General features: G+C 41.2%; 1 long non-coding RNA gene across 1 annotated transcript; it reads right to left on the minus strand.

Moving 5' to 3' along the window:
- Positions 1-34,300: 34,300 nt before the first annotated feature.
- On the minus strand, positions 34,301-60,634 carry LOC111843953 (uncharacterized). Its single transcript, XR_002838277.1, has 3 exons — positions 60,513-60,634; positions 34,775-34,917; positions 34,301-34,412 (listed from the first exon to the last, which is right to left on the minus strand). It is a non-coding gene; the product is annotated as an uncharacterized lncRNA (long non-coding RNA).
- Positions 60,635-60,948: the final 314 nt, after the last annotated feature.

Below are 60,948 nucleotides of genomic sequence, written 5' to 3' on the forward strand. Positions count from 1 at the left end.
CTGAAATGTAACCTCCCCTAAGCAATCAGTAACGCATGTATTGATACGTCCCCTGGCTGTTTGGCCGCTCGCTATCCGCTCAGCACACAGTGATGAAACTGGATCAGCGCCAAGCAAAACTTTGACCTTGGGTCAGAGCAGGAGCTCAAGCAACATGGGGGGGCAGCCCAGCCTGCTCCTGGCTGTGGGTTGCCCTTTATGACCCCCCCCCTTTTTTTTTTTTTACCTGTTTGGCACTAATTCAGCTGCCATGTCCCTCTGACGAAATCCTGGGGGCGCCATGACTGTCAATGGACTTCAACTGGGAAAAAGGTTATTTCTCTCACAGCATGTTTTACTTTCACATATTTAACTCAGTATAACTTTTTCCATTTGGTGTTTATTTTGTGTTTGTTTTTATCTCCTCAGCAGGAATTTTACGGTCTGACAGGCTGACCTTATGATTACTGCCCTGAAATCATTCGATAGTAATAATAATTTCACGGCTTGCTAATTCCTTTCAGATGCATTTCTTTATAAATACCTTTCACATATAAAAAGCAGAAACTTGTTTTCGGGTATTTTGGCTTGAAGAAAAGTTGTGTAATCTTTTCAAGAATCACCCAGCACTCATACAGATAAATTATTCCGTAATTTTATGGTGCTGTATTTATTAATTATCCCATTGCTTAAAATAATCTATCCATCTATCTTCAGAACGGACCAGAAGGCTGTCCCATTCGGCACAGGGCACAAGACATTAATACGTGTTATGTGGGATATCAGTCCATCACCGGAAAGCATAATAATATTAATCACAATAAAGATATAATGTATAATCAGATGATAAAATTCTTTACTTTTGTAATGCTCAAATGACTTTATAAATCTAAGACCAGAAACTTTGTTAAAAATAACACATTTTCATGTTTGCACACAATAACAGCATATAGTCAGGGATGGACAAAACTCCTATGCAAGTACGCATTCACCTTTAAAAACGATACGTGCAACAATCATTTGTTTGTAACATTGTAAATACGTACTTATTTTACGTGCATTTGCGCCGATATGACAAGATAATACCTTGCATTTTAACCTGTATACCGCAAATGATGGTATATAAAGATTAAAATGTATTAGACTTTGTTTTCATATCAACGCAAATGCACATAAAATAAGTACGCATTTACACTGTTACCACAATCGATCGTTTTTAAAGGTGAATTCGTAGTTGCGTACCTGGTACAGCGCCCTTCAGTTCTGCCTAACAACTCCTAAAATTCCCTGCAAGGGCCCCACCTGCTCACATATCTTTGTTCATATATTCTTCCATGTTCAATAAATGTAAAAAGGGGATAAGCATTGCAAAACACTGAAAGTCGACTGTGATATATTTGAAAAATTATATGTACTTTTACATAAGTATTGATCAGTATACCATAATTGCTGTTGCCATAGCTACACCTACAGTACGCATGCACATTATGTTTTACATATAAGGGCAGTTAATCGTGTATGATATGTAAATGAACATAGTCAAACAAAAGCCAAAATGAATATGATATATATGAGGATAATAAAACGAAAGTTAAATCCTATATTCAGTCTCCCCTTCTCAGCTTGGAGAGCGAAAGAGCCATTCAAGGTCAGCTCATTTACTAACATAGGGGGCAGCTTCCCTTATGTCATAACGTGTGGCCCACCGCCCAGCAGAAACGAGACCTTGACTGCAATCCCAGCATGCTCTCCTTCCCATTAATGTTATAGGGGTATCAAGCTTCTTTAGATATCACTTTCAAAGAATAAATTATATACTACAAGAATTTATACTAGGTAAAGAAAAACAGTGTGGGTTGTTTTGGGGGGGGGGGAGGGGGGACTAGGGGTAGCACTTAGTATTTCTAAACCCCCGCTAATCAGTCATGTGCCATAATGCTCCTTACTGCAATATTACTTATGACATTTATGTTTCTACATCTTTGGATATGTACAGACAGAATTCCCATTTATGTGAGTTAAGGTGTTCAGAATGCCTCATCTGCTTTCGGACATTATGATCTGCTAATCCAAGACAGTTTGGCTGGCAGGACAGGGCACACAGAGGGGGCCCTCCTGAAGGGTACTGCCAAACCAAGGGCAGCTTAGCATCACTGACTCACTTGACCTACATGGTAGGCAGACAGGGATAACATGCAGGCTGTGCGCACACTGGGCCAGAGTGGCCATGTGCTAATGCTAATGCTAACCGATGTGCTAATGCTAATGCTAACCGATGGCCTCCGTGCTGCTCTGAATACAAAAGCAAACCCTCTTTTGTGTCCTCTCAGCTCTCAGTTGCTCAGAGACTTTGAAATGGTAAAAGTAACACTGGACAATAGGAATAATTTATCTCTGAATGTGTCCTTGTACGTAAAATTCAAGATGGATTTAATTAAGGCAGAAATCTCAGAACCGAGCCAAAGAAAAAACGTTCTTGACAACAAGAACCATTATCATCAATTACAATCTTTTATTCTTTAATTCCTTGGTGGGAAACTTAGCCCATGTGTCCTTTGTTGTTTTCATGTGGGAGCATAACGGAGATCAGACATTCTCTCTTTTAATTAACAGCCCAGTTTTCAAGCTCAAAATTGCAGTAATAATTAAATCCCCAAGGTTTTTCATTCTTAAATTATTTTGCAGTGCCGATTTCCCTGAAAGCTCACCTTACTAGTGGTTAAGTTTAACACTTTGTAAACCACTGCGAAATTTAAGAGGTACTAATTAGTTAGATTGTGGTAATTATTTTAATTTGATTGATTGGTGTTAAAATTACGGTCTTACTGTACATGTGTTATGGTATTATGGTAATTAAGTTAATAAAATATTCTGGAGAATTGTACAGACGTGGACAAATTTGTTGTACCCTTAAAGCTCATTGAAACAATGCTTCATTTCTCCTGAAAAGCGATTCAATTAAAAACAATTGTCTAATGTATATCTGCATGCCTTTAGTATGTGATAGAGTAAACCAATAAAATATTTTACAAAGATATGCTAAAATAGTATGGACAGATTTGTTGGTACCCCTAACAGGACTATTTATCCTTGCATAATAGTCATGTTTCAAACTAAGTGTTTAACCTTAATTAGTATCACAGGTGCCTTCAAGCTTTTCATCAGCCATTCTGCCTATTTAAAGGGAAAGGACATGTTATTATGTTGTTTGGTATCATTGTGTGCACCACACTGAACATGGACCAGAGAAAGCAAAGGAGAGAGCTGTCTGAGGAGCTCAGAAAGAGGATTATAGGTAAGCATGTTAAAGGTAAATGCTATAAGACCATCTCCAAGCAGCTTCATGTTCCTGTGACCACAGTTGGCAATAATATTAAAAAGTATAAGGTTCATGGGATGGTAACCAGCCTCCCGGGATGTGGACACAAGAGGAAACGCAACCCCAGGTTGATCAGAAGGACAGTGTGGATAGTAGGAAAAGAGCCAAGAAAACCATCCAAAACCATTCAAGCTGAGCTCCAAGGTCCGCGTCACTTTCTGCTCACACCATCCGTCGCATTATTAACAATAATGGGCTCCATGGAAGACGACCCAGGAGGCTCCACTATGGACAGAAAAAGAGTGGAATTTTCCAAAATGCATGTGGACGAGCCCCAAAGTTTCTGGGAGAGTGTCCTTTGGACTGATGAGACAAAACTGGGGCTTTTTGGTCAGTCACACCAATGCTATGTTTACAGAAGGAAAAATGAAGCTTTAAAAGAAAAGAACACCATACCTACTGTGAGACATGGAGGGGGCACCATACCTACTGTGAGGCATGGAGGGGGCTTGGGTTTGTTTTGGGGCTGCTTTGCTGCATCTGGCACAGGGAACCTTGAATCTGTGCAGGACACAATGAAGTCTCAAGGCTACCAAGGCATCCTGAAGTGAAACATGCTGCCCCATGTCAGGAAGCCCTCATTCAAAATGACCCTCCATGAGCCCAGATCTTAATCCTATTGAACATTTATGGAAAGATCTGAAAATAGCAGTGCGGAGACGCCACCCTTCAAACCTGAGACAGCTTGAGCAGTTTGATCTGGATGAGTGGGTCAAACTACCTGTTGGCAAATGCAGACGTCTCATTGTGAAGTACAGAGATCGCTTCCTGGCAGTGATTGCTGCAAAAGGTGGTGCCACAAAATATTACCATCTTTTTTGTCCGTGACATTTTCATTTGTTTAATTACATAAAATATTCAACTGAATCAAGAATCAAAAGCAAAGTCTGATTTGTGTTAAATATGGAATAAACAGTAAGGGATGTCATTAAACTGTCATTTTCAGGATATTTCAAAGATTTTTTTGTTTTTTGTGGAAGGGTACCAACAAATTTGTTCGCGTCTGTATTTTTTTGGTTGTATTTTGTAGTTGCACTGATTGTAAATTGATCAGAGATATTAAAAATGAACACAGTCTGATCTCTTTAGTCCAGATTCAAACATGTGCGTTAAGCAAATACAGTATATTTATTGATTAAAATGATTTATAATAATCAAATTTCACGTTTTTGAATTAAAAATGCTTTGAATTCAAGATGAGTTAATAAAAATGCTTCTTGACACTTTTATCTGAAATACTGCCAGCAATTTGCATACATTCCAGCACTTGGGGATTATTGTTATTGTGCTGCTCACGACAGCGGACCAATTACCATTAATTGGAGCATTCTTAGGACCCATTTACAGGGTGATAGTTGAGGCTACAGCCAATTTGGGGTAATTGTAGGTTATACTGGAAAAAGCTGTACCATAGTTATACTTTTTGATACAATGAAAGAGTCAGCTGTATACAGAGTTTATATACCAGATATACCATATCTGGCTAATATGCACTCTGTACACAGTATGCTTTCTCCAATAGCCTGTAATGTGGTGTAATTGTTGGTTGGGGGCGATGATGTCGGCATTGTGAAATGTGCCCTTGAATATATGAGTCTGCATAAATTTCAACATGCGTGATGTCATCACAACTGTCATGTTGTACAGTCTGCATGTGTAATACAGTAAGAACATTCAAAGGAATAATGAAGCTTTCACATTTGTGATTTTCCATAGTTTTTGCAAAGGTACATGCCAAATATGGCCAATACTACCCCGTTCAGTGTTCAGTGCTGTAAATCATGCTGAATGCAATATACTCAACAGACATGAGCTTAATGTACATTATAAATGGGGAAGATCGAAAAATAATTTGAACATTTCTACTAATGCATTCCAGTTCAGGTTGTGTCTACAAAATTATATTACGTGATTGAATTTATTTTCATAATTGACAGGATGAAATAAGTATCATTTAGGAATAAGGCAACCCAAGGACGAAAGCCCATGTGGTGCTGGCTGCTAATGTTATGATTCTGACATTTCATTTTGCTCAGATGAGGTGGCAGTGATGGATCATTTCCTGTTTTCTATCTGAGACCCAGAGAAACAAACCATTTATAGGATTACTGTGAAACACACTAGATCTATTGATTCAGTCAATGGTAAAGAAACAACAATGTCATTTCTTTGGAATGACTACTGAGCAGGAGCTAAAGATGAAGTAGTTGGTCTTACCTGACCATATAGCAGGCTTGAACCTACCCAATGCCAAAAGCAGTGGATCTCATTGTAATCATGTAATCAGTCTGTTGTTCTCCTTTTTCAACTTTGATGTTGGACTGAATTTACCATTTACATGTATATATGGTAATATGTACACTATATGCATATGTCTATATGTACACTGAACAGCCATAACATAAAAACCACCTGCCTAATATCATGTGACCAAATCAGCTTTGACTCGTCAAGGCATGGACTCCACAAGATCTCTGAAGGTGTCCTGTGCTATCGGGTACCAAGATGTGAGCAGCAGATCCTTTAAGTCCTTAAAGTTGCAAGGTGGGGCCTCCTTGGATTGGACCTCTTTGTCTGGCACATCCCACAGATGCACTAATGGACTGTGATCTGGCGGATTTGGAGGCCAAGTCAACACCTTGAACTCATTTTCATGTTCTCTAATCCATTCCTGAACAATTTGGCAGGGCACATTATCCTTCTGAAAGTGGCCATTAACATCAGGGAATACCATTGTCATGAAGGGATGTTCTTGGTCTGCAACAATGTTCAGATAGATGGTATGTGTCAAAGTAACATCCCCATGAATGCCAGGACCCAAGGTCTCCCAGCAGAACATTGTCCAGAGCATCACACTGCCTCTGCCAGCTTGCCTGCATCCAGGGGTCACCTCTTCCCCAGGTAAATGTCGCACATGCACCTGGTCCTCCACATGACAAAACAGAAAATATGACTCATCAGGCCAGGCCACCTTCTTCCATTGCTCCATAGTCCAGTGTGCCTATTGTTTCCGGTGTTGGACAGGGGTCAGCATGGGCACTCTGACTGCTCTGTGGCTATGCAGCTCCTACCACAAGCTGTGATGCACTGTCTTCTGACACTTTTCTATCTTAGCCAGCATTAACCTTTTCAGTAATTTACATTAGTAGCTCTCCTGTGGTCCTGTGGAATTGGACCAGATGGGCTGGCCTTCACTTCCCACAAGCATCAGTGAGCCTTGGGTGCCTACAAGTCTGTCACTAGTTCACCAGTTGGCCATCCTTGGACCACGAGGTACTGACCACTACATACAGGGAACACACCACAAGGCCTGCTGTTTTGGAAATGTTCTGACCCAGCTGTCTAGGCATCACAATTTGACCCTTGTCATACTCAGTCAGATCCTTAGACTTGCCCATTTTTCCTGCTTCCAACTTGAAGAACTGACTGTTCACTTGCTTAATAAATAATGGCACCCTTGACAGGTGCCATTGCAGTAAGTTAATCAAAGTGGTTCACTTCACTGGTGAGTGGTTTTAATGCTATGGCTGATTGGTGTACACTCACCTAAAGGATTATTAGGAACACCATACTAATACGGTGTTTGACCCCCTTTCGCCTTCAGAACTGCCTTAATTCTACGTGGCATTGATTCAACAAGGTGCTGAAAGCATTCTTTAGAAATGTTGGCCCATATTGATAGGATAGCATCTTGCAGTTGATGGAGATTTGTGGGATGCACATCCAGGGCACGAAGCTCCTGTTCCACCACATCCCAAAGATGCTCTATTGGGTTGAGATCTGGTGACTGTGGGGGCCATTGTAGTACAGTGAACTCATTGTCATGTTCAAGAAACCAATTTGAAATGATTCAAGCTTTGTGACATGGTGCATTATCCTGCTGGAAGTAGCCATCAGAGGATGGGTACATGGTGGTCATAAAGGGATGGACATGGTCAGAAACAATGCTCAAGTAGGCCGTGGCATTTAAACGATGCCCAATTGGCACTAAGGGGCCTAAAGTGTGCCAAGAAAACATCCCCCACACCATTACACCACCACCAGCAGCCTGCACAGTGGTAACAAGGCATGATGGATCCATGTTCTCATTCTGTTTACGCCAAATTCTGACTCTACCATTTGAATGTCTCAACAGAAATCGAGACTCATCAGACCAGGCAACATTTTTCCAGTCTTCAACTGTCCAATTTTGGTGAGCTCGTGCAAATTGTAGCCTCTTTTTCCTACAGTATTTGTAGTGGAGATGAGTGGTACCCGGTGGGGTCTTCTGCTGTTGTAGCCCATCCGCCTCAAGGTTGTGCGTGTTGTGGCTTCACAAATGCTTTGCTGCATACCTCGGTTGTAACGAGTGGTTATTTCAGTCAAAGTTGCTCTTCTATCAGCTTGAATCAGTCGGCCCATTCTCCTCTGACCTCTAGCATCAACAAGGCATTTTCACCCACAGGACTGCCGCATACTGGATGTTTTTCCCTTTGCACACCATTCTTTGTAAACCCTAGAAATGGTTGTACATCAAAATCCCAGTAACTGAGCAGATTGTGAAATACTCAGACCGGCCCATCTGGCACCAACATCCATGTCACGCTCAAAATTGCTTAAATCACCTTTCTTTCCCATTTTCACATTCAGTTTGGAGTTCAGGAGATTGTCTTGACCAGGACCACACCCCTAAATGCATTGAAGCAACTGCCATGTGATTGGTTGATTAGATAATTGCATTAAGGAGAAATTGAACAGGTGTTCCTAATAATCCTTTAGGTGAGTGTATATTTCCATTTCCAAGTTAATTTCTTAAAATAGTAGGTCTCATGGTAACTCTTCTGGGTTTACAGTTCTAGCGTGGTTTAGACTCAAGTTCTGGTCTCTTTCACCTAAGGCAACAACCTCGATCCTATCACCAATAGCTTAGAAACTCTTAATGAAGCTACCAGGATCATTGCATGGACACCATCCCTGCACAGAACCACCACACATCATCACGCTGGTTTCAGATCATCCATGGCTGCTGTAACAAAGGGGATGTACAAGAAAACACATTATTGGCCTTGTTTTTCTGCAGAGCAGCCAAATATGGGTTGTTACCTCACCTCCAACACTGGTGCAGCAAATCAGCTAGATCAGTTATCCTGTGCTTTGACTCTGGCACTTTTTGTGCACAACCATAAACACCTCAATGATAAGCCAAGGCCCCATAGAGTGTCTTCAAGGATCACTCTGGTATTTTAAAAGAATTGTGGCTCATCACAAAAGTGTTTCCTAAAGAACTCATTCACTGACTTGCGTAAGATGGTATATACAAGGTCCTGATAGCCTTATGAAGTTTACAGAAATTATGCTTCTGTAATCACTACATCCTAAATTTCGATATCTTAAACTATAATATATTTCCAGTACAGTAAAATCCCGTTATAGTGGACTCGCTTATAACGGAATATCGTCTATAACGGACAAAGTCTGCTGGTCCCGGCCGTGCGCCTTTAAGAACATGCAGAAAAAGCATCGGATATAGCGGATTCACATATAACGGAATTTCGCTTATAATGGACAAACAATTTGGTCCCCAGGGCCGCTTTTAGCTGTAGTTTTGTTCGGCTATAACGGACATGCAGGCTCTGCCTACAAGGCGCGTGGCGTGCCGGTGATATCCAGCGCAGATACGTAGTCGAGATTATTAATAGTCACGTATCTGTCAGGTAAAGTTGGATTACTACATGTACAATATAATAATCTATACCACAAGTGTGTCTGCTGGGGTGTGGCATGAGTAAATGGTGTCCTGTAGTTGTGTTCTGGCCATACAGCAACTCTGGATATAACAGACTTTGGCTATAACGGACTGTTTTGCCAGGTCCCTTGAAGTCCGTTATAACGACATTTTACTGTATTGGAAATATGATTTGTGGCCTGTTTTCTATGTTATTATTGTTTTCCTTTGCAACCTGGTATTTGTAATAAACATACATCCAACTGCCCTAACCCCTGCTTTTTTCATCAGTGAAACTGAGCCACACAGCCACAAAATATACAAAAAAAAAATTGCTATTTTTTCTCCTTCAATTGATATTTTAAGATAGTTTAGGGTGGTGGATCAATATTGTGAATCAAATGGCCTATTAGAAAGCTAAGCGCAGCACTGAGCCTCTTCTGTAATACTGTACAGCACTCATTTCAATCACTGAGTGATGAGTTTGCATTCGATGCCAGATCAGTCCTGGGAATATGTGTGAAGCAGCTGTGCAAACTCAGTCACATATGGGGTCTCGTTCTGCAGCTGTTCCATGACTGTGCACTGCAATGGTGTCTGTCTGCATCCTTATATGGACATTAGCGATTTTTCGGGTGCTTGGGACTTCCACAATGGTGACTGCTGTTCCCAGTGGTTTGATAAACACCGGCGAGGGTAAGGACTGAGATGCCCCAGCGGTAACTCAAGAGCCTACATAGAAATCACCACTAACAAGGAACAATTGTTTGAAGCCTCAGGCGTCTCTGCCTGCATTCCTTTACTACCCCAGTGGCTTTACAGTTGGGCAAGCCAGTCAGGCACGCAGGCTAGGCAAGCACCAGTGCTTTCTTATTAAAAATATTCCACAACCAAGATGCTATTTTCAAGCTGCGCTAATGTTTATGCCAAAGACCATAGGGGGGGAGGGGGGGGGGGGGGGTGCAGACCACAGGGCAGGAGCTGGAGGGTGCCATCAGCTGAAGATATTTTCATAAAGAACTGAGGATTTGACACAAAATTGCCCCCCATTATAGCAGAGCAAAAAACCTGTAACGTGGTTATGTTTTGCATTAAGAGCCTGTAGTTGACAATTTAAAAAAAAAATAAACCCGATTGTCAAAAGATATAGAAGAAAATGGGTCGATTGCTGGAACGCTGCAGTAAACGGCTGAATGTTTGGCACTGAACACGCAAGAAAAAGAAATGCATAATGTATCAAAATATTCATTCATCTAGCTGATCTGCACATAGAAGAGTTCTTCAAGATGAATTCATCATCCCCAATAACAGTTTAGGGAACAAAATAGAACGGTTAGTCATTCTGAATTCCAAAAAGGTCAGGCTGGATAGATTAACATACCAGTAAGGGAACCTGAGCTGGACACTTAGCCTGTTGGCGTCTTTAAATGTTAAACCACTAAATGGGATTTAAGCAAATAACTGGTCACTCATCTGTACCTTAAATTAAAGACAGTCTGAATATCTGGCAATAACAATAATAGTATTAAAAATATGTCATCTGAATATAGAAACTTTTCAAGGGTAGCTCGAATTTACGGTTACTGCAGTTGAAAGATCAATAATACAATATATTTTAATAAATAAAAAGATGGAATCATTTAATAGCAATGCTACAGCCTGATACAGTAGATCAATTATGAATGTTTTAATGCACACAAAATTCCACTAGGCTCTGTCCTGAGCTATGAAATCATGAGTAGGTCACAGCAACAATGTTACATTTGAAAGATCAGTTTCTCTATAACCCCTGAACTCATGAGCTGAGTTTGGTTTATCTTATCAGTCTTTCAGGCAGAAACAGCGACATGCTTACTGAGATCGGGGGGGGGGGGGGGGGGGGGGAGATGGGGGAAGAGGGGAGCATCAGGTTACATAGCTAATGGGCTGGGCTGGGGCCCAAAATGGCCACAATTAAAACACCAGTAATGAGGGCAGGTGGGGGGGGGGGGGGGTTAGCTGCAATTTATTACACCTGAACTGTAAAAAACAGTAAGACGCTGCCCTACGTCGTTTTTTGATTAACGCTGCCTCTGACAGATCACTACAGCCATGACTAAAAGGTACTCCGAACTTTCCCTGACTCCGCGCCTCCATTACTGTTTCCTGAGTGCAAGAGGAGCTGACGCGGATTCCACTGAATATCACTTCCCTGCGGCCATCCTGACCCCAAGATCCGGAAAAATCACTCTCTTCGTGACAGTTGCTGAGGCAAGTTTTGAAAGCTGCCTGAGTGCAATGCGAGCGCGCCACAGGAGCCCGGAGTGGGCATTAGCCGGGGCAGGGAACTCAGCTGGATGGGAAGCCTTTCTCTCACGCTGTCGTACTGCCTTGTGCCACAACACCTGTGCCGTTATTTGGAGGGAAACACAGTGACAGGTGACAGGCTGTTCTGCAGCAGGACCCTGACGCCTGACTGGAATAACCTGCAAAGTTAAGTATTCTGTCTGTTCAGATAACAAGGTTTTAAAGAAGACAGTGTAGTTATATTAGAATCAGTATTTTCATCACCTCTAATATGAACTTGAGGGATTTTATATGGTGTTCAACCCATTGCTGTTTTAGAACATTGCAGAGCAAATACTGTACAACAAGTGTACAGTCGTGGCCAAAAGTTTTGAGAATGACACAAGTATTGGTTTTCACAAAGTTTGCTGCTTCAGTGTTTGTATATCTTTATGTCAGATGTTTCTATGGTATACTGAAGTATAATTACAAGTATTTCACAAGTGTCAAAGGCTTTTAGTGACAATTACATTAAGTTTATGCAAAGACTCAATATTTGCAGTGTTGGCCCTTATTTTTCAAGACCTCTGCAATTCGCCCTGGCATGCTGTCAATCAACTTCTGGGCCAAATCCTGACTGATGGCAGTTCTTGCATAATCAATGCTTGGAGTTTGTCAGAATTTGTGGGTTTTTGTTTGTCCACCCGCCTCTTGAAGATTTACCACAGCTTGCCAATGAGATTAAGATCTGGGGAGCTTCCTGTCTATGGACCAAAAACGTTGATGTTTTGTTCCACGTGCCACTTAGTTATCACTTTTGCCTTATGGCACGGTGCTCCATCATGCTGGAAGAGGCATTGTTCATCACCAAACTGTTCTTGGATGGTTGGGAGAAGTTGGTACCATTCTTTAATCATGGCTGTGTTCTTAGGCAATATTGTGAGTGAGCCCACTCCCTTGGCTGAGAAGCAGCCCCACACGTGAATGGTCTCAGGATGCTTTACTGTTGGCATGACACAGGACTGATGGTAGCGCTCACCTTTTCTTCTCCGGACAATCGGAAAGGGGATTCATCAGAGATAATGACCTCAGTCCTCAGCAGTTCACTCCCTGTACCTTTTGTAGAATATCAGTCTGTCCCTGATGTTTTTCTTGGAGAGAAGTGGCTTCTTTGCTGCCCTTCTTGACACCAGGCCGTCCTCCAAAAGCCTTCGCCTCACTGTGCGTGCAGATGCACTCACACCTGCCTGCTGCCATTCCTGAGCAAGCTCTGCACTGGTGGTGCCCCGATCCCACAGCTGAATCAACTTTAGGAGATGGTCCTGGCGCTTGCTGGACTTTCTTGGGCACCCTGAAGCCTTCTTCACAACAATTGAACCTCCCTCCTTGAAGTTCTTGATGGTCTGTTAAGTGGTTGATTTAGGTGCAATCTTGCTAGCAGCAATATCCGTGCCTGTGAAGCCCTTTTATGCAAAGCAATGATGACTGCATGTGTTTCCTTGCAGGTATCCATGGTTAACAGAGGAAGAACAATGATTTCAAGCACTACCCTCCTTTTAAAGCATCCAGTCTGCAATTCTAACTCAATCAGCATGACAGAGTGACCTCCAGCCTTGTCATCATCAACACTCTTACCTGTGTTGACGAGAGAATCACTGAAATGATGTCAGCAGGTCCTTTGTGGCAGTGGAACTGGATTTTCTTAGGATTAAGTTCATTTTCATGGCAAAGAGGGACTTTGCAATTAATTGCAATTCATCTGATCACACTTCATAACTTTCTGGAGAATATGCAAATTGGCATCATAAAAACTCAGGAAGCAGACTTTGTGAAAATTAATATTTGTGTTATTCTGAAAACTGTTGGCCATGGCTGTACATGTGCTAAAAATGGATTCACCTGGGACTGATTATGAACAATGGAGAGAAAGCATGTAAACAACAGCCTATTTCAGGAGGCCATTCAGTAGCAATGTGTTACCAATCTGTTTGTCATGCTGTTTACTACCCACAAATAGTACTGCACCGATTTTTCTTGTTTGGTTGAAAGGACCTTTACAGTAATATTTTTAAAGGTGAATATCTTGGGCATTTTTTCAAATTTATGCTCTACATATCACTTGTGAAAGAGATAATTATAATAATACATCAGGCTCAAAAGACAGCAGTACACAAGAATAAAGTGAAGCAGGAGACAGTGGGAATGACCAGAAACCAGCCAGATAGAGGGTGGAAGCGACTTTCTAATGCTAGAGTTGGCTGTTAACTTATCATGAATCGGAGGATGACATTAAGTGACCTTTAAAAGGAATGGGAAACATTAAGTGCAGGTGTGAAGTGCATTGTTGTAATCAGGATCCTAGAAACAGGACTGAAGTCCCTTAAGGCAAGGAAGAAGCCCTTCATTAATGAGAAACAGAGAAGAACCAGGCTGCAGTTTGCAATATATATTATTCACAGACACACAAAAAATTGTGCTGTGGTCTCTTAACTAACCCTCGCAAATATGAAGCACTGTCTTTCCACAAAGCCAACATGACAACTCCAGTGCACGTGTTGCTGAAACAGTTACTCATCAATTCTGCTTACAGTATGTCACACTAGGGTTATAAGCATGGGCTAGACCTATCTCTGATGGAGAATCGGATTGGCTTTTTACTCTCTTGCCCACCAACATCCGATCCAACAGTATCAGTATTGTCAGTATCAGCCTGATATTGATAGTGGGTATCAGATTGGTGGTCTCTACCACACACACCATTCACACACAACAACAACAACAACAATAATAATAACAATAATAATAATTAAATTGAATGGCATCTCATTCAGCGTGAAATAATATGATGATGGTGATGATGCAAGTCCTGTGTTCAGTTCATTTCTTAAAACATGCCTGGCATCATGTTATAAACTTGCAGGGAGACACCGTTTCTGTGCACAGGCGGGGGGGTGGGGGTGGAGCTTGGAGGTACTTACCACCCCAGGGGTAATGTCTTTACCAGGAGTAAAGACACAGGAAACAGGGTAATTATTGCATGGTTGGTTGGATTAATGGATAGCACTGTGGAAATTGAAACATCACCGTGTCTGCAGTATTATACATGAATTCAGCATCAAGCATGTGAGAAATGATTCAACTGTGAGCTGTGATCATATATGTGGTTGGTTCTTAGGAACAGAAGTTCTGAAATTTGATGGCTGTAACTCCATGCCAGGGCAAATAGGACAGAGCCGTTGTCAGCTTGGGGTTTAGGGCACATCTGTGTCTTGACAGCTCAGAGCTTCAGCATGTCATAGACACTTATCTGTGAAGTCTCTGCAGGGTCTCTCACAATAGACTTGTGGGAGCCGTGTCTTTGTATCTCAGCTGCCTAAATAGATCTTCCTGTCTTCTGCTGAATTTATCATTTAGCATCACCAGGCTCACCCTAATCCCTGCACGGAGCTGGAAGACACAAACTGTTCCACAAAAATGCCGCTGCTGATCCTTAGCTCTTCACAAAGGCGGTAACTCCTCTTTGCCAGAAATCATTTTCAAATAGCTAGCACAGAACCTGCGACAGACAACAAAAACCCTATGCTTTAGAGTCCATTCGAGGACATAGACAGCTCCCTTTGTCACTGGAAGCCAGCAAGCAGGAAAAAGAAGCACTTTTTAGCTATGTTGCTTGGAAATACTGTGGTTGCAATGCTCATTATTACATTTAGTTTACAAGAGGTGCAGTTTTCAGTTTCTGACTGGCCTCTCTTACAGTATGTGGTTTACAAGGCATGAATCACACTGCTTATTGCAGCTGTAGCCCCAAAAGAGTCCATCCATCCATCCATCCATCCATCCATCCATCCATCCACCTTTCAGTGACTTCTCCACTTATCCCAGACAGGATAAGTCTTTTTCTAAAAGAGATTTCTAAAACCATGTAATGATTTGACCCATATTGTTGTAAACATATTTATCTTGGGGGAACCCCCCCCCACCTCTCAGCAAATTTAAATTGGGGAGGGTGGGGTGGTGGTAATATGCTGTTTTTCTTCAGGAAGCTAAGGCCCCCTTAAGGGTTAAATCCTACAACCGCCCCTGTGCCAGTCCATCACAGGGTACACACATATACACAATTCTCGATGGGCAATGTTGAGATCCCAGTTAGTCTAACAGCCAAAGTTCCTGGGGAAAACCTGTGTCATTTGCACAAGCCTGAGTACATGTACATTGGAATGCTTGTGCTTTGCACATATCCCATCATGCTCTCCTTCAAGACATACACACATATATATGGGTTAGTGACATGTGTCATATAACAGTATTTTATATATTTGTTGTAAAAGTCATTGTTTTACTGAATGACATTATGTGCCATTACACATAAATCCAATACCTGGATGTAGCCCTCAATGAAAAAGATGCCAAAGACCCCCTAATTTAACTGTACATTTTATACTGACATTAATAGTCTCATAACTTTGTTCTCCATTCTTTTAATACGGTGATGCATTTAGTCAGTTCTTAAGTAAAATATAAACTGGTATCTGATTAGAGTAACATTTTCATCACTCTGATCACACATAGAAGAACAATAACAACCCCTGAGTGTTTTTTCAGCTGACATCAACAGACGAGAGATCAGGCAAATCTCATATAATTTCATTTCTCATATAAACTGGAAAATATAATTCACAACAACGTTAGATTACTACGTTTTGTGGCTTTTAGCTACTAACAACTCTGAAATGTTCAATTTCATCACTACATTGAATGATTATGATAAATCTATTTATTTTCCATCCGTCCATCTATCTATCCATCATCCATCCATCCATCCATTTTATTTCTTTTTAATAAAGATTCAAGCCATGTTATCTGTCAAATGCACTTAAGTACTGCAACTGGGGCTTATGGCAATGCAGCCTATACTGAATTCCTGCTCTCATACACCTTATACCAGTTATACCAATTATACCAGTCCCATCCCTTTGTAAGTCTCTCCTCCCAAGCAGCAACACCTGCCCTTATTTTTGCATGGAAGCGCACTTCTCTCTCCTTGTTGGATAGAGGTATCTGTTAAAATGTTAACAATGATTAAAAACACTGAAATCAATTCGGTTTAGTTATACAGACTCTATAGCATGTTAAAGCAATAAATCAGTTAAATGCACTATGCCATTAGGGATAAGAGATATTCAGTTTTCAGTGAATGACAAATTCCACTTTGTTGAATGACAAATTTCATGAACATTTCTTCCTAACAGACTGTTGCTTGGCTGCCTGTTACCAACCTTGACCTTGATTCAAAAACTTCAAATTTCATATCTAAGTCTATAAAATCTACAACTTCCTGAACACTTTTTTGACGTTTGACCGAATGACATTCAAATCTGTGAAACATGGTACTATATATGGAAAAGGTGCAATTATCTTAAATCTAGGAACAAAACTTTAAACTTACCTCCAACATAAGTGCTCTTCAGGGGTCTTCGGAGTCACGCTATTACTAAAGTCACATCACTATAGTTCAAAATTGCCTCTAATCTTTGTTTTACTGAATGACATTCAAAAAAATTTATCAGTGTGGAACAATGTGTTTTAAATATTTAATTTTGTTTTTAAAGGTGTTTCTTTTCAATTCTTTAAAATGCTTGCCAAGTGACTTCAAAATAAATGCCAAAGAGAAAAATTCATGATATTAAAATTATTTTTAGTATCCTGGAGCCGTGAGGCACCAGTTTTGATGTTGTTCCATTGCTGTTTACATTCCAGCATCAGCCAATGCGGATGCTGCATCTGAAGCCATTCGCCTGTCTGCATTTCCATTTGCAGCCTTGCCTGATGACATCGATTCATAACTGTGTCTGCACTCCACTGAACGATTGTGTAAAGTGCAGAGGCAGGGGAGGACAGGACCTGGGACCTTTTCTTTGCAATCAGAAAGGATGTATGCAGTTGTACCCCCCCCCCCCCCGCACAGGTCAGACAACTATAACGTACACCTGGTGATCAAATACAAACATCTGAGAAGCTGGTCCTCCAGCATCTTCAGAAACTGCTCTTCACATTCTATGCTACTCCGAGCTCATTGAGCCAAGTTACACTGAATGCACACTTAATGCTTATAAAACATGTCAGACTTCATATGCAAATTTTGCATCCATTAGGCGCCAGCCATTAGACACTCTCTCACTTGTCCCCCCACAGGCCATTTCCAAAATTACATTTAATTGCTTATGTGACACTTTTGCCCACATTTATCCATTTATGCAGCTATTTAAATGGATGTTCCTTGCATAAATAGCTCACCAAGTGGCTCCAGCACGACTCCGAGCTTTAAACAGGAGTGTCTGTTTCCATATGCACCTCACGTTAGACCCCCAGATCACGACACATGCGGCTTCAACGAGGTCATTTATTTAGCATGATTAGAACTGGTTGCTCACTCATAGGCGTCAGGGAGGAGGTGTGGAAAACTGTCACATTCCACTGTGTTCAAATGACAACCTCTATTATAAACGTTACTGCAATTTACTCAATACTGTTAACATTAAATTCATAGTCTGATTTGCTCACTCGGGCTCATTTGTTGAGCATTTCTTATGATAAATAACTCTTGGCATTAAGGACGGCCCCCTCGTTCAGCTTGAAGAGCCCATGCAAACTCATTTGGTTAATTAACAAATTTGAATGTTTCCTGTCATTGTGAAAATGATATCTGCTTAAATTTTTCCTTCTGAAATAAAACCAAAATGGAAAATATCATGCCAGACGGTGGCATTGTGCCATTCAATTTAGGTAGGCACATGCCTACCTACTATTTTGTAAAAAAGTAATGTATAAATAAATGATTCAGTCAACTAATAACATGCCTACACTGACTGTTAATAACAGGTTGTTAAACTTGCAGTAAACTTGCGGTCAGGGTGGTCTGGCCAATAAGTGAGCTTCCTCCGTCAGATGGCATCTCTTAATCCCCTCCCCCAAGAGTCATCATTCCCGTCATCTTCCAATAACGCTACACATCATCAATGAGTTGTCACATTGTAACATTCACGGCTAACATCTTAGCGGTGGTAAACAAGGTTAGCTGGACATGCTTGAATGTATAATAGTTACATACATTTTCAAAATCCATAAATTTGGTTTGCACAGTGACGTTGAAGCCAGGTTTATCGTTAATTTTAGGTAACATTCTTTAGGAAAGTCCTAGTGTTTGGCAAGTCTTCCCTCGTTTTGTTAGTCCATTGATTACTTGGTAAGGCATTACAATGAAGCAGGCTTAAGTAAGCTTAAACCCATTGCAGAAGTGTACATTCCAGGGAGACTGAATGCCCACCCACTTATCATGCAGAGCGCCTGCCTTCCCTCTGCACCCTCCCGCACCAAATCGAACAGATCTCTGGAGAGCCGTCAGAAGGTTTCTCTGTAATTGTCTCTGTGTTCCTCTGTGCATGTCTGAGGTTCTTTGAAGCCACTGCACCCCCCCCCCCCCCTTCCACCAAGACCACTGGGAAGCGTGTCCATTAAGTCCAGGCAGACATGACAAGGTACAATATTGATTTAATGGTTGCACCCCCTGACCTGCACTGCACATTTCTGCCGCCCAGTATAAAGGAAAACTACAGAGTGTGTAAATTCCCTCAGAGATGTGGATTTGAGATCCAAGAGGTGGTGAAATATACCTGAATTAATAACCTATCAAGACTACTTAGCAGCTACGCTCTCAAGCATACAAATTCAACATTACTTTCAAAATAAAGAAAAGTTACATTTGCCATGATATTCTATAGCTAAGCGAAAACACAGCTAATGTCTGCATCTCTGCTTCCTTATAAATATGGGCTCTTGCTTTACAGCTGGTGATGCTCCTACTTACTGAAGCTTCCTACTGAAGCTTCACACAACCGATGCCAAATCTTCCAGAAAAGCAAATGTGAAACAAAACGTTGACACGCCATTTATAATCTAGCACTGATTTAACTGAATGCAAAACTGATTAAAACACATTATCTATCAATGTTACGTGCAAATGCGCCGTGTTCTTGAAATGTTTGCAAAATAAACCTACAAAGAAAATCCATTATTGCTGCTCATATACAAAACACAACCAACCAGCCACTTCACAGTTTCATGCACCTGCACATAAATAAAAATTCTCCTTAAAGCAGGTGTACTGATGATGGCCACCCACCCACACGCACGGGCGACTGAACCATTCTCTCAGCATTCTCTGGTACAAAGGTGCTACTTTGCTGCAACAAAGGAAAGAAAATCTGAATGTGACAAAATAAATACAACTAAAATGATCATTATCCTTCCAAAAAGCTGCAGTGTGAATGGTGACTCTTCAGAGTTCGGCATTTTAATAAAATTTGGCTTCAAAACTGGAATTATGAGTACTTATTATTAGTATTTATTATTTCTGGGGTTAAAGACTGTATATTTCTGCTTTTTTTTGATGAAATTGGTCACTCAAAAGCCTTTTAATTATTTTCCTCCTGCGTTTTAACTGGGTAATTTTTTGACCAGAGCCAGTGACATGTGGCCGTGGCATTTTGTTCTAGAGTTTTCTGCGGTTGCAGAGTCCAGATAGAGACCATCTGGCCAGCTCTATCCTGGCCTTCAGTTCCATATCAGTAACCCACATGTAACGAATGCAGCCAGGGCTCTCCAGCTGCAGTTGCCTTGAACAAATGTAGCAGAAAACTGTCAGGACAGGAAGATTCCATTTTTCACTTGCAGATTACTTCATGTGAAAGAATGTGTTTACTGGACTGTGACAAGCCTTAAGTGTGACTAATAACTGGGATTTTCAGATTGACACCCAGGGTCACTTTATCCTAGGAGTCAATCTGTGTGATCAAAACCACCCCCCCCCCAGTATATCAGAATGCCAGTGTGGCAAGGTGAGTTCAGTGTTTAGCAGGGATGGATTCCACTCAGCACGTTTTGATTCAAAATCACTTTGCTCTCCTGGAAGAAAAGGAATTTATGTGTTTTCCACAAAAAAAGATTCATTTTAATCACCTTCGACAGAAATTATGAGTCTTTCCATTGATTACAAATAAATTTTACATTACTGGAGGAAGACTTAATGCGGTAATAAGTAACTAAGGATCTAATATTTTTACTATTTATGTTCGAGAATATGGTCTTGATATTTACGTCATTAGTTGTGCTTTACAGGGTTAAAAGTTGCTTCCAGAGCAACAAGCCAGACAAACAACATTGATTGTTTTGAAATGCTGTATCTGTGTGCTTTTAACTGAAGATGACTCACAGTTAAGTGGGGGAAGTTGGAGTCACATTTAACGTTAAATAACTGAAATAAAAGGGTCAAACATCAAACAGCATTTGCCCAGATACTAAGGCATCTAGATATAAAAGGATGCCATGGCAACCAGTGGAATTTTTTTTTTTTAACTTATTGGAAAAGTCAATATATTACATGAAAAGCAGGAAAGAGAGACACAGAAATTGCTTTTTTGGGTGATCGATACACAGAGAACAAAACAGCAGCTTATACCACAGCAAACAAATCTAAAGACTCTATTTTTGCTAATAGAGTTTCATACAGCAAAATTACACGCCAAATCAAAATGCATTAAATTATACATTATCGAGACCTAGCACTTCGATTACCCTTCATATAATAATGTATTTTAATATATTTTGAAACATTTTGAAAAAAGAAAGTGGGGGATTAAGCATTTATACCGACCATGAAAAAGGAAAGCAATACACACTACTGAGTATAGTGACCCCTTCATATCAGAGTTTTCAGTATGAACCCGGAGGAGGTTCTGTCGGTCACAAAAACTGCTCATGAAAGTTGGACTACAACTCCACAATGCAATAAGAAATACACAGCCCTTATATGTTCACCTGTGGGCTTGGAACAAGGTTTTCTTCCTATAAATTCTCAACATATGGAGTATGTTACCCTTTTCTGGTAGGTATGGAGAACAATCACATGATGTTTCTCCATAGAGAAATTGCAAAGATCATATCTGTCTTCTTGGCAAGAATGGTCTTGCTTGGACCGCCAACTTGGGGCGCCATACATCATGGGATCGGTCCGGCTTGGCAAGGATGCGGCTTCCATACTGAGAAACACCCACTCTGGAATTGTGGCACGGATACCATGACCTGGTACGTATTATTGCTGCATGAATTTGGTCATTGGGAAGGAAATGTACAAATAAGGCACACAGGCAGAGTGGGGCATGGTAAAAACATAGCCCCTGGTTTTTTCAATAGCTAGAATCACCCCTGACATAAGTAATGGAGTGGACAGGGTTAGAGTTAGGGTTATGAATGGCAGAAATATGACTGGACTTCGGAGTGCACCATTAGTGAACGGGGGGGGGGTTGGTTGGTGGACAGAGTTTACCGCTTGTTGGCAAAATCTTGAAGAAAAGCAGATATGCGACTAAATAAATCCCTCTGCAACTTACGGTGCAAGAAAAGCCAAGTGGAATGAGGCCTGGTGCTAGAGAATTCAGCCTCGGTGGCTGATGAAATGTGAGGTAACCTCGCAGCGGAGAGGCCTGCGCGGATGTGGGGTTATCACCTAGGTGTTCTTGAGTCTTATTTTAAAAACAAATACAAAGTGGTTAAATGGGAAAGGGCTGCTCTGGGAAGATGCTGAAATGAGTAAGAAGCAGCAGACCAGAAATGTTGTGGCCAGGTCAGCTTTAGTCAGTCAGCTATGTAAGCGGATAAGAATAGCGGCGGCTGATAAGGTTGCGGCCAGGCGGCATACAAGAGGCTGAGGTATAACAAAGTACAATAGGAAGATGCTTCAGGACTTTCTGATGTTGGGGGTGAAGGTGCTTTTCTGGTAAGATGGATATAACCTTCACTTCAATTTAATAGACGCTGTTGCAGGTGTGGGGCTCTTACATTGAGGTGGAGGGTAAAATGCTAAATGCTAATAATGAAGATATACTGCTCCAGACAGCGTAGATGTAAGCAGGGATGTATAAACAGGATGGCGTAGATGTTTGAGGAATCAAGAGACTGATTCTTTTCTTGGATGATATTATATGCAAAGCGGGCCACGGGATTAGCTTTTCCGGTGATCGATAAGCACATTAGCTTAGCATGTATCGCATCGATAGGAAGCGTCCGGAAGACAGAGCAGCGCGATGGATGTTCTTCATCTCCAAAAGCGATGGTACGGTATGTGTGTGGCGACGGCCCTTAGCGGGCGACGGATGGGCGTGACGGAGTGCAAATGAGCGGGAGATGCTGAAGAGTAACAGCGAGAAGTCATGCTAACCTAATAGAGAGTGACCGATGAAGGGGTTTGCGGAAGGCATGGCGTGGAGCATCCCTGCTGTTGGCCTCAATGCGCAAACTCAGCAGGGCCAGACGCACCTAATGTAATTGTGGCCTGGACAGCTGAACAGGCTGCGATGGGAGCACAGCTGGCAGAAAAGCCGATTTCTGCCCACAGATGTTCTGCAGAGAAGCCCTGGGAGGAAGGAGGACTCTCATATCCTGGCGACATCCGACACAAAAGCCAAACTCTGCCTCATCCCTCAAGTGATTGTGACAAAAATTGCCGTGAGCGTCAAAATGAGGTTAGAATTTCAATATGTTTACAAATAGAGAGTTATTTTGCATCTCCTGTAACCTACTTCTGCAGGTCTAGAAGCTTCCGCTTCTCCCCGTGGAGGTGATGCTGTGACTAACGCCTGGGGCTTCCTGCTGCTGTTTGGCCCTGGAGCAGCGGGCAGCGGGAGCGAGGTGTCATATTCGCGCAAGAGATCAGCCAGTTAATTTACAACATAACCATAGCAACAAAGGAGAGCGGAGCGGCAAGGGGAGGCGTTTAATTACATTCCATTTGCTGGCATTTGTTTAACTGTTTTTCGACATAATTAGAGATGCAGATTAATGAAAAAACACACGAGAATGAACCATCCTATCAAATCTCATTTCTTCCTTTATTGAATGTGATCCCTTTTAATAAGGAAAAGATGGCTTTATTGTGCAATATTGTTTATAATTGTAAAAGGTTAGCGTCTTATTCTGTGTGTCTTCCAGTTCTAGCAAACTTAATATATGAACTAAATCATAATTTTCTTCATTATTTTTCCAATATGTGACATACATTTACAGTATTCCATTCATTTTTTTTTAAAGATTATGAAGTGATATATATTACTGTGCAGATGCGCTGGGGGTGACACCGTTAGGCTAGTTTGGGTGCCTAATGTGCCTATAATGTATGACTGTTTATGTGTGTGTGTCCTGTAACTGACTGGAATCCCAGCCATGATACCCCAGCCTTGTGGCCTATGCTACCTAAGATGCCTTCCAAGCCCCGCATATTTAACAAGTGTATAAAAGTATATAAGAAGTATATTTACTTATGAGTTATTCCAGCCCAGTGTCAGGGCTCATTTGAGATCTCCCCTCATCATTTTAATGGTATTTAGGTCTGGACTGACTAACCCCAGTGCACACAAATCTTGCTGTTCACTCTTCTTCATGCAGGCTTGCTGGTGTGTTTCTGGTCATTGTTGTACAGCATATGGTACAACAAAGAGAAGGGGGTCAGAGCATCTCTATACCATTAGGCTACCTCTACCTTGATCATCCGCTGCTATAAGGCTTTTACTGTGGTTTTGGACAGACACAGCAGGCCCAGAACCAAAGTTCTAATTTGAACTCATTTCTTTGTAAAGTATTACTCTACAGCTCTGGAAAGTCGTACAGCTGGTCTTAGCTATTCCCCAGACAAGCTTTCATGCTGTTTTTAGTCTCTGCTTGTATCTCTTATACTACTTTTTTTCTGGAGTCAACACTGACCTCAGCTCAGGCGAGCGAGACATATAAATTTGTACAAAGATATTGTCTTACTGGATGGTTCAATGCCTTTCTCTTGGAGAGTTTTTGGAAGGACAACATCCTGGCAAGATAAACTTTTTCACTGTTCAGAATGTCTTTGAATTCAGCTCATAAGAGCCCCAGACCAACCACAAATGGCGGAGTAACCATCTACATACAAACCAACGGATACACGTACCGAGATCCTCTCGATTTGATTATGCTCTTAGAATCTTCGTGATAACAGCATCCATCTAATGGTATCGGCGAATATTTATATTAGCATATGCTGTCCCAAACCACAGCTATTTACCTTTTTATTCAAATTACTGCCATTGATTATCCCTTTACTTTGCTTTATTTTGCTTAAAATTGCTTTGTCGGACACCAAAAAAAGTGAAGCACTGACCTTCATTTTCTTCTGTATTACAAACAGAAAAAAAATCTAAATATTAAGGAAGTCAGTTCAATGGGTATCCAGTGTCAAACAGAATTGCAGTGACTTGTATATGCATGTTGTATCCACCTATCCCTCCATCCATCCCTCCATCCATCCATCCATCCATCCTCTAACCTCTGATTTAGAACCTGGAGCTTATCCCAGGAAGCACAGTGTAAAAAGCAGGGAACACCAGGATGGGAACGCTTTGCATGGTGGGCCACACACCCACATACACTGCAGGCAGATGCCAGGTCACCTGACTGCGAGAGGAAGCCCACGCAACAGTCCTTCCCACTGGGCCACCATACCACCTGTGCTCTAATTACAGCACAGTATTTGTCGGCTACATAATTTAATTTGCATTGTTAAATAAATGGCCGGAGCGAGAGACGGAAAGCCGAATCTCCCGTCTATAACTTCAGTAATAGTCCTGTACAGGGACTACATGCTTGTATGTAATTACAGTGCAGGCAGGTTGCATAAGTGCATCTGTACAGGGACACGACAGCAGTCGGTGAGAATTTCTGCACGGTGGATATTTTCCAAAGGTGCTCTTATCCTACAGTGCCAGTAAATCCAGAGCACCCCCCCCCCCCCCCATTCCTTGACGAGCCTGAGGAAATTCACTCGTGTCTACTCCGCATCAAGGACCTTCAATCCCTCTGTGGGTACCCGCCATGTGCCTCCCTGGAGTGTGTGGAGGCAGCTCCACCGTCCCCCTACAGGGGGCAGCAGTGGCCCCACAGCCGCACATTCACCCGGGATCCTGCTCTGAATATCAATCCAGCGTATTGTGTGTACCTGAGCGAGAGTGACTCTCCTGGAAACGCTCACCGATTCCCTACCAGATTTCCCCATTTTGCCGCATTCTGCATTTACATATGTTAAGCAGTTCCCTCATTATTAATCTGCTGGCTTTATTTACTGCTCTGGGAGCTGATTGCTGATTGCTTTCATTAATGCCAATGGAATTAGGCCATAAATCTCCGGCGCAAAGGTTCAGGCCCGTGTGCCGTTCCAGTTTATGCCACATACAGTGACAGTGTCTGTCACCAACACGTGACATCACATCACGCCACGCAAATTAAATGTCTTTTAATGTATTCAATTTAATGCTTCACTTTACATTGTAATTTATAATAAAGCAAAAAAACTGCATGAATTAAGAAAGCTACGGAGTGCAAGTTTAATATTTGGCACAATACTGTAGTGGACATTTTAAAATTCTCAAATTTTTCGAGTAAAGTACTTTTTTCCCTATTATGGTACATTATTAACTATTTATAAGAACAATCTATGATTTAAAATGGCTGACTGGAAGCGTGTCTAAGATGTAGCATCCGTTTAAGATGGTCATTGGTCACAATTTCTCACTACAGCACCTAAACCGTTTTTCCCATCTGTAATAATGAGCGCATGCAGATGCTGTCTGCAAATCTGAAGAAAATATAAAAGAGGCCACTGAGGGCAGGAAACAAGGGAATTACTATACCCTTATACCACAGTGCTGCTGAATTCTCAGATCTATACCCTTATACCACAGTGCTGTTGAATTCTCAGATCTATACCCTTATACCACAGTGCTGTTGAATTCTCAGATCTATACCCTTATACCACAGTGCTGCTGAATTCTCAGATCTATACCCTTATACCACAGTGCTGTTGAATTCTCAGATCTATACCCTTATACCACAGTGCTGCTGAATTCTCAGATCTATACCCTTATACCACAGTGCTGTTGAATTCTCAGATCTATACCCTTATACCACAGTGCTGTTGAATTCTCAGATCTATACCCTTATACCACAGTGCTGTTGAATTCTCAGATCTATACCCTTATACCACAGTGCTGCTGAATTCTCAGATCTATACCCTTATACCACAGTGCTGTTGAATTCTCAGATCTATACCCTTATACCACAGTGCTGTTGAATTCTCAGATCTATACCCTTATACCACAGTGCTGCTGAATTCTCAGATCTATACCCTTATACCACAGTGCTGTTGAATTCTCAGATCTATACCGTTATACCACAGTGCTGTTGAATTCTCAGATCTATACCCTTATACCACAGTGCTGCTGAATTCTCAGATCTATACCCTTATACCACAGTGCTGTTGAATTCTCAGATCTATACCCTTATACCACAGTGCTGCTGAATTCTCAGATCTATACCCTTATACCACAGTGCTGTTGAATTCTCAGATCTATACCCTTATACCACAGTGCTGTTGAATTCTCAGATCTATACCCTTATACCACAGTGCTGTTGAATTCTCAGATCTATACCCTTATACCACAGTGCTGCTGAATTCTCAGATCTATACCCTTATACCACAGTGCTGTTGAATTCTCAGATCTATACCCTTATACCACAGTGCTGTTGAATTCTCAGATCTATACCCTTATACCACAGTGCTGCTGAATTCTCAGATCTATACCCTTATACCACAGTGCTGTTGAATTCTCAGATCTATACCGTTATACCACAGTGCTGTTGAATTCTCAGATCTATACCCTTATACAACAGTGCTGTTGAATTCTCAGATCTATACCCTCATACCACAGTGCTGTTGAATTCTCAGATCTGATTGGTCGGAATGGTGTTGATTAATTTTGCACAACCGGACATGTAGTGCCAGCCAGGCGAAGCACAGTAGTAAATCACTGTGAATCTTTAATTCAGTAATGCTTTATATTAACTGCACCCAGAGGTGTGTAATTCAGGTCTGGGTAGTTAGTAGTCACAGAGTACTAAGGTGGTTGGTTGAAACAAAATCTTGCTCTGGACTTTTACTCTCTGGACCTGAACTACCCACCTCTGACTGCACCTTCATAATGCATTTATTACCCACCCACAGACTATTACATGCATTTTCATAATGCATTCCTTATGCATCCACAGACTATTCAGTGCATTTTCATAATACATTCCTTATGCATCCACAGACTATTACGTGCATTTTCATAATGCATTCCTTATGCATCCACAGACTATTCAGTGCATTTTCATAATACATTCCTTATGCATCCACAGACTATTCAGTGCATTTTCATAATTCAGTTCTAAGTAATGTTACTTAACGGAGAGTATAAAAACAAAGAAATGGCTACAAATCACTCAGATAACAACAGCTTCTGGGTGAGGACCAGGATCTGCATTCAGTGAGTTAATACTTAAGTGATTTACGTAACCTGCCTAAACAGGATGGTAAACATGTCTGGTTTAAATACTCAATAAACAGTAAATAACTTACATTTTACCCAAAATACAGCTGAATTTTAAGAAGTACAATATACATTTACATTTCTCTGCCTTAAAAACACATAGTGCACAGCTTGAGAGTGCATTAACCAACTTATGCCACATTTACTACACATTTTGGCTTAGGAGTTTGTATCTAAAGACTGGCCTTTGGGATTTGGAAAAGGCAATTTCAGACTAATCACTGACGATATACCAGTTAAAATACTGGCAGGCCTGGATTGGCCTGCCATTCAAAGACATCCTTTACATTATCAAATGGTGAAATAAAATCAAATTGTCAAACAACATAATCAAATGGCTAAACTACATGCTGGAACAGGTGTTAGTGTGGCCAACAGGGAAGCCGACCCTGTGGTCTGTGTAGATCCCCATGCAGTGATGGGGACATTATGGCCAACAGGGAAGCCGACCCTGTGGTCTGTGTAGATCCCCATGCAGTGATGGGGACACTATGGCCAACAGGGAAGCCGACCCTGTGGTCTGTGTGGATCCCAATGCAGTGACAGGAACACTGTGGCCAACAGGGAAGCCCATCCTGTGGTCTGTGTGGATCCCAGTGCAGTGATGGGGACACTGTGGCCAACAGGGAAGCCCATCTTGTGGTCTGTGTAGATCCCCATGCAGTGATGGGGACACTGTGGCCAACAGGGAAGCCCATCCTGTGGTCTGTGTAGATCCCCATGCAGTGATGGGGACACTATGGCCAACAGGGAAGCCGACCCTGTGGTCTGTGTGGATCCCAATGCAGTGACAGGAACACTGTGGCCAACAGGGAAGCCCATCCTGTGGTCTGTGTGGATCCCAGTGCAGTGATGGGGACACTGTGGCCAACAGGGAAGCCCATCCTGTGGTCTGTGTGGATCCCAGTGCAGTGATGGGGACACTGTGGCCAACAGGGAAGCCCATCCTGTGGTCTGTGTTGATCCCAAAGCCCCTATGCAGTGACAGGGACACTGCCCAACTGGGAAGCCCAACCTATGGTCTGTGTGAATCCCAAAGCCCCAGTGCATTGATGAGGACACTGTGGCCAATGGGGAAGCCCATCCTGTGGTCTTTACGCTGGACAGTCCAGTTTTTCAGCTTAATGTTCTCCATCTGGTGCGAGTTCTCAGTGGATGCTTACATGTTCTTTTCACTATCGACAAAATATGGCATAAGCTACAGATAAATAATTAATTTCACACTACAATGTATTAAAATAATACAATTACTAATTACAAAGCTTCCGCTAAAAAATAGTCCAGTTGCTGTTACATCAATGAACATGAAAGAAAAATCTCTAGACCTGGATGACTGGTCCGTTATTAAGTTTATCACCGTATAATAAGTCCGGCTATTGACCCGGTGAGGCACTTGTCAAACAAATGATCTTATGTTTCATTGGTTAACAATGCACAGCCGCCCCCGACTTACCCCCCCAAAAAGTTTTCCCACTTACATTCCAACTTACATTGATGACTGAATCCCCCCCCCACCCCAATTATTTTATTTACTGTGGATGGTCTCATTTAAAATGCCTAAATGAAAAACTTTTACACAATTAAGAATGTTCCAAAGAACACGCATTCATTTCAAAGAGTAAGGAAGACAAATTCCATTCCTTCTGCACACTTTGCCAATGTGATCTGGACATAAACATCAAGGGAAAGGGCAGAAATATCCCTAGAAGGTATGACTGCATGAGTGCTAATTTATTTCATCTATCAGTTTCTAAACTATTTTCACTTTGAATTGATCTTATCTCTGTAACATTTGGTGCTGTATTTTGGGGACATCCCATACTGAAAAATAAAAAGCTGTTCCCAGTTTTGAACTAACACTGTGTCATACAACCGCCCCCCCCCCCCCCCCCCCGAAAATGTGTAACCTGAGTTAAAATTTGGATTCTCAGCCTACTGCTGGGTGATATAATCTTTGTCAGTGTTAGCTGCATCAGAGCTAAAGCATAGCTACTAAAATAATGGAGATGATTGCATCGGACGATCAGCCATTTTCCTTGGTTGAAGACGGGGGATTTCGTCAGCTCATCCAATACTTATAAGAGACCCGCAACATGTTTATAATTCATTATTAAACATGGCCAGCAGATTGATCTTTCATTTTCTAGAGAATAAAAAAACGATGCAACGTCATTCCACTAATCTGCACTGGCAATCTCACCACAGGTTCACCACTGGGACCCCCCCATGCCCATCGGCATGTTCAATCAACACTCAAATTTCTAGATGGGGTCCGTCTCACCCCCTGCTAAAAATGATCTTCCTGCAGTTGGACACATTGAAATGATTAGGCCTAACATACCTTGCAGTGCATGTAAGGGACAGATGACATTTTTAAGGAGAAATCACAGAAGTCCTATAACTAACGGAAAAGAACCTTTCAGAAACACCGCTTCAATGGAACATAGAGTAATCTTTGATGTGGTAAATCTCACAGCATAAGCAATTAAATCCATGTGACTGCACCCAGACAATAGATTAGCAATTACATTTGGACTTTCATATTCTGTCAATAATCTTCAATATGTATTACGATTTCTGCTTGCGTGAACCATATATTATGAAAGGTTTTCTCTATATTTCTACTGCCACCAGAGTAAAATTTCTTTTTTTACGCATTTGAAATGTGCTCGTATATGTAGCCAAGAGCACTGGGAACTTCTGATGTATCTGCAAAGAAATCGTCTGGAATTCAGTGTGATACTTCCTCTGGATGTCCTGCGGGAGGCCCTGGGGCTCTCTGTCAGAAATACATACGCCCACATCCCCCCGGGGGCTGCAGTGCTTTTTGTACCAGCCTACCTGTTTTGTGTAGCCCTGCTGGGACCTGGTCGCAGGCCTGACATTGGAGTCCCCACGATATCAACCCCGGGGCCGAGTCACTTCAAAGGCCAAAGGGGCTATTATAAGTGGCCACTGAACCTCTTCCCCAGACAGAACCTGTGGAGTTAATGTGCACAGGGCATGAATCCATTAAGACCTCCGGTGTCCTGCAGAGATTATGGCTGTTATAGCTTTGCTTGCTTCGTTCAGTCTTTCCATTTCCATCGCCTTACAGAAGCTACATGGGAGCAGTTCCCTGCGTTAAAGTGCCCAGTAGCAGAGCTAATGAGAATCTACCGATGGAACCCGCCTCTCTATGTCCCACTGAAATAACACCCGCAAACGTCTCTATAGGCCTGATGACATCTTTAATTTCCATGGGAAAATGAGCTTTGTTTACATTTATTTAGCTATCATGGGGGAGGTCACACGGAGGCTGTCCATCGACCAATAATTGCTAACCTTAGCATGCACCTAAAGCCTCTGATGATTATAGCGGAGATACCCTGCATGTTACATACACAGTGAAGCGGGGTGTTACCACATATGTGGAGGAGAATCTACTGGTAACCAGAAATAGCTGAGAGCTACATGAAGTTGTTTAGCTGGTGCTTCCACCCAATTCGATCTGCGCAACTTGGTACTTTACTGTAGAAATGCAGGTGAAGCAGGCATGCGAAGGGCAGAATGACAAGGCTCTCCTTTGAATTTCAAGGGCTGCCTTTTCCGTCTGAGTCCGTGCAGTGGATGCGGTAAAAGTTGCGGCCGCTGCATGTTTTGTGATCTCTTCATGCTCAGAGGCCAAGTCAATCCCCTCCTTCTGCAAAATGCTAAATTATTTCATTTTGTGTCCTTCTGTTAATGCTCTCCATTATTCATGTGAAATCAACAGCTTACGGAGACAAGTCTGCTATTTTGCTTATCACTGTTTGTGTTCTTGAGGTTTCCCAGAACTCCTCTAAATAAATAGTCCTTTTCTCACAGCGGGATGCTGGGCGATATCTTCAAGAGTTTGAAACTGATTTGAAATACAAATGCCACTTCAAAACATCCACTTTTAACCAGAAGTCAATACTGATTCCAACTACATCCCAGTAGGTAAGAAGGTGTAAGAGAAGATAAAACCAGCCACACACACACACACACACACACACACACACACAAATCCTAAATCACATTGCTGGGGGAGGATCTCATCATGTATTGTAATGCTCAAGAACACACAAATGTCCACCAATAATACAAAATACAGTTTTAGTTACTGTATAGTGCTACAACATGTGAAATCACATTGTTAATTTTTTTTTTATTAATAATATCAAAGAAGCATATTACATGGCGTTATCATCAAAATATAGAATTTACATAACTGTGTTCATACTCAATTATTTCAAAGGGATTAAAGCAGCCTAATGAGAGCTGAATGCTCCTGACAGTAATTTTTGATTTTTTGATTAATGAGAGAATAGTGGAAGAGCACAATAAATGCAGCTTTTCAGAGAGAAGTTATCATGCTTTGAAGCACCTTCATGAAAGAAACTGACACTTTCAGCATCTAGATTCAGTATTCATATTTAATATTACATTTCTCAAAGATAAATATCCATAATCTGATATGTTAGACGCTTAGGCCATGCATATGTGAACATGATGTATCTGTTGTTTTTTTTATATGTAGTTATAAAAACGCTGACATTGGTGCAGCACTCTAACACTCTTTTCAGAGTAAGCATTTTTAGACCTAATTTACTCTGAGGAGGTGCATAATAACCTCCCCTAAGAGAAAACTCAGCCTGGTCATTTCATATGGACCTTTTAGTCTGAATTTAGTTGACTGCTGCAGAACGCCTCAGCAATTTGGCAGTGTGTGTGTGCAATGTTCAGAATATCTTTTCAGTGGATTGGAAACTGGCTCTGAAGATTATCCAGTAAAAACATAGACTGAAAGATGGTTGGGATGGGGTTTGGGGTGGATGGCACATATCTCATCATAGGAGGGTGGAATTTATATGAACCCTATGACGTTTTTCTTAACCTTGTAAAATCCTGACAGCAATTATGTGGGGCTTATAGCAGGAAATATCTTGATCAGTGGTAAAGCATTATAACATAGCACGTCTTTTTTCTGCAACTGACCATATTTTTCAGTTTCAGACAGATGCACCCTTGTCATGCCTGAATCCAAGCTGAAATATGGATAAAGGGCAAAAAACATTTTTGATTTTCAAATTTGCTGCTGAAAAACACATGCAAAATGTTGCTGTTCTCTTCATGAAAAATTCAATTACATTAAAGAATGCGACAAACTGTCAATTCCATCAGCCCAAGCATTACATTATAACTCTTCAGACTAAGCAATTACATTATCCACCAGCCCAAGTAATTACATTAATTCATCAGACTAAACAATGACATTATCATTCATTAGACTAAACAATTGCATTATCCACCAGGCCATTACTCATCAACACAAGCAATTACGTAATCATTAATCAAACCAAGCAATTACATAATCATTCATCAATGCAAGCAATTGCAATCAGAAGACTAAGCAATTAAATTATTATCCACCAGCCTAATTACATGAATTCCTCAGACCAAACAATTACATCATCATTCATCAGACTAAGCAATTGCATTCATTCATCAGCACAAGCAATTACATATCCAACAACATTATCATTCATAAAGCCATGTAAGTATTTGGTCACCCATATGTAAATACATTGTTATTCATTAGCTAAAGGAATTGCATTATCATCCAGCAGCCCAAACAATTGCATTATCATCCATCAAAGTAAGCAACTACTTTATCATTCATCAGTCCAGGTAATTACATTATATATCCATTAGACTAAGCAGTTAGTTTATCATTCACAAGCCCAAGCAATTACTTTATCGTTCACAAGCCTAAGCAATTACTGAATCATTCACTAGACTAAGCAATTACTTTATCATTCACAAGCCCAAGCAATTACATTGTCCTTTATCAGCCCAAGCAATAAAATGAAAATTCATCAGGAAAATTCAGCATTTGTCTGAAAGCTGCTGACATTCCGACCTGATCCTCAAATATCACTTTGCCAAGTGCTGTGAAAATCTCCAGGTTCACTCCAGTGACTGTCTGCTTAATAGTCTGATAAACTCTCATTAATAATTTGATAAGCAATTTTCAAAACAAGGCAGTCTAGGTTTCCCTGTACTTAAATAGATAACGAACTTACTAAACCATGTTTATGAATCACATTCCCTATTATTACGTTGATGAAAGCATATCACTTAAATACTGTAAATATGATATATCCAGACTATAAAGGTGTACGGGGAGCTCAATCAGGCAGCCTTTTACAGCAAGCTGGTTATGTCAAGATTCTCACTTGCTTAGATTAGCAAAAAGCTCCCCTACACTCCCTTACTCACCCAAGCCAGCCAGAGCTCAGCTACTCAACATGACAATAAGGAGAGAGAGAGAGAAATACCTCACTTTCCGTGAGGCCAAATGAGAGGGAGGAGGACATTTGCCTAAATTGTGCTCCATAGCCTGGGCACTTGTGGCAGCAGCAGTGTGTGTAACCTGGAAGCCTGAAAAATATTCTAATGACTCACCTGTCAATGCACAACTTTGCTATTGGGAATGAAGTGAGAGGCGGCTGCAGGAGCGACATCTTCAATCTCAGGGCTGCCTTCCCTTTCCTCGATCTTCAGAGGCTGTGTCTGCTCCCATCTGGAGGAAATCGATTACATTTTCCTGTTGTATAGTGGTCGGCTTGTCTTTGTGTGTGCAGCTGGTGGGTTAAAGGTCGACACCCCCACAGCAAAATCTTGGCACTGAACATAAGATCAGAAGCACACTGGAAACACCAACCAATGTTCAACAGAAAAGGATTATTTCCTATTTTTTAAAAGGGAAACTGAACTGAATATAACACCTTCAGATCAGAGGACTGGATCAGAGTTGAAAAGGAGATCAGAAATATATGTGCGATTCCAACTACGAACGACGCTGCTCTTCACACTGATTGCATTACACGTGTAAAAATAGGACTGTAAATCTTTGATGCTGTTAATTGAGAAAGCACTATTTACCTGACACTTTTTTTGGTGAAATGTCTCGCGTGATAGATAGAGAACAGGACCACATGACACGGGGATGTTGGGAAGGAAGGGGGACTTTATCTGAGGATGAGAGTGGGAACAGGAAGGGAGGACCAGGAAGGGACATCAGGTTCCTATTCCCAGGGAGAGAGACAGAAAACAGAAGTCACTCCTACATAATGATTGATAATAGTGCAAAGTACATGGAGAATCTACTCCTCCCCATCTCATGGTGCATTATTTAAGCTTTACAGATTATCAGCAACACCGGATCATACACAATAACGATGTTAAGCACATTCCTGCACCAGTCAGCATCAATATCGATTATAATGAATTTACGCTTAATTACATATCACATTTTAACATTCCCATTAAATTAAAAGCACACCTAGGTTGCTGCACTATTGATGGGAGTTCAATGCATCATCTCGCTCAGATCAAGCCTTTCCATATTTGCTCTTCACAGTATGTACTGTATTGATATGTTAATGTGAAAGTGCTTAAAGCTCTTTCTTTTTTGGCAATGATAATAGAGTCTGCAATACATTTCCAAAAACAGATGATGGAGGTCACCAGTAATGCACTGGGGTCATGACTGGAAACAGTGCTGAAACTCTCATTATCCTCATTTATCAAGCATGACCACACCTGTGCTGGTACACTTTCCATACTTTCCAGTGTAATATTCTTTGTCAATAGTCTCAAAAAGATCCTTGTCCTATACATGCATGCACAGACACACACATGTCAGATAAACATATCTTTATGGGGACCGCTCATTCATTTCTATGGGAAAAATGTACACACACACACACACACACACACACACACATATCTTGAATAATACAAATTCTATATAAATAAGAAGGATGAAATTTTAACTGCTAGTAGCTTAATAAAATATTATTAAGGATAACATGAAAAATTTGGTGTCTTTTCACAGCACGACCTTGAGGTCTTAGTGTTTTTTTAGTTTCCCTTTTCGCACACAGCCAATCCTTCTTATCTTATCAGCGTGGCGGAGCTGTCACACCGAGCATTGAGACCAGTGCCTCTGTTGCCCTGACCCCGGCCCACGCATCACGCTGATCCCCCCGCACTCCCCGCTCGCCTCCGGGCCGATGGGGGCGAGTAGGCACACGCAATCCCTTGTTTCTTATTTACAGTATGTTAGTGGAGTTAATCGGCTTGATAAAGGGTACAGCGACGCGTCAGTGGATCTGCTCAGAATGATTAAAGGGAGGAATTTGAGTCCAGCAGCCGTCTAGTGGAAGAACAATGGTTTGTGGAGGACGGCACATTTGACAGATCGCTCCTCTTAACCCAGCAGAGCAGTATTTATCCTATGAACCATGGAGTGCTTTTACAAACAGCTAGTACTCTTTTATACACTACTTTTATTAACTGCTTCTTTCTTGCTCTTTGCAAAAAGCGGTGAAATATCAAACATGGATAAATTACACGACCAAAACACCTTGGTTTTAACATTCTGTTCTGGGGATTTTCATTTAGCGGCTAGAAATGCGATGACGTTTTAGCATCAACAAATGAGCAGAGGCTAAATCCTTTGTCCTCTTTGTCCTGAATAATAAAAACCGTCTAAAGCACCTTTCACTTCATGGCTGCCGCACTTGGCCTGACCAGTTATAGTATGAAATCAGATCACTTTGCGTAATGAATATGGCCTTATATGTCCCTTCATTTTTAACATGAGCGGAGAGGTTGGTGGCCTCCTGCACAATGCAGACCGAGAGAACGATGTGTTACTTAATAATGCAAACATCCTGCGGGAATTCATTCCATTTATTGTGTCAGAACGGAGTGTCTACAATAGCTTAGGGGATTTCTCTTCTGGATAAATGAGGGACTATAAAGCAAGGGAGTTTCTGCAGCTACATCCATACCCAATAAGTGACACGGGGCGGGAGAGCAGGCCAGAAGCGGGACGTGATATTTTACAAAGAAAGGATTACCTAATAGAGGCAACGGGCATAAACAACTGGCTGTACTGATGATCAAACAATGATTGAGTAATGATGCAAAACATCAGTATGTAAATGTGATGCACAAGGGAGTCAATCGGCCCATTTGTAGAGAACTCATTGAGCTAGTATTAAAACTATTTCTCATATTATTGTTAGGGCAATAGAACAATTCTGCACAGTCGAAATGTAACATCATGTTCTTTTTCTGATATAGCCTAATGTTAATGCTATTGTGACTTTGGCCCTGTTGATTGTATATGACATGGCTCCCTAGACCTTCCCAGAGGCCATATGGTAGACGGGTGTGTGTACAAATCAGCATTACAGCTCTTCCCAAATGAGGACAGGAGCGCTCTGCGTTCATCGCCAGCTCCATCTGCATCACAAAAGGCTCTGCTGATATTTAATGACTTAAGATGGATGATGCAATGTTTTGATTTGCAATTTTCACAGTGACTCATTCCAACGCTGAGCCATTACCAGTGGTTATAAATGAGAGGATGAATTCTTTCTCAGGAAACACATTCCCACCGGCCCTTTTCCTTCCCATTTTCCCCCGGCTTTGATCAATTTCAATTTTCTGTCCCATCAGCTCGAAGAGGAGCCTATCCGGTAATATAAATAACCTCGCGTGCGACCACTGCTAGCTTTTCTGCGGCAGAAAACAATTGGTTTATGAAGCTCACGCTTGCTATTTTCCACTCAATTAGAATCCTCTGGACAAGACACCCATCAACACCCCCTCCCCCCCACCTGAACATACACAAGGCTTCATTCTCACTCCTTATCCCTTCTGGTCCGCTCTCATTCCCAGGAAAGGTGCTGAACAGCTCTGTGAACGATTACATTGTTGCGTCCTCGGTGACCTTGCTTTTGAGCCATTATTTGAGCCATTTACATTGTGGCACAGAGCCTCTTATTGGGAGAAATGCAGCAACCCTGACTCCCTTTCAGGTGGTAGATATCTCTCACCGCTCATGCCCCCAGTTTGTGTGCTAATGTCCCAACTGCTTATCCTATTCAGGGCCAGCGGTCTGTGGCAGGGAACAACTTAGGACATGGTGCCAACCCAGCACAGGGCACACTCACACCTATAGGCAATTTAGTAACTCCAGTTAACCCAGAGGAAACCCCACAACAACATCTGGAGAACATGCAAATTCCACACACATAGGGCCATTGGAGGCTTGAACCCTGGTGCCAGAGGTGAGAGAGAGTGCTAAACAGTGCACCATGGTGCTGCAACGTGCATTTACCGGAAACGTTTTGAAATGAGGAAACTTTGAGCCGAATGGCCTACAGGTTCCCATGGCTGATGAGATGCGCCGCCGAGTTAGAAGGCAAATTCATGCATCTGTTGCATTTTTTGCTGAAACCGCGGTTTTGTTCATGCATTCTCCTGTGTTGCTAAGAATACGTGCAGACCTTTCAGATGCATTTGTGTTCTTTATGGACAGGATTACATGCATCTGCGATTTATCTAAACTATTCTGTGCACACAGAAACCATCATTTTGTGTTTCACAGGAAAAGATTTCATTCTAAGGCCCTTAACCTCTTATTGTGGAAAATAACACTTTCAATTTTGTTAAGGAAGTAATAATAAAGAATAAAGAATAAAGACTGTTAAATAATCTTTTGACTTTACAGTTTCCAATTATATATACAGGGGTACCTAAGATCTCGAACTCATTAGAACTCGAATTTCTTAAAAGTCGAACCAACCAGTTTGAAAAAAAATTACCTAGAGCTCGATCTGAATCTCAGAAGTCAAACCGTGAACGCCAACCTAAGAAAATTTGTACACGCAGGGAAATTAGTCACGCGGCACGTCTCTCAGCTGAAACAAAGGGTAAAACTTCAATCTCAGCCTCACATTCGCTGTGATAGCATCGTGCATGTTTACACTAGCTGAATACATATATTAAGACAGTAAAAATACATTTAGACAATGATAGACAGCAACAGTAATTATTATTATATAATAAAATACATTTTAAAATAAAGATTTCTTATTAATTATTTTAATATTAATAATAAACCATTAATACATTTAACTATAATAATATTGTCGTGCGGAGCGGGACGGAACGGAGACGTCAGAGTATCGGGGAATACGGGGTTTAATTACAGGTAAGGCAGGCAAAACACAGACGATTGGGGCAGGACACATTGTTTTTTTTTAACTTTACACATTGTTTGGATTTATTTTATTTTCTTACTTTGTGCTTAGATGTGTTTAGTACAGTATATGCTCTTCTTGTTTTATCCAGTTCATTTTGTGTTTAAATGCTAAAAAAAAAAACATTTAGATGTAATTTTTGTGGGTTGGGAACCAATTAATTGGTTTTCCATTATTTCTTATGGGGAAAATTCGATCAAAACTCAAACTTTTTAGGATTCTATCCGGAGTTCTGAACGGATTACATTCGAGTTCTGAGGTATATATGGGACACCTGGCCATGACATTCCATTCTAAATCCATAGACTTTTGTCTGTATAGTGTATGTATGTATGTATTGAACATCATTAAATCAATGTCTGAGAAATTTTAATAATACATTTAAAGGTAATTTAAATAAAAATCAATAACAACAATAGTGAAAATGCATTGACCAGCAATAGTTGCCACAACAATAATGGATGAAAGAAATTGGAAATGGCAGTTAAATCAGAATGCCCCCCCCCCCCCCCCACCATTGCAGCGGTTCTTTGTAGTTTTAGCACTGGCTGCAGACAGGCAAACCAGGCCTTGAATCGACAATGAGCAATTTGTGCCAAAATAACTCTGCGGTGTTGTTTTACTGCGAGAGGCTAACGAAGGATGACTGAAGGGGAGTGCTGCACTGGGAGGTGGCGCCGTGCCGTCAGAGAGCTCATCAGGAAGTGCTACAGGCGACCCTGCGCACATCAGACTGATTGAGAAAACAGAGAACCCTCCAATCCCCCCAGAGGGATGCAGAACTGCTCTGCATCGCTGATGTCCACTGAGATACAATGGGAACTGCTGCACAGCCTGTAGACCTGAATCTGCAGCCCGAAAAACAACCCGAGATGAAGGACAGCCACCTAAGTGATAAGGGGGTGTGACTCAAGAAAGCTAATTTCAACATCACTACTAATAGGATCCCAGACTTGTACTTAAACAGCACTGGTAACCTAAAAGCTTACACTAGGCTGAAGGGGTTGATCCTGATGATGCGTGATCTGCCTACCTAGCAACAGACTGACGTTTATGTTGAATTTGTTACATACAATTAAACAGCGAGCACTTAACCACACAGAAAACTTATCAAGAATACAAGGCAAATGCACGTTTCATTTTTAAGCTTCATGGCAGTATTATATTTTCCAAATAACCAGTGAAAATTTAATTTATATTCATAAATATCCATCCGCCCAGTATAGGGCTGAAATCTATTCGAAATAGGACAGTACACAAGGCAGGGGTCCATGATGAATGGGATGCCTATTGCAGTTTTTTGTGTAGCCACATAACAATGATGCTAATCAGAGATGGAAAGGTCATATCCAGAAAGTACAAATCCAGGCCAAGATTTTGTTTCAACCAACCAGTTAAGTACTCTGTGACTGTGACTCTTTTTGTTCAACTGGTTGATTGAATCAAAACCTTGGTCTGGATTCATACTTTATGGATCTGAACATTCCACCTCTGATGTACCTCTGGCTTATTATGAAAATAAGAACACAAGACGAGTCAGGATGGTGATGAAAAAAAGCCACATGACCCAGGAACAGGTGACTTTGGGTGTGAGTTTACAGCGGAGACAGACGAAAACAAAAGGACTGTTTTGGATCCGGCACTAAGGGAAAACCCAGAGAAACAAAAGCAGCATTGTGTCTTGGAAAGGGGACCATGGTCTGGGCATGCAGTCTGGGACAAGACACAAAACAGAAGTGTGTTATATCAGGTCACCGACATGCCTCAGTCACACAGAGAAATGAACAGTGTTTCAATAATTACTGTTTCAATATATATTAGAATACAAGGCCATTTTCAATTCATACACCATAGCTGGCTCTGTATTCTTCAAAATCAGCTAAACTATTCCCTTCCTGGTCTCCAAACATAATGGATTTTTATCTGAATTTCAGTTCAACCGAGAAACGTCCAATAAAATTTTAATGCAAAGCATTAGTCAAATGGAACTCATACAATGGTTGCTATACTTTATTCAGCTTAATAAAACAACCTCAATTGCTAGGTAACAAAACACAGAAAAGGTTACAAAGTAACAGAATTGAAATATAAAACCTTTTTGCATCCAAGGTTACATTAATTTCTTTATAGGTCAATGGATTCGCCTACTGTGAATTAATTTTATATTGGTCTCTAGGGATGTCAAAATATCATTTGCTTTGCATTAAATAAAATTGTTTTAAATATATGTTTTAACTAAGAGAAGTGGATTCCCATTATTCTATATCCCAATCTTCCTAACTGCTACAACATTACTGAAAACACATGCCTCACATACATCTTTTCATGGTTATTATATATGAAAGGGTTGCATCACTAAACTCACTATAACTGTCTTTCACCATAAAAATGAAAGGGTTTGCTTTTTACACATTCGGTTCTGACCAGCTCTTCCTGCTTCCAAGGGAATGCTTGAGGAGCTGTACCATAGACAGAGAAAGGCTTCAAAGCAGCTTAAATGAAGTTGTCCTTTGGGGTCTTTTCGGGAAGAAATCTCTATTCAGCGCAATGCTCAGTGTTTGCTGGCAGTTTCAATGCAATTTCCCCAGAACAAATATGCCCAAGTTCCCAAGGCTGATTGTCCAAAATGTACGCATTTTCACTTGGATCAAAGCGCCTTCTGCATCGCATTGTTGACACAATATGAGCTCTTCTTAATGCCCATTGATCAGTCTGAGCTTACAAAGCCTTACACGCTTCCACAGTTATCATTCTCTGCAGCAACCAGAAGACCCAAAATTGTTGTGGCTCCCATCTGTGTCGCTGTGTTTGCCTCTCGGGGCAGCTAAGTTACGCGCGCAGCTTTGGGAAGCGTCAACACCGGCAGCCAGATAAGCTGCTGCCACGTGGGATGCTGAACATTGTTGCTGTGCTGGTATGTGATTTATGGAGCCGGCGAATTTTCTCACCACTCTTCCCGGTTCTGAAAAGGAATTGGTGGAACGCCAGGTTGTGCCACTGGCTGACCCTCATTTTTCAAAAGGACTTTCTTCCCAAACAAATCAGATTTGGTGTAAACGGTATTAGAACTTCAGACAGGTATGTGTCACTTTAAAGGGTGAAGCAGGCACATTTTCTGGGGAATAAAACATTCGATTGAGGCCACATGCAAAGTAGTTCCTATATTCCTTTTTAAAACATAGTAGCATCGTCAGCGAACACCATGACAATGCTGATGATTACTGCTACTGGGCAGCCTGTGCAGGGAAAAATGCAAACAAGCAAACAGAAGCTAAATTAAGTGTCTTCCTGTCAGACATTACTGTCAAATTACAATGGGTCAGGGCAGCTTCTGAGATTCCTCCTGAGCGCTATATCATCCCACCGGCACAGAGTGGTGTGCTGGGATACCTTTACCCACAAATGCAAGTCTGAAGGGGGGGGGGGGGTGAAAAGGGGGAAGATGAGATGTAGCCAAACACTTGCATCATAGACCATGAAAGCGTTACATAGGAAAATTTAACAATATTTATTTGCTTGCTTTGTTCTGGGAAACAATGCTTACTTAATGCATTAATTACCCAATAACTAAATGTTAGTTAATATCTTGCCTAAATGCAATACAGTACATGAGCTTTCATGATTGATTAATCATGAACAAGCATGGGATCAGTATGTGACTAACATTTAGCCACTGGTTAATTAATGCATTGATAAGCATGTACTACTACATTATTCATGTCTCAAGTAAAGTGGAAAATTGTGTTGGTTTTCCCAATTCAAAAGCTTCAATTGAAATACAAAACTGGCAATATTTCAAATATACATAACAGACAAACATAGGAAAGGAAGTACCCTTTAACGTAGTGGTTCAGTATATTGTGATTATATGCATTTCAAAACAATTTTTTTTATGTATTTGGAAAAAATAACAGAACAATAATTTTGAAATAAAATAACAATAATAATTGAAAATATCTTTAGTTCTGTTTTAGTACATCCACATACATTTTCATTTATTTAATATCTCACTAGACATCTTGATTTGACTTAAAAAACCAGCAGCAGGATTATATGTGGCAAGTAATAAAAATCTAATTTAAATTTAATATATAAAATTAAGTTTGCTCTCAATTATTTTTTTGCAAATTTATTACATATTAGACTCCATAACACACCTAGGAAAACATCACATCTGTTATAACATTTGATCTGTGAGCCAACAGTCTGGAAATGCCATCATGAATACTGGTTAACGCACGTCCTACAATTCCTAGGCATTTAATATCACCAATAAATCATGAAACACGGCCAGATTTGCCCCATAGTCTGTTTTAAAGTGACTAAGGTATCTTTGAAGTAGAACAACAACAAAACTGTGAAATACAAGACAGCAGAATGATCAAACAATTTGGACTGTGGATGTTCTTCTTTCACGCAATGGCAAAATTTCGCTAGTGTTCTCAAATGAAGAGTTTTGCTAATTAAGACTTAAATATAAATCAGTTGCATAGATATGTAAACAACATAGAGAAACAGAGACAATGATGGCTTTAAATGTATCATAGTTTTCCATTCCAATGGTTTGAAATGGGCTCATCACAGCTGGTTAGCCTGCCATTCATCCATAAAGGCAATATCACCCCCACAAGCTGTCGGGTGAATCCAATTTAAATGCAAAAACCACACATTGATAATGAACATCTGGGCTAGAACTGGACTGTTTGAAGAGTGGTGTCAACAAAGCCACTTGAATACTCACAACAAATGTGTCTAAATAAATAAATAAATCATTATGACCATTAACGAGAAACCACAGTGTGGCAAGACAGAATTGGCAAATACTTTCGGAATGCTGGACTGACGGCCAGCGGAATACTTCCTTTGGATTTGGTAGCTGGGCAACCATTAATCTGGCCCTCGTTTTGATTTCTGTGTTCTTAATGGGAATTACTTCAATTAGATAACTAATGTAGTTAGCAAAATGTAATTCCTCAAAGACAGAACGAATTATTCTATGTGCGGCACATCTAGTCCAATTGATAGTTTTCACGAATCAGAGCCCCCACCGATTCGTGTATCGTACATTGGATTGTCAGCCCCAAAAGCCTGCGATGACATAGCCGTACGTGCCGTCTTCCTCAAACAAAAGGTTAAATGAATAAGCTGACATCAGCTAAACTTCTTCAGGGCAGAAGCTGAAACATGAAGGACCACTGATATTATGAATCAAACGCTTCAGAGAGAGACGTCAGTGGAACCTTCAGCAGGTGAGGGGTGCTTTCAACATCAAAGTCAGCCAAAACCTACAGGTGACAATTGCCTTGACACAAAAAGCAAGGAAAGGAACATAATCTTTGGCTGTGTTTTGCACATCATGCTACAGAAGTACTGAGAGCAAAAATTACACCAAATTTGACTAAATTAAGGTAAATAAATTACAGTTCTCCTCCAGGACAAATAAGTATTTAAGTGTATTTCCAAACAACAGAGGGTAATTAGCACTTAACGAGAAACATGGACAACATAAAGATGCCAGAATATTTTGCTCTCCAAGGTAAACTGAGTAAAGTAGCTGTAGCTGTGCTGGAGTAGAAGATGCTGTATCAGATGTCTGTGGGCCTTATGGACGAAACTCTGCCACCAGAGAATGTGAAACCTGCAGGAGAAGTATTGAGAGCAAGAGATGCCACAACAGAAGGAAGATGTACAATTATAAATCTATAGTGCATTTATTTCATTTGTCCATTGTCCTCCAAGTCCATGATCTCTCTGTGTATGTAGTACAGCTCAGCTATTCGTCATTGGTGCTGCATCAGTAAATCTATAAATCGATATTCATAATTATTACAATACAATTCAAATAATTATTTATTTGCTTCTAGGCTCCTTTTTGCTTAAAACTCCTATAATTTGCCCTTAGATTCAGAACATGAAAAATACAAATTGAATGGATTTCAAAATGGAATATAATTTTAGTACATAAATCATACAAAAATAAGCCTGTTTGTCATAGGGCAGGACACTAGAAAAAGCAGACAGTGTGGTTCGTCACTGGGTCTTTCGCTGACTGCCTCACTGCTTCTTCCAGTGAGTGGGTTTGACATTGCTGGTAGAGTTGTCACCTGCCCTGTAATGAAAAATAAAATGCTGTGTCCCATTTTTAACCAATCAGGGATGTGATTTGACCAGTATTTCTTCAGACTGAAAGTGGAAGCCCTAATTGCCGGTGTTTGTGACTGTCAGCACTTGCATTCTATATGTTCCACTGAATGGCAATGCTCCAAGTGGTGAAATAAGTTCACGTTTAGTTGGCACATGTTTTCAGCATAGTTTACAGCACACAGCACCAGTCTGATTGGTGTTGGACTTTAAACTTCAAAAAGTACCACCACACCACAGATGTCTTTTTGTCTTGTTTATCCACAATATCTACTTTTTTAAAAGATTCAACTCTGTCAGTTTCTTCACCGACAAATGAACCTTCCACTAAGGGAGCACATGATCTTCTTCATGGTATCACCAAACCAGTAGCCTGTGGCATGCTTCACTGACTCGGTCAGCTCTGCTGTGCCTTTGTAGGGCATTGGCTGTTCGTTTTAAAAAGACTACATGTGATTGGTGGAAATTGCGTTTGGTCGGATGATACAGTATGCGCTATTAAGAAATCTTCCCTATCAACAGCTGTTTTTCTTTTTTTTTAATCTATAAAAATTTATTTGACGATAATTCATGTGTTGTTTACACCTGCCCAGTCCTATTGGTTAATCTCATCGAACTGCTACTGGTCTGTGATCCAGCGGCTGAGAAACATGGGTTTATGGAAACCAGAGCTTGATGGAGTAACTGTTTGAATTTTTAATCAACTACACTAGTAGATAAGTAAAAGAGTAAAAAACTAAATGACTGGAATAGAAATACATCATTTTCACTATGCAATTTTATTTATGGCATGTCAAACTGATATCATTAAGTATGTATAGCAAAGGACAGACGGGATTTCATCTGCATAAGTGAGGTTATGAGGTGGGAATGAAAAAAGTGATGGGAAAAATACTGAACTCTCAGAATGAACATACACATTTATACACACACACATTTATACACACAGAGACATGCACACACAGACACGCACACAGACACATACAGAAACGCATTCACACACACACACACACACACACACAGAAACACACACACAGACACACACATACAGTCACGCACACACACGCACAAACACAGACATACACACACAGGCACACACACACACACACAGACACGCAAGCACACATGCACACACACACGCACACACACAGACACGCACGCACGCACGCACCCATACACACACATACAGACACACACAAACGCACAGACACACATTTACCGAAAGGCTGCTAAGCTTCCATTTTCTGAGTCTGCTATAAATTGCTTTATAAGTTATAACATGTTTAATGTATAATCTTTATATTATTTATTGTGCAATTATTTGTGGAGAGCGCAAAATTAACGAAGGGTTTAAGAAGGTTTATTTTCTACTAATTATTTCTAAAATCCATTTTATTTCCTTCTAATTTTAATTAGAAACCCTAAACCTTTTTCCATTACAGTACTATACATACATTATTAATTAGTCCAAAAAGCTCTCGGTTTATGTAAAGCAGCTGACAGTGCCTACAGTTCTATGCTACAACCCATATTTACAATTTAACTAGTTTGTTGCTCAGCGTCTCCAGCTCATTATTTTAGCTGTTCTGAAAACACTGAGATCAGGTAAAATGAAAGCTGCTCAGCCAGTCACTGGATAATAGGTTTATCATCATAGGATAACACTAAATTAATAGGTTATAAATTCTTAATTTCTTGTTAATGGACAAATACAGCAAGAATGCATGGATCTTAAACAAGTGAAAGCTGATAGAATACAAGATGATCCTGTGATTGTAAAGTTACCAGTTCAAATACTGGTATTACATCCTGAATTAATCACAGTTGTGTCCATCGAATACCAAACTTTATGGATAAAAGTCGAGAATAAATGATTAGTTGCTTAATTTGGTGGGAAAACAGTTCAGGTAAATCCTATGTCAATATCTCCATCTTCCAACTGCTTATCTGGTACAGGGTTGAAGGGGGGAGTTTGGAGCCAATCCCAAAGCAGCACAGTGACTACAGCTGAGGAACACCCTGGATGGGATGCCAGTCCATTACTGTATACACACTTGACAACTATAAGAAATTTAGTGCGGCCAGTTCATCTAATTCTGTATCTTAGCGCTATGAGAGGAAAGCTGCAGAACAAGGGGAGGATGTGAAGACTACACACTTACCAACCTCAGCCCTTGAAGCATGAGGCTGCAGTGCTTCCCACTGAGCAACCACACCACAATGTAATTACAACAGCTAAGGATAATGCCACAAATAATAAAGAACCAAGTCATCAAAAGACTGCACGGTAATAAAATGTGAAATACAGAGACCAAAGAAGATTATTCACCCTCCTGTCAATAATCAGTAAAACCGACACACATTGTCAACATGTGACCAAATAAAGAATAAACCCGCATAATATTTTATGTCTATGCAAGCTTAAACAAAATTCTACACAGTTTTGTCAGGAAGCAGACAGTTCAAATGCTGGTACACAAGCTTGGTAACCTTAGATAACTATTTACAGGATCACCGATAACCTTAAACCTTAGCTACACTCAGAATAGTAACCTGAAGACAAAATAAAAAGAATCACATCTGTCTACTTTCTCAGGAAGGAAAGGAGGCTCGAGTAACAGGCAGATTTCACACTAATACTTATCTCTCACCTTCAGCCAAACAGTGGAACCAATCTATCCATGCAAAATTCTTAATTAATTTTCTCACAATTAGTCTGTGACTTCAGATAAACTGAATTGTTGCAATGATTTTACCCTGTTTGGCATTCTCCATGACGTGAAGCAATTAACTATTCGATTTCCCATTTGGACAAAGGTCTTCATTTAAATAAACCGCATTTTGTGGACAGATGCGTACATTTCAGACACACAGACACATGTATGTATGAGGGATTTATTTTTAACTTTCCAAGTTGTAAAAAAACTTTTGAAGCGTAATTTATCGTCACCAGTATTACAGCATGTTGCATTATTCACTGAAGATTTTATTCGCTTGAATTAAGGATCTTAATCACAGCTGGGGCTATTTTATGAACGGCTGGTGCTGCTTCAGGCACCATGAGGGATACGCTACCTCCATACGAGGCTGAAAATCCGCCTCAGCTTCAAGGAGACCCAAGGTCACAGCCGGAGTCCCTCGTGCCTGGAAATTCAGACAGTGTTTATTGTGGAAGCTGCTCTATTCTCTAAGTGATAATGGTGAACAGCAGAGCTCTGTCATTGGGCTTCAGTGCCGCCACAATCGGCTGTAGTGTCCCTGAGGAAGGGTGTTCAACCATAACAGAAGAAAAGAGACTCAGAGGCAAAAGTATTTAGGAAGCCCTCCCCCCCCGAAAACAGAACCATTAAGAATAAAGAAGCATGCATGATGGGATGTCGTTAGACCAGGTATATTTTCATTTGGGGGTCCATGGTTCAAACAAGGATGTAAACCCCTGATCAAAGGTCCTAGTACTCAGCCCCCCCAACCGGACTCTGCAGAATGTCCAGTTTCACTGGTTGATCACTGGAAGCAGGTAATGAACCACCAGATAATTGGTTGAATAGTGGAATGAGGTGGACAGTTGGTTAATTCAAAATTCAAAATGATTGAGGGGTTGGGTTGGATTAAAAAAACAGCAGATAGGGGTGAGGGGATGATTTAAAAAAAATAATATCAAAGAAATATTAATCTTCTATGGTAACAGTACATTGGTACCTGAAAATAACATTTTAACCCTCCCATCTGACTGCAGGGCTAGAAAACTAATCCAAACCATAGTATTTCACTCATGGACTTCCCTCATGGATATTAATATAAAGAACCAACTGTGCGCAACAGATACAATGAAGATTTTCAACTCTATTTCACGCAGAGACACAGGAATTTGTCTTTTTTTGGTCTCATTTACAGCTGGCACATACTACAGTTTTTGTTTTCAAAAGAAGCCACACGCTTGGTAGCCAGTTTTGAAGTCTGCTTGTGCAGAACATTTCCTGACTGGCAATATGTGTCCAGAGATAAACAAATTACAGGCAAAGATATTGAACCACAATCCTTGTGGCCAAGAATATTTTTCTTGTCAAATGGTGGGGTGCCAATGCCTAGCAACGATAAACTTCCCTTTGTCTCTGAAGGAATAGAAAATGCATAATCAGTGTTATTGCCGTCTACCTTTTGGAACTACTACTATGAGGATTTATTTTTCCATTTGCATGCTATTTATATTGCATGATGATTATGTAAGTTATTCAGCAATAATTTGGTAAGGTGATTTTGTGCTACATAAATAAATCCTTTCTCATGACACGTAATGTATGCTATTTCCAATGTGGCTATCAGCACAGAATGATTCAATTTCTCAGTTGTTATTACCCCTGTCCATTATAACCACAAGATTTAAAACAAGCTATTTAATTCACTGGGGAGGAAGTTCACATGGATAGCAAAGCATTACGAAATGATACTAGTTCTAGAGAAGGACACGGTACTCACACTTGTTATTCTTATGTCATTATGTGGGTCGCCAAGGTGGTAGCACTCAGTTGTGCTTGCATGTAGTTGAAGAGTTGGAGCATGGGGAATTGGATAACAAGAGGAACCTTGAGCGGGTAGAGCTTGCGGCAGTCAGCTAATTAATGAGGTGGCAGATAGGGCTCCTAGAGGAGCATGAGCACTGGGCGAAAAAGTTCAGAAGAACATTGCCTAGGATCTCACACATGCATCTTGGACATGATGCCATTGAACTTTTATTAGGGGAAGCTTGCCTGCAGGGGTGGGTTTGCAGGAGAAGGTCTTTCCGATAAAACAGTTCTGTGGCGATTAGATACCTGCAAGAATGATGACGCTCAAAAATGTGCAATGAAGATGAGAACCCTCAAGGAAGAAGGCAATTTGAGCTCCTCCATCATTCCGATTAAGGTGTAATCAGAGTTCTGGAGCCTCATTGTGCCCCTAGGTGCTTGACCATTGCAATAAAAAAAAAAAACACCTTTCTGACACTAACACCCAGTTGCAGTCTGTTCCTATTTCAGATGTGTTGTGAGCCGAGAGTCATGTCATGGTAAATTGATGCCTAGTTATGTAGTGGGTACATTGTGCAGAGTATCAAGATAGCAAGTGTGATTTTAGAGCCATTTCCTGCTCTGTGGTGCACACAGTCAAAACATGCCGGGAAAAATGCTTAGACTTGCAAGTCTACAAGTAACTTAAAGCAAATTGACACAATTTTCAGATACTTTTCTATTGCCTCAGGACTGGTTTATTGCCTCTTTCATTCAGTGCTGGGATTTTACACAGGTATTACCTTTATTTTTAACACACCTCAAAGCTGAACAGTGCCTGTAATTTTATTTGCAGTGAGAGTGGTTCCTCGTGAAATGTGGGGGACGGCCCAGAGTTCTTGGTCTCATTACACCGAACTGATGGGCTTTGCTAGCAGAGCACTGTGGAGCATGCTCAGTACACATGGCCACCATGCTGTTGGCTGAAGTGACCCGCGAGGTTGGGGCAATGCACATGCTCTTTGTGACGGGAAAACTGAGATGAGGAAGGGACCAGTGGGCACGCCAGTGTCGAACAGACGGCCATGTGGCAAGGACACGGCCATCATTGAAATCATTTAGTGATAATTAAGAGATTTAACAGACCACAGTGCTGGCAGGACTTGTCAGATTGGAGACAGGGAAATCAGCATTAATCTGGGTCAGGGATTCATTAGAGACGACCTGCGAGGCACCTTCATTTAGGATGTGAAATTAAATACAGAGCATAAATCATATGGCAGAGTACGTTAGCGATGTTTAAAGTGGTACCCTGCCAGAATTTTTAATACAATAAGTCCCCATCTGTTACCTCCATTTGGTCTGTCGCTACTAGCCCCCCAAAATCAAAACATTCATGCGCCGCACCCCCGCTGTGTCATCTGAATGGGGAAAATGGACAGTGCAGAAAGCTAATTTGGACACTCTGCTCCAAATCAAATGCACCTGCAGGTTTTCAATTCATCTGAGGGAGCCTTTTGGGAAAAAGCTGCTGGCTTGTGGGACCCGTGTCTGGCTGAGCAAATTCAAACGGTGTTGCACGCTGCGGTTTAACTCCAAACAGCGGCACAGACTCCGGCTCTTCTGAAAGGTCCGGCTAGTTTGGTTTCTTACTTTAAGAGTAGATCAAAGGCCTTATATGTTTTTGGCTTTTTTAGCAACTGCTGACTTTGCATTGTATGCGTATAGGCTTGTTTGTGCAAACTGAAAATTATGATACAACATAAAAAACTGACTCCATGTCGGTTGTACTGCCCATGGTTCTAACATCTGTGTGTCATTTACTGTACTTCACATATGAGTATCTGTCAGTTGTTGATTCAACACTGTCAAAGCAGTATTACTAGTATTACTTTTGGCGAGTTAACCTGTGCCCCCCCCCCCACACAGGACACATAGCCTGTCTGACCATGGGGTCCTGGGGTTTCTGGCACTGTTTGTAAATCTGAAAATATTCATTAGATTCCTTAAGTGCGTGACCTGTTATCCATTTTCAAAATAAAGGATTGAAACACAAACGTTGCTCTTGCATAAACCGCTAGCATGGTTCATCCATACTTTGGTTGCCTTGGCAAGGGTACTGAAGAAGAACTTGCTCTGGTCCCTCAAAGTAACGTGTGTCATGCAGAGAAATTATATGGCCGCACTGTCCCAACACACGAAACAGCAGACAAAGCTATCTGGGCTGGACCATGAAAGAAATAAAAACCGATAGGTCACTTTACAATGGGTATAAAGGCAGCTTCATAATGCAAATTTAATCTGGGAGGGGGAGGGAATAAATGAGAATATGTAGAGAAACAGAAAAGAATAACACCAGACTTTCTGACTTAATGCAAATGGCTATGATGAAATGGTAAAAGTCTTAGTGTAAGAAAGTAAATGACCAGTAGGAGGCGAGCATGACCTCCAGAGTGCAGTCCATCCTGCCATCTGAAAACTAGGTGATGGTCAGAGGCGGACATTTCAGGTCCAGAAAGTAAAAATCCAAACCAGGATTTTGTTTCAACCAACCAGTTGAGCATAAAGAGCCACAGTCACAGAGTACTCAACTGGTTGGTTGAAACAAAATCCTGGTTTGGATTTTTACTTTCTGGACCTGAAATAAGCCTTGAATAATGTCTTTGTCAACATGATGACATCAACTATTTTACATCCATACAAATCCATACCTCCACACGATTTTATCATTCCTTCTAAATTAAAAACCGACATGTGTCAGGTTTAATAATTAAACAGCGCACCGTCAGTGTGGCACATCGATAAGATGTCAAGTGTCACATTCTTAGTAATTGCGTCTCAGAAATCCGCAATGCTTCCCTGCCGAAGCTTCATTTTTAATGATCAGCCTTAAAGCTTCCATGTCATCCTTGAACACAAACCGCTAACATTCCTTTTTTTATGAGGCCACATTAGTCACAGCTCTGACCTCATCAACTCCAGTGACTCTCGTCTTTAATTAGCAAGTTACTTGCCAAGGGCAACATTACCTCATTAGATTCTTTATCCATAGGTTACCTTGCTTCTGCTCAAAAAAGTTTAGGTTCCCTAACATGATGTGCAAATAGTCTCAATAGTAGACAATATCTCTGACAGTGCTTTGAACTGAACATTCCGCTAGGTTAAATTCTTACTGTGAAAGATCGATTTGAATGCATATCCTCCTTGTATTTGTTTCTTGTTCTGTTAAATGCCACTGGAGCCAAATTACAGTCATGTTTAAGTGTGATTTTCTTTTAAGCATACTATTCAAAAGCCCAGAATAGCCAATCCCTCAGGTGACTATTAAAATTGTGCAAAATAATGTAAAGATGTAACAGTGCTGTAAGGCTTTCAAAATGTAAATGTTGCACTTATTGGCTGAATTCAAAGGAAGACTGAGTACTGAAATACCAAATAGCTCAATCTAAGTGTACCTCGCGCATTTATAGCGGACATGGTAATTGAATGGGAACTATAAAGAGTAATGGTGAGAATGAAGCCTTTGTGGGATTGCTATCCACTTCCCATTGCAGGAAAACAGGCAATGACTGACAACAACATTTGTTCATTTGCATTTCTCCAAACACATTGTCCATCTTTCCCAGTGTACCAGCTCGCTACTTCCGGACCTCGTGCCTGCAACATTTGGACCAGAGGATGTCAGATGATCAGTTGAAACTGCACAGCTTACTATAATAAAGTTATAATAACAAGTATTAAGAGATTCCGGGTTTACTGTTACACTGAATAGTAATTATCGTCAGGCTGCCGTCGTAAAAACCACCCACTCACACTCACCTGGCCTGATGGAGATAGCTTCTTCTTCGACATGTAGACCAGGTGGTCCTTACTAATGGACCTGGAAGTCCAACACTCCCAGCTACACCCCCCCCCCCCCCCCAAAGCGCTGGCTTTGACAGTGATCGCACACTCGCCTTTCATGGCTCTCTCCGCTTCATATTGTCCACGAAGGACCAGAGCTTGTAATTACCCGCTTAAAGGAGAAGATTGCAGGGCCTGACCACTCCATTGTGTTTTGGGAGAGGGAAATACTCTCTATTCAATTCTGCTGCAGCGACTAGCCGCAGTCACGTGTGTGGCGTGACTCTTTTGGTGACCGTCCACTGTCATGTAAAGGTTGTGGATGCTACTCGCTCCCCTACTCAAACTGCCGTGGTGACCCCGACCCAGGTGGAATGCTCCAGTTAAAAAATGCCATTCATCACTGGAATCTTGTCATTACAAACTACTAATATGCTGCTTCTAAAAAAAAGTTCATATTCTACACAGCTTAACTTTTTTAACTGACAGCATCACAAATATTGAAAGAATCATCCAATATTTCTAATATTACTTTTTTCCCTGGTTGCAGCAAGATATATGATCACTTTGCCACATTGGCCACCAGACTGAAATAGATTTGTATTTACTGTCTACCACATATTAATGTCAAGCTGCTGCTTTTGCATATAGGAAGAAATTATAGCTAGTAATTGACAGTCATTTCAGGCAAACTGATGGTCATTTTAGGCAACTGTCCTAATACGTGCATAAACTATGCGACTGTTGTTAAAATATTTCATAAGTTTAAAATATTTGACTTGCATCAGATCTTTTCGCAGAACCTATCCCATCGACTGGAAGACTTGCAACGTGGAACAGCAGCGACACCTGCTGCTCATCACAAGTACGGCCTCGGGGGCGGCGGCGAATAAACCTCCTGCATTATGACAGCATGTATTAATTCCGTTTTTCCCTTAGCTAACTTTGCCTTCTAAAGAGGAAGGAAGAGAATATCGAAACAGAGAACACAAAACCGTTCAGGCACTCCTAAGACGGCTGCAAACGGTAGACGATCCAATTCAACATCCTTTTCCCGCCGGTTTTAACGATTACACATTTCATACGGCCTACAGCGCTTCCCTGTCTGCAAGGCTCAGTCCTGTCAAGTATTAAAACAGGCAGTGATGCAAAACATAAACGCTGGAAGCAGGACGCGTGTGCTGCCCGCAGCTCCCTATTAGCGCTCCATCATGCTGTCAGAGCAGCCTGCCACGTGCGTACTCTTCCAGCCAACCCACCCATCCATCCATCCATCCATCCATCTTCCAAACTATTTACTGAGTGGGGATCGCGGTAAAACATCATTGCATTATTCATTCAGCAAGCGGGTGCTTTTATCGAAGGCGCACAGCTTGCGGTTCCACATTCGTAAATCATTTATAAAAACTAAATATTTATTGTAGCGATTCAGGCCGCGTGCATTGCTCAGGGCCGACGGAGTTACGTTTGCTTTTTTGTACTGCAAATCCGAACACGTACGTAATGCGTGAAAATGGAAGAAAGAAAAAAAAAAACAACACAGAGGAATTTGGGCGGGGGGGGGGGGGTCATGGGAAAGTGCACCAAAAGCAAGCAGCGAGTTTATAGCGTAACTAAACAAAAGTGTGATATTGTGGGTAATGCTGTCACCTTACACTAACAGGGTGGGAGGTTTGAATCCCACACCTACCATGTTTGTGCAGCCCTGTAACTTGCTAAGGGGTGCCTCTCAAAAAGCCTGCGTTCATAACTTGTATTCACTTATCACACCGTAATACTAGTTCGATCTGTAGCTGGGACATCACAGGTTTGTGTTTACGGCTGTCTAATTCGGGCATTTTATGTTTAATTAGGAATTCTGAAAACCACATTTCTCCCAATGATCACACAGTTCAAATATGTCAAAAATGATTAAGTCCTAGGCGACAGGTGGAACGAGAATAAACTGAATTATGTCTGATTATGACGTGACATGAAGTCATCGTTTGTCTTCAGTGTACAGGCTGTATATCACACCAAGGATTTTAATGAATTTCTGTCATTTCAACATTAATGATGAATTTAACTGAGGCAGTTGCGGCCAGTCTTATCAAATTAGACACAGCGCCAACCAAATAATGCAGTTTAAAAAAAATAAAAAAATTTAAGCGCCAGGAACTTCACTATAATATTGTGCTTACACATGTATGAACCTGCTGTGGCATTAAGAAAATACCAGTTATGCTACCCAGAAACCACCCATTAATCAAGCTGCTGTTAAGAATTTGCTGATGGCACTTGGTAAATATCACAACATCAATCATTATTACTTTATTACACCGACGGTACTTCCACAGCTGAAATTTTTTGACAATAATTCAAAGATGCACATTCTGTTTAACACAAATTGCAGTTTTTCTTCCTCTTTCAGTGTGTTTGGAACCTACAGTTTCACAGGGTTTTTTTATTTAAACCCTCAGATGTACATAAATCACATCAGATCCCATTATATAAAAAAGGAGGACATGTTTTCTTACACAGTTCAGAAACCATTCAAAAGCCATTCCGAAATTAACTGGGAGCATAATGCTGACTTATCCTTAAGTGTATTTAAAGCTGTCATACAAAATTAAGTTAATCAAAAAAAATAAAACACAAAAGGCAGAACATGTAGAAATGAGAATTTATTTTATTACATAAAGTAGCATTTATAAACAGTGCTCATCCAAGACAGGCTCCACCCCAATACCAACTCGATTTGCCTCACACAAATCGAACTTTCTAATGCAAGAGATGTTTGGGTACATTCGATGTTTACCACACTCTGTAAAGCATTTGGCATTTCATAGCATATTATGCTGAGGAGTACTCAACTCATACAACATTACGTAATGCATGTATAACGCTTACAATGATGACCTTAACGGAAAAAAAAGTGTCCCTGACAGCATTTCACAAGAGCTGACGTGACTCAGTTACAAAATAAAAAGAAAACTTAACCTTTGTTAAAATGTCTGCATTGTCGATGATTTATTTTTCCACTTTTCCCGGAGCCTCTGGATTGGCACCCCTGTTGAGCTAACAAAGCCTTTCTGATATGTACGACGTTCCCATTTGAAAAACAAAATCTCTTCCTCAGCAAGGGATCACACCGGGAGGGTCACTAGAGGATTCTCCAAACCAGTCAAAGTAAACACCCTTCCCTCAGCCTTCACTGCCATGTCACAGCTGAGTGTAGGATGTTTACATTAACTAAACTTAGACCGTCTGCAAACTAAAAGGGGTTGGCTTCCAATTAGTGTCTGCGCTATGGAGAAAAACAAGCTTCACAGGCAATAGAAGGCGCTTATCTTTTGTCTTGAAATTACAGGCTTGGTCATATCAAGTCTCCAGAAACAAAATCCCTTGACTTCAACGTTTTTTTCCTGACTTCTCGCTGAAACTTGGCCGCAGAAATTTAGCAAGAAAATAGACATTCTATACATGACAGAGACAGAAGAGTCAACATCACCTTGTGCAAGTATAAGCAAAGCTGAAAATACACACAGACACACACACACACACCCCAGCAAAGGTAAAAGGACAGCAGTGCAGGCGAACAAGTGCGACCACCACAGTGCAGATGACAGAGCTCTTCGCCGTTTCCAAGGAGCTGAAGGTAGCCGGCCGCCGCAAACATCTGACTGAAAGCTTAGGTGGCACTGTACAGCTTCCAGTCGGGGATGTTTACAGCAGCAGGCCACCAGACATCACATGGCAGGCAAAATCACAGCCTCCCAATGATAGAGGTGGTGTAGTTCTGCACGGTGATAGCAAAGAATCGCTGTCAAGCACTATTACTCCACATAAGATGATTCACACCTCATTTTTCCCCATTCCGGTACGCAAAGTGCGATCCAGACAAAATAAGCATTTCTCTTTTCCCATTTAAACTTCCGTGCGCCCAATATATCTACAGAAATAACATTTTCACACAACAGCTGGTGGCTAAGGATGGGAGGGGGAGTCTTTCACATTTGAGAGCATGCAGATTTGACTTATGTTAGCATGTAAGAAAGGCAACCATCATCGAAACAAAAAGTGCACGTTTCATAGACTCCAAGATAAGCACTGTGAGCTGACACTTCATCTTCATGTCAACACGTTGGGGTTGGGGAATCGGAGCGAGGGAGAAGTCATTACAATCATGCAGACCCTGGCCTATTTTATCACCAGCTGCCCTAAGTATAGCATGGATTTAACTTTGATCTATCCCCCAGAGTGAGTGGCACGGCTCTGCGGCACGTCGCTGGCTTCACATACCGCAGTGTGGCCATGGCAGGGATCAATAACAAACCCCCCCCCCCACGGGTGGCTATTTTATTTTTTTTTTGTCTAGAGTGGATGCTCATTCCTAAGCTCAGCTGGGAGGCACATTTCCTCTGGCTGAACTTTGTTAACCAACAGATTTACTCTGATGGAATTCATAATTGCAGCTTCACTGGGGAGAAAACAAACCTTTGGTCCCATATAGAAGTGGGCGGAATACATATCTACTGGGACAAAACTCATGGGGGGGGGGGAGCTTCCTTATTATGAAAACTTGGCTGAATTATGTGTGTGAATATACATATACACACACACACACACACACACACACACACATATATATATATATATATATATATACACACACACACACACACACACACACACACACACAGGCATTATTCGGATAACCAGGCCCTGTGTGAGCTTAATGATCAGTTTAAAACCAACAATTTGGCTCATTTTCTACTTTTATAACATACACAACATGCAACTACACAAAAAGCCTGGACACCAAGGTATTATTCAAGCTCAACAACCTCTTTCACTGGAGTAGCAAAAAAAGAAAAAAAAAAAAAAAAGAGAAAAATTCAGGCCCTGAAGGTCTTGTTATATATTTAATGAGCAGTTGCACAGCGCAATACTGTTAAATATGGAAACTGCTATACAACTGGCCAACTGTAAAGAACAGAGCATCTTTAATAATGTTTAAAGTGAACTCCCATCTCCTCAGTGCTACACTCCTTTAAACTAGGAATTCAATCAGCTACTTCATCAGGCATGGGGAGTGATCGCCTTGGTATGCATAAACATCTCTCCTCTGCCTAACCTTGATGTCAGAGCCTGCGTCGGAAGAGTGAGTATTAACCAATGCAGAATTGGCAATGCAAAAGGGCACCAGCAACGGAGGGAACAAAAAAAAAAAAAACACAATTTGTTGGAGGCCACTTAGCTGTCCTGAAGGACGAAAAAGGACATATGAGACTTAAAACCATCCACAGATCATACCCTGCAATAAACACGACCGACATTTTCACAAACCTGGAGAAAAGAGCTTAAAATTGCAAAGACTTCAAGTCTTTTCACAAAAGCACAAAACTTCTCAATTGGTCTATGGTAATTTGCTCAAAGATTAAAATACCTGGCAAATAATGTCATTCATATAAATTACTTTTGGCAGTCTGGTACAGGCTTAACAGATACATTTTTTTCCGTGTTAATAAAGTACAAATCTTTCTTACTAGAAGTAGTTAAGATGCCATGCTTTAATAAAGCTGTAATGAGGTGAGTCAGCTCAGAAAGGTGCCCCAGCTCCTCATCGGTCACCAAGTGTTTCACATATATCAGAAAAAAAGGGCTTGTTTTGTGGGAAAATGCAGGGAAAGCACGGGGAGCCTGACACTGACCCCCATGCAAACTCTTCAAATAAAGATTAAGGAAATGAGGTATTAACCAGATGCCCTTTGCTAAAGTATACAATCCCGAACAAAAAACAGAGAACACAGGGCCTAAACGTACCATGCAATATGCTCAACCATCGACCTTGAGCCCTGACTTAAGAGATTTCCAACATATGTATTTCACAGAGAACATTATTAATATACAAGAATATATTCTACGTCCTCAATATCTTTATAATACCCTGGTTTATTATTTATGCCACATTCCTATTAACCCTGTACAGCACGCGGCTTCGCGAAAAGCTTACACTTAGCGGCCCGTAACCTCGCGTACATTTTCATAAATATACACGCAATACACCGCGGCAAGCTTAAATGACAATTATTGTAAATAAGTTGGTAAATAACGGCAGCGAAGCGGCGCAGGGTCGCAGTTCGTCATTGGAGTGACATTGCCCTCGATGGAGGCAGCCTGTCCCCTAGCAGGTCATCTTAAACTTATAGAAACTTGTCACAAAACGGCGTTTAAACGTGGGATAACGACTAGTTACCAGTACGTCTCCGACTAGCTGGTGATCTAAACAGAGAGAAGCCCGAGGTACTAACTCGGTAAGTTTAGTTAAGCGACATGAGCACCGTAGGATGAAGAGCAAGGAGCCAAGCGTCAACACAAACCCGGAGTTCGGGCGAGATTACAAACGTTTTCCCTCTAAGATACCGCAAGGAGGATAGTAACATTTCAAACGCCGCCTTTTTGTATGTATTTACATGAGGACTGGGCTAAGCGACTAGCCAGCTCGACACGGCAGCTCCAGCCAGCTGCAGCAAACTCCTGCTAATACCGCTATCCCTGCTTTAGATCGAAGAAAACGGGCCCGTGTCATGCATTTCCACGGCAGATCCTGCACGAATCACCGAACACACAAAAAAGGCAGCAATCCCGCAATGCAACGCAGTATAATCTGCAATTAAAATCTGTATTCAAAAGAAAATCGCCCAAGAACACGTTTCAAATCCGGATTTCTAACCCCGAAAGGAAAGAAAGCGGTTCCTGGTGACTGGCCGGCTTGCTGACATTGGGGGGGGGGGGGGATGCCGCATGAATGATCGCGGTGACCGGCCAGAACAGGCAGGACTACAAGGACCTGGCGCTAGTTAGCAAGGTTAGCCGTGCACAACTAACTTTAAAACATCAGGGCCGGCTCCGTCTGCCAGCCCTGCCTTTAGAGTGAACCAAAGTTGCAGCATCCGAAAAACCAAACCTGTAAAACTTGGCTCTGACAGCAGACTAAGTTTAGTTATTATTTTAAACATTCTTACTTGTCCAGCTAGCGACTCAGTTAACTATATAGCTAGCTAAATCCGAGGAAATTAACTTCCCTACGAGACTTTGCTAAATCCTTACCACTCCCTCCAACTCCAAACTGCAGTAAATTCAGAAAACCAGCTGAATCGTAAACATTTTCCCCCCTCCGGCCTCTGCTGTCCAGTTTTAAAGCACCTCCGCCATTCTGTTCCTGTTTCCTTCCGTCTCTCTTGTCTTTAGTTTGACCTTTAGTTACCCGACACTGATATTGACGTCACTGCCATGGCAACGTAGTCCCGCCCACAACATGGCTACGGGCAAAAAAATCGAGACCTTAAGAATAACGGTGGGAAAGAAACAGCAAAGCGCCGCATTTTTGTGCAGATTTCTTTGCATGTAAATATCTGCCTATAGCGAAAGTTGTAAGGTTTACATACACATCACTAGCGAATAATACTGTGTTAGTAACGTCGCAAATTACAGCTTCACACGGAAACAACACTAATCGATGCAGTTTACAAGCTGTGATATGTGA

The sequence above is a fragment of the Paramormyrops kingsleyae genome, chromosome 23, assembly GCF_048594095.1.
Source record: "Paramormyrops kingsleyae isolate MSU_618 chromosome 23, PKINGS_0.4, whole genome shotgun sequence".
NCBI classification, from domain to species: Eukaryota; Metazoa; Chordata; class Actinopteri; order Osteoglossiformes; family Mormyridae; genus Paramormyrops; species Paramormyrops kingsleyae.